The sequence below is a fragment of the Ascaphus truei genome, chromosome 9, assembly GCF_040206685.1.
Source record: "Ascaphus truei isolate aAscTru1 chromosome 9, aAscTru1.hap1, whole genome shotgun sequence".
Lineage (NCBI taxonomy): Eukaryota > Metazoa > Chordata > Amphibia > Anura > Ascaphidae > Ascaphus > Ascaphus truei.
The window spans coordinates 22,990,783-23,062,871 of record NC_134491.1 but is presented as its reverse complement, the minus strand read 5'-3'; the positions used below and the strand labels follow the sequence as shown (position 1 = coordinate 23,062,871).

General features: G+C 45.5%; 2 protein-coding genes across 5 annotated transcripts in view; one reads left to right on the top strand and one right to left on the bottom strand.

The window, feature by feature from the left end:
• The window catches only part of RTRAF (RNA transcription, translation and transport factor), a 10,410-nt gene extending 1,554 nt beyond the window's left edge, over positions 1 to 8,856 (top strand). For all 3 annotated transcript variants that reach the window (XM_075613792.1, XM_075613791.1, XM_075613794.1), the window contains exons 2-8: positions 100 to 224; positions 457 to 556; positions 2,469 to 2,543; positions 3,633 to 3,721; positions 5,814 to 5,882; positions 8,312 to 8,360; positions 8,560 to 8,856. In XM_075613792.1, the coding sequence (XP_075469907.1) occupies positions 100 to 224; positions 457 to 556; positions 2,469 to 2,543; positions 3,633 to 3,721; positions 5,814 to 5,882; positions 8,312 to 8,360; positions 8,560 to 8,714 (662 nt within the window). In that variant the 3' untranslated portion in view covers positions 8,715 to 8,856. The remainder of the gene's footprint in view (positions 1 to 99; positions 225 to 456; positions 557 to 2,468; positions 2,544 to 3,632; positions 3,722 to 5,813; positions 5,883 to 8,311; positions 8,361 to 8,559) is intronic.
• An 8,531-nt stretch (positions 8,857 to 17,387) lies between these two features.
• Positions 17,388 to 66,342, bottom strand: NID2 (nidogen 2). 2 transcript variants are annotated; one of them, XM_075613790.1, is made up of 21 exons: positions 65,951 to 66,342; positions 63,523 to 63,825; positions 57,528 to 57,760; positions 54,999 to 55,729; positions 53,417 to 53,566; positions 53,070 to 53,315; positions 51,684 to 51,884; positions 50,344 to 50,571; positions 48,187 to 48,336; positions 44,775 to 44,903; positions 36,762 to 36,902; positions 34,371 to 34,496; positions 33,028 to 33,270; positions 31,899 to 32,120; positions 30,350 to 30,519; positions 25,277 to 25,406; positions 24,114 to 24,285; positions 22,196 to 22,353; positions 21,363 to 21,486; positions 19,551 to 19,663; positions 17,388 to 18,125 (listed from the first exon to the last, which is right to left on the bottom strand). In XM_075613790.1, the coding sequence occupies exons 1-21, from the start codon at positions 66,149 to 66,151 to the stop codon at positions 18,115 to 18,117; spliced, it is 4,182 nt and encodes a 1,393-aa protein (XP_075469905.1). In that variant the 5' UTR covers positions 66,152 to 66,342; the 3' UTR covers positions 17,388 to 18,114. The 2 variants fall into 2 exon arrangements, with proteins under 2 accessions (XP_075469905.1, XP_075469904.1); XM_075613789.1 differs by having other exon boundaries at positions 17,389 to 18,125; positions 33,028 to 33,273; positions 65,951 to 66,341.
• Between the last annotated feature and the right edge of the window lie 5,747 nt (positions 66,343 to 72,089).

Here is a 72,089-nt window from a genome sequence, read left to right as displayed (position 1 = left end):
TGTTGGTGTATAATTATTTGTAACATCTGTATGTGATACAGATATGGTATTCCCGTTTTGGCTATTCTATCCTTTCTGATGTCCTATTTCCTTTTACAGATGACACTGAATTTCGAAACTTCATTGTTTGGTTAGAAGATCAGAAAATTAGACACTACAAAATTGAAGACCGGGGAAACTTAAGAAACATACAGAACAGTGAATGGGACAACCAGTACGAAAAGGTGACTCCTGCATACATATATGCCATATTCATTTGGTTTTGGTTCTCCGTGGCGATCTCCTTGGGAGAATGTTTTCTGTAGCTAAAGATGTCGACATGGCAGTAGCTTTACATTGTATTGCATTGATGAATGTTATAGCCTTGGGGTACAAGGGTTAAAGGTATTGGGAATATGCTGCTCCTCAAACTTTTAATTTCTTTCTTCTTCCCCCCCCTCACAATTTTTCAATCAGTATTTGAAGGATGTGAATTGCCCTTTCAAATTGCAAGAACGTCAAGAATCAATTGACTGGCTCCTGGGACTAGCTGTACGTTTTGAATATGGGGATAATGGTATGAGTTTATTATTATTATTATTTAATTTTTTTTCCATTTGTTAGATAACACATTTATTTTCCAGTGGCGTGCAATGAATTGTTAATTTACTGCATTGCCAATAACCAGGCTGACACTAATGAGGACCAAAGGTTGAAAACAGCTGTCTGTGAGTAGGGTTACTGGCTTTGCACTTCTTTAACCTGGACTGTGCTTAAAAGTTGTGTAATGCAGCAGGCATTGGCTTACAGGGGTACATGTTAAAATGGATTTGAAGCAAAAGGTGACCCGCTGTGCTCATTTGCATGTCATTACCCAGAATCCCTGGCTGCAGTGGAAGCATTTGGTATTGAATAATGGTTGCAGACCTGTCTGAGACACATGAATGTTCTGGGAAAAAAAGGTGCTCGATAGCGCTCTAACAAAAACCCAAACTTAGTGCATATAATTATACGTAAAATTAATTAGTGCCAAAAAGTATATAATATCAGTGACAGTGTATAAATAACAAAATACAAGTGACAATCTATAGTGATCTATAATGTGAATATCAATGAAGAGGCTTAGAAGAACCCTTGGTGGGAGTCTGTTTCAGAAGTCTTGTACGTTCAATTCTTTCCAAAAAGGACCAGAGGAGCGCAGCTTGCAGCCATGAAAATAAAGAACATCACATAGTACAGCAATGTTTAAATGAGATTTAAGTGATAGTGTAGGGCTCACAAAGGACTACTCACATTGAAGCAGCCAAAACTGAACAGTCATCCAACTTATGGGGTGGATGATCCCTGTGATAGATGCACAACTGCCAGCAGACAATCTCCAAAGAAAGAAAAGAACATATAGTGTAGATTGTAAAATATATTGACAAGGCAAAATAAAAATGGAGGCGTACACCTAGTTAGGAATAAAACAGCGTGGTCGGCAACAGATAACCAGGTATGCAGAAGGTCGCGATCTCTCCGTGTACCGTGTGAATCTCCGCTGCCTCTGCCCACTTCCGCACCTCTGCCAGGAGTTCGCGTCACTTCCGGCGCGTCATGGAACTCCGGCGCTTGCTGGTGATGATGCGTTCTTGATCTTTTCCTCAGAGTATTGGCTGACAGGACTCTACGCGTTTCGCCGTTGCACACGGCTTCATCAGGACTCCTGATGAAGCCGTGTGTAACGGCGAAACACGTAGTGTCCTGTCAGCCAATACTCTGAAGAAATTATCAAGAACGCATCATCACCAGCAAGCGCCGGAAGTGACGCAAACTCCTGGCACAGGTGCGGAAGTGGGCAGAGGCAGCGGAGATTCACACGGTGAATCATACTAAAAGGCTTAGGGACCGGAGATATATAGAGTAATGGGGGATCGAACAAGGGGAAGGCATGGACAACGGGGATTATGATGTGACTAGCTGATGAAGGCAGCTCCTAATAGGTGGATAGACACTTTGGCTATTAGCCTGGGATATATTGTTCACTCCCACTAAGTGTTTTATTCTCATAGAGTGCAATTTTGGGTTTCTTGTCCAATTGAGGGTCTCTACCCCACTTGGATTTTTGTGTCCATGCTAACCTTACCCTATGCACCATGAGAGAAGAATATTTTAATTAGAATAATTAGGTGAGCGATAAGCATTGTATGCTTCATGTACTATGTGATGTTCTTTATTTTCATGGCTGCAAGCTACACATGAATGTTCTCACAAGTTATATTCATATTTGCTGTACATTAATTTACTTTGAAATGTGCTTCCCGTCTACTGCTAAAGCAGCAGCCCAAACACACACAATATGCAGTTATATGCTCCATGTGTCCTTACTCTGTTTTAAACTTTACAATTACAGTTGTTTTTGTTAAAAGTCACCAATCTGTTTTAGACCCTAGATTGCCTAAATCTTCTCCAACGATGCAAGTAAATTTCCTTTTCCTCTTCTTATCCAGTCGACAAATATAAGAATGCAAAGCCACTCAACGCAGACGTTTCAAAGACCACTGAACCGTTAATAAACTTGGATGGTAAGACCCGGAAAAGAGGTTTATAACAGAAGCCTGTATCCGTTAAGAATTTATGGAGTGATGAGTGTTTTATTATTTTCCAATAATCCTACACTTCACTCCTTTTTCAAGAAGACGAATGGAATATGTACATTGTACGAATGCTTTTTGTGGGTGACTGGTGCACTAGTGTTATTTTGTGTTTGCATATGTGCGGACAGGAAGCTTACACCCCAGCACATATTTACACACTAGAACTAGCAGAAGGTCGGGCTTGTGCATGAATAATACATAATAATTTTCATTTATAGGCTTTCTGCTTGTCTTGTGGGGCATTAGCTTGCATCAAATTTTAGGAATTTGAGAGAGAGATCTCTAATACAGGGGTGGCCAACTCTTGTCTTTAAGGGCCACCAACAGGTCAGGTTTTAAGGATATCCCTGCTTCAGCACAGGTGGCTGTCATTGATTGAGCCACCAGTACTGAAGCAGGGATATCCTTGAAACCTGACCTGTCGGTGTTCCTTGAGGACTGGAGTTGGCCACTCCTGGGTTAAACATTTTGTACATTTTTATTTTTAACAATTTTATTTTATCCGTCATTTTCAGTCTTCAACTACAGTTCCACTGGCTTTTAACATACAAATGTATTTGTTCTAATCCGGTCAAATGTAATGTTTCAGAGGCTGTCGCTACATGTGACAGCCTCTGAACCAATTAATGACGCCGTCGCCGCAAAGCGAATTACAACCTTAGCTAGCGGTGACGTCAACCGTCGCGCGGCCTTAACGAGCTGTTGGCTCCTTTTCTGTAGTTTTCTTTGGCACTTTGCGAAACACCGCTAGCACTCCCTGTTTCCTGTTATTCTGTACAACGATGCAGCAGGAAATTAAAATAAACTCCTCTTCAGATCCAATAAATACATTTTACAACTCTCATTTTTTTTTTTTGGCCATACCTGTCTCTCAGTTGAGACTGTTCAATGATTGGTGTGCAGCATGGCTCGGTCTTGTGAGACTGTTCAATGATTGGTGTGCAGCATGGCTCGGTCTTGTGAGACTTCCCTTTGTTCATGTTGTGATCTGTCTTTGTTTTATGATGTTCCACCCAGTGACCAATCCTGACTTCAAAGCCGGAGTGATGGCTTTGGCCAACCTTCTGCAGATACAGAGGCATGACGACTACCTGGTGATGCTAAAAGTAAGCCTATTATTTGATGCACACTATCGTAGGAAACCTACTATATACCAGTGATTCCTAATGAAGGGTGCGGGAACCCCTAGGGCTTCGTAAGATGTCCAAGAGGTTCGGCAAAAAAAAAATCAAAATACAATGGCGGGTTCCTGTGCCTGTGTGGGGAGTGCGCACTTAGTAAGGCCCCACACTGCACCTTAGTGTGGGTACAGCGAGAGCTTCTGAAGTTGCTGCCCACAATGTTTTCCATCCACAACGAGGCATTGTGTGACGTGACTTTGGAAGCTCACAGTGAGTGACAGCTATACCCTTCCCGCCCCCCCATGCTGGCTGCACACACTGTGATGCTGTTTGGGGGCCTTATTAAGCTTGTCTTCTCCCCCCCCTCCCTCTCTACCCCTATGAGCTCAGGACACTATACGGCCTGGGATCGGTCCCACAGTTTTGTTAGCAATAGTCTGAGTAGGCAATAATATTTATTAATTAGGGATTCGCAGAACAAATATTTTATAATCGGGGGGAGGACAATGTGTAAAAGAAAGCTTGGGAGTTGCTGTTCTTTACCAGCGTGCTGTACTAATAACTGGCCACAATTTGTTTATGTAATGTGTCTAATTATGTATTCTTTGCTAGCTTGGCACAAGTAATGTTTGCGTTACGGATCTGTAACCTAATGACACACAGCAATTCATAACGACTGGCAGGGCCGAAATAGTTTCAGAAAAGTCTGTTTCCGTGGGGTTTTCCATGCTGAACGTAATGCTGTAAACACATCCATCCTCATTCTTTCCACCCTCCCCTCCTGTCCTCTCCTCCCGTCCTCTCCTCCCGTCCTCTCCTCCCGTCCTCTCCTCCCGTCCTCCCCTCCCGTCCTCCCCTCCCGTCCTCCCCTCCCGTCCTCCCCTCCCGTCCTCCCCTCCCGTCCTCTCCTCCCGTCCTCCCCTCCCGTCCTCCCCTCCCGTCCTCCCCTCCCGTCCTCCCCTCCCGTCCTCCCCTCCCGTCCTCTCCTCCCGTCCTCTCCTCCCGTCCTCTCCTCCCGTCCTCTCCTCCCGTCCTCTCCTCCCGTCCTCCCCTCCCGTCCTCTCCTCCCGTCCTCCCCTCCCGTCCTCTCCTGTTCATGGTTTCCTCACCCTCGCTCTTTTAATCCCCATCGCCACCCATCGTTGTTTTTCCCCTTCCCTTCTCCTTGCGCACACGCGCACGCTTCTCGGCCTTCTTCCTCAACAGCTGATTTTTTTTTTTACTACCGTAGCTGCCAATAGTAATATCCTAGTGCTGTGCATTACGTTGGTGCTCTAAAATCTTATTCACCTGTCATTCTAGTATCACAGTGACGGGCAAGAGGCCACAAAAATGACATTGTTTTCAAATAATGGCCACCGTGTGTAGGGTATCCCTTTAATGGGTTAAAGCCGCAATGCAAGGTGGCGATTTAAAAAAAATAAAAAAAATCTTTTCTTTTCATTTATACATAGTATTGAAGTCTGGAGCTGAACCACGTTATTTTCACTTTTGGGGACTCCCTGTTTCCGAGAGATACTTAACTCCGTAGTAGGTGCCGGTAGCAGCTCTGCTCAGCTAGCAGGGATCACATGATGATCGCTTTTCAAAGCTCCCGCTCCCTGCGTTCCAATAGGAAGCTGTGACATCATCCAGTGCGGCTCCTATTGGCCCGCATGATGCGGGAGCTTTAAAAAGCAGAGGGATACTGACACCCCCTTCGGACATCTATATCTCTGGAAGCAGGGGGTCCCCAGAGCTGAAATGAACAAGGTTTAGCTCGGGAGACCCTCTGCTTCTATACAATGTTAAAATAATAAATGGTTAAGTAAAACATTTAATGAAGGAAATTGGGTGCATTTTTGGCAAAGATAGAAATTGGAAAGAAACTACCCCTCCCCCTCCCCCCCCCCGCCCTCTTCATTGTAAGGGTCACACCATTTAACTATAATACATAATCTAGCATCCTAGCCATGATTCCCACCACTAGATCACATCATTATTTTTTAGTTTGTGGGCAAGTCCTAAACTTGCTGTATGAGTGTAATTGTTGTATAGATTTTGCATGCAGAAACCATCATTATTTCTGTTTGTTTAGGCCATTCGCATCCTAGTTCAGGAACGTTTGACTCCGGAAGCTGTAGCGAAGGCGAACAACGCAAAAGAGGTATGTTTGCTTAGACACGTGCTTCACGCTATGCTCTTATAATTATTCTGCAGTTTATTAAATGTTTTTTTTTTTGCTTAATATGGACCAAGTATAATATGCCTGAAGACTTGAGGTCATCAATTCATTAGCTACATTCTTTCCTATATTTCATATTCCATCATCTGCCTTTTAGATGGCTTTTTTTACATCTGTGTTAAGCTCATGGAATATTTTCTAAATCAGTATCGCTGACCTGAGTGAGTCCATTGAAGGACAGTCAGCGCTGAGCCGTGCGGACGCTCCGCGATGGGCCCCGTCATCCTCAATGAGGATGTCTTGGGAGGGGGCTCACGCGAGCGTCCGCAGGCGTGCTGAGGTGCAGGGATTTTCAGCCGACATCAGAACCTGTTTCTGAGCGCGCTGTCGGCTGAAAACCTCCAATCAAAGCGAAGCAACGGCGCGTTGACGTCGGCGCTTCGCGGGCTATTGGCCCAGTGACGTCAGTGCCCCGCCTCCCCCCGCCTCCCGATCGCGCACGCTGGCTCATCTGCTAGTTCATGCAATCGCTCCTGATTGCACAGACGAGCCTTAGCGTCAGCGCGGAGGAGCGCGGCTCCCCCCTCTATGGACGCAGCCTAAGAGAGAACTCTCGAAAGCTTGTCTTATAATATCCATTATTAGTCCAAATAAAACAGGTATCACCTAATACTCATAGTACTACTTTACTCTGCACTATCTCTTACTGAGAAATTCTGTTTCATCACATTCTTGACTATATTGTGTTGGCTACGCACAGATTTTTCTCCAGCCCCCCCCCCCCTAATTTTTTTACATGAGTATTATTATTTCTTTTTTTTTTTAACAGCATTAGCATAGTTACCAGTTTACTGGAGCCTACGTTTGCATTTTGGGAGGGCACCCAGTGTTGCTGCATTAATGTTGAGGGGGGGAGAAATATGTGTTGTATCACAGGGGTTCTCAACGTCAGTCCTCAAGTCCCCCCCGCCTCGGTCAGATATTCAGCATATATCTGCTTCAGCACAGGTCTTTGAGCCAAATGTGCTGAAGCTGGGACTGATTGAGTCACCTGTGCTGAAGCAGGAATATTCTGAAAACCTGACCTGTGGGGGGAGGAGGGGGGATTGAGGACAGGAGATTGCACCCCTGGTGTAGGACACGAGCATTTATTGAGAATGTAATAAAAGAAAAAAAACACTTTTTTTTAAAAAAATTTTTAATTTTAATTCAAAACCGTTTCCGGGCCTGCGTGGTGACTTTGCTGTTTTTATAGCTTGGTGTTGGAGAGCACAAATAAGCGTGACTTTAAATAGATTGCTTTAGTAAAGATGACCCATAAAGATAATCTGAGAAATAATGGTAGGAAATGATCAACAATTGCATAAGGACCTCTGGGTCCCTGGAGAAGTGTTGGTCTCTCAATGTGTGGCCTTCCTTCTATTCACTTAACACTCTATTGTAGACACTTTGCAGTCCGGATACCCCCCCAGCATTTCCTTGGTAACGCCTAATTTTGGAATTGCTACATCTGAACACACAATCTTCTTTGTGTATTTTTAAATTATTTTTTAAAAATTATTTTTGGTTTTAGTTTGGTATCTTCCTGTGTGTCTTTTTTGTTCTGGTTTCTATAAATTCTCAAAGCACACTTGTTCAAGATTTATTGTCACAAAAATGTGTGAAGAAATATTTACAGTATGAGAGCAAAGAAGTTCAGGGTTCATTCTTAGAATAAAAACATTTGTGCCACAGAACACAAGGAAAGTGAATAATTTCACAAGAACTCACAGGGTCTCTAAGAATTCTCAAGATTGGAGAAGTTAATATGACCTGTATCACATGAAACGTTACATTAAATTATGTGAGACATTGATCCTATCCCAGACACAGATTCAATGTAATTTCTTTTAATGACTTGCATGTATTACAATGTGTTTATTTTTTTAACATCTTGTCCTACCATCATCGTTGCATTTTTACTGTGTGCGACATTGGATCCAGCCTTTTATTGTTCACATTGATGTATCGCTTGGAAGATTAGTAAGCAGCCAGAACAGAAGCCTCTGTTCGATGTCAGACACATTTAGGCTACTCTTATAGTGACGGTGACGTCCGGCTACGGTCGCTGGAAAAATCAAATTGAGATGTCTTCCAGCGATCGCAACCAATCAGTCGCGCTTACTATAACCGCACGTGATGGCGGCAATGCATTTTTGACGCAGCCTCACTGTCGCCAGCATTATAAGCGCAGCCTTATGCCTCGCCAGCTACAAACATTTATTTTTTCCCCAAACGAAGGATTACTTTGTAATAGCCGCTCCCTGCAGCCTTAAAACACGCATTGTCCTATTGATTTCACGCTACAGTGAGAAATGTTTTAGGGAAATATTTGTATTTGGTGCAATCTCATTGAATTTTTATTTTTACAGGGCCTCCCAGTTGCTTTAGATAAGCATATCCTTGGATTTGACACCGGAGGTAAGATACTGTCCTGCGTTTTACCTTTTTTCTGCTGACATCTTTTTTTTTAAACCCACCAGAAGATATTATGCAGGAAAAGCTTCATCAATGTTAGGAAATTGCTGACTCAGGAAAAATAGTTATGGAAATTGCCCAATGTATTGTGATGTTTTGCAGTGACGTAACTTTTTTTTTTCTTCTCTCCATTGGTTAACAGATGCGGTTCTTAATGATGCTGCTAGAATATTGCGATTGCTGCACGTAGAAGAGTTACGGGAGCTGCAGACGAAAATTAACGAAGCAATTGTAGCCGTTCAGGCAATTATCGCTGATCCGAAGACAGACCACAGGCTGGGAAAAGTCGGAAGATGAGAACTTCAGCCCTCTGTGTGCAAGAAGGACACGTTCTTGGCATGCAGCTGCTAGGGCTTTTTTTTTCTTTTCTTTGTATAGTTTTAAAAAAAATGAAATAAATACAAATGTCCATCCTGACTGAGGGTAAATGGCATAAATATTTTCTTTCAGTTGTTTTTATATTGTTACACTGTACTTTGAAGTACTAAACTTGTGTTTGTTGCATGCTGAACATAACTTCTTCCCAGTTAGTTTGCATCTTTTTCTAAAGTCACATTTTATGTTTGGAGCAGATATTCTCCTCCTTCTCCTGGTACAACTTTTGAAGGGGATGTTCCCTGTTTTTTCCCCATCGGCCCCCATGATGATGGGGATGATGTTTTTGCAGGGAAAAATGTAGAAGATAAATGGGCAGTCTTTAAAACATTGTTAGAAAAGCACACTTATCAGTGTATACCCTTGGGTAATAAGTATAAAAGAATTAAGTCAAAATCAATGTGGCTAAATAAACAGGTAGGGGAGGAAATGGACAAGAAGAGAAGGTGTTTAGATTCTTTAAGTCAGAAGGGACGGAGGCATCGTATCAGAATTATAAGGAATGTAACAAAAATTGCAAAAGGGCAATCAGATTAGCAAAAATGGATAAAGAAAAAAGGATTGCAATAGAAAGTAAGGTCAACCCTAAAAAGTTCTTTAAGTACCTTAATAAGAAAAAAATGAGAAAAGAAAATATCGGACCCTTTCAGTGTGAGATGGGTAGACAGATTATTGGAGATAAGGAAAAAGCTGAGGTATTAAACAAATTCTTTGCCTCTGTGTTTACCAGGGAAGAATCAAGTTCAATAGTAGTGCTGCAGGAGGAAGCCACAACCTCCATATTAATGAACAATTGGTTAACTGAGGAAGAAGTTCATAAGCGACTTGAAAAAATTAAAGTAAATAAGGCACGTAGCCCCGATGGCATACATCCAAGAGTTCTCAAGGAGTTAAGCTCAGTAATAGCAAAACCATTATATTTAATATTCAAGGACTCCATTTCCACAGGCTCAGTACCACAAGATTGGCGTAAAGCTGATGTGGTGCCTACATTTAAAAAGGGAGCTAGATCACAACCGGGGAATTACAGACCTGTAAGCCTGACTGCAATAGTGGGGAAACTTCTTGAAAGTTTAATACGGGATATTATTCAGGAATACCTCATGGAAAACAAAATTATTTGTAATAGTCAGCATGGATTTATTAAGGATAGATCATGCCAAACTAACCTTATTTGTTCCTTTGAGGAGGTAAGTAGGAATTTAGACCAGGGTAATCCAGTTGATGTGGTCTACTTCGATTTTGCAAAGGCTTTTGATACGGTTTCACACGAGGTTGGTGTACAAAATAAAGAAAATTGGACTCGGTAATAATATATGCACCTGGATTGAAAACTGGTTAAAGGACAGACAACAGAGGGTTGTCATAAATGGAACTTTTTCAGGTTGGGCTAAAGTTGTGAGTGGAGTACCTCAGGGATCGGTACTGGGACCCCTGCTTTTTAACTTGTTTATTAATGACCTTGAGGTTGGCATTGAGAGCAAAGTCTCCATCTTTGCTGATGATACTAAATTGTGTAAGTGTGACGAGGGAAGGGGGGCTGGCCCGGTAATAATAAAGGGGGTACACCCCAGCGGGCCATCCCTATTCTCGTGTGGGAAGCGAGGGGTTAACTGTAATAATGGTTAAGTGTGTTTTTATGCCCCTGCCTCAGTACAAAATGTATGTCCCTGGTTACGTGTTTTCACCCTTACAGTGTATACACCAAGCACATACACTGGGATCAGGTCGGAAGGGAAAGGGTTAACTGTGTTTGTATGTTTATGGCCCTTTGTTTCCCTTCCTGCCTTTTTACCTCCCATTTGCAGCCCTGTCCCATAGGTCACCATTGGAGCTCCATAGAAGTCTATGGAGATTTCAAGGTTTTTGGCCCTATACCGAAGAAGACCAGCGGGTGGAGCCCGAGAGGATGAGCGGAGCTCCCCATTGAAATGAATGACGCAATACATTTCAATGGGAATACCTCGAGTCCGCTCTCTAAGAACTGAGTTGGATGCCTGCCAAACCGCAGTATCCGAAAATAGCTACAATCTCCAAGAAAGATTTTCCCCATCGCCCCCCATTTTTTCCCATTGTTCCCCATCGTCCCCTATGATCTTCCCATCGTTCCTCATTTTCCCCATCGTCCCCCATGATCTTCCCATCGTTCCCAATTTCCCCCATCCCCCATGATCTTCCCATCGTTTCCCATTTTCCCCATCATCCCCATGATCTTCCCATCATTCCCCATGATCTTCCCATGGTTCCCCATTTCCCTGATCGTCCCCCATTATCTTTCCATGGTTCCTTATTTTCCCCATCCTCCCCCATGATCTTCCCATCGTTTCACATTTTCCCCATCGTCCCCCATGATCTTCCCATCGTTCCCCATCGTCCCCCATGATCTTCCCATGGTTCCCCATTTCCCTGATCGTCCCCCATTATCTTTCCATGGTTCCCCATTTTCCCGATCATCTCCCATAATCTTTTCATCGCTCCCCATTGCCCCCATGACCTTCCCTTCGTTCCCCATTCTCCCCTTCGTTCCCCATGATCTTCCCATCGTTCCCCATTATCCCCATCGTCCCCCATGATCTTCCCATGGTTCCCCATTTCCCTGATCGTCCCCCATTATCTTTCCATGGTTCCCCATTTTCCCCATAATCTTTTCATCGTTCTCCATTTTCCCCATCGCCCCCATGATCTTCCCTTCGTTCCCCATTATTTCCCATGTTTCCCCATCGTTCCCCATGATTTTCCCATTGTTCCCCATTTTCCCCATGATCTTGCCATCATTCCACATTTTCCCCTTCATTCCCCATGATCTTCCCATGGTTCCCCATTTTCCCCATCGCCCCCCATGATCTTCCCATCGTTCCCCATTTTCCCCGTCGTTCCCCAACACCCCCCATGATCATCCCATCGTTCCCCATTTTCCCCATCACCCCCCATTTCCCCCATCACCCCACATGATCTTCCCATCCTTCCCCATCTTCCCATCGTCCCCCATGATCTGCCCATCGGTCCCCATTTTCCCCATCGTCCCACATGATCTTCCCATAGTTCCCCATCGCCCCCATGATCTTCCCATCCTTCCCCATTTTCCCCATCGCCCGCCATGATCTTCCCATCGTTCCCCATTTTCTCCATCATCCCCATGATCTTCCCATCGTTCCCCATTTTCCCCATCGCCCCCCATGATCTTCCCATCATTCCCCATGATCTTCCCATCGTCCCCCATGATCTTCCCATCATTCCCCATTGCCCCCATGATCTTCCCATCATTCCCCATCACCCCCCATGATCTTTCCATCATTCCCCATTTTCCCCATCATCCCCCATGATCTTCCCATCGTTCCCCGTTTTCCCCATCGTCCCCCATGATCTTCCCATCGTTCCCCGTTTTCCCCATGATCTTCCCATCGTTCCCCGTTTTCCCCATGATCTTCCCATCGTTCCCCATTTCCCCCATCGGCCCCCATGATCTTCCCATCATTCCCCGTTTTCCCCATCGTCCCCCATGATCTTCCCATGGGGCAGAGAGATGGGGCAGAAGAATGTATAGCCTTGTGAGAATTTTGTAAGTAATACAGGATTTAACAGGAAGCCAGGAGAGGGATTTCAGCAGGGGAGACGCTGAGACAGTTTTAGGAGAGAGTAAATTTATTCTAACAGTAGCGTTTAGGACAGGTGGTAGGGGAGGCAGGGAGGCCGGACAGTAGAAGGTTACAATAGTCAAGGCAGTAGAGAATGAGGGCCTGTGTAGAGTTTTAGCAGTAGAGTGAGAACGGAAAGGGCGTATCTTTGCAATCTTATAGAAGAAAAAGAATGGGTTTTAGCTACATTTGTGAGGGAGGAGTCAAATTTGACACCTTGGCAGCGTGTGTGTGTAATACTGGGTGTATGATGGTGCTTTGGATTGTATCTGCTGTTACTTACCTAGAATACGGTTGGCATGATATTACTCTAAATCAGCAGAGAAAAACAATGGTAGCACTCCGATCTCAACTGTTATTTATGATTAGCATTTTAGCAATGCTTCTTTGCTTCTGTTTGTAGAGATCCTTGACAAATGTTATATAAAAAGTAACAAGAGAAAAAGCACTCTATGGTGATCATGTGTAGAAACAACTTCCCTTATATTTGTTAAGGAATACGACAAAATGTTACTTCTTGCGTTGCTAGAAAAATCTCAGGCCCAAATCCACGAAAGGGTGCCAAACTTTAGCACGCCTTTACTTCCATTCATCAGAACGGAAGCGGAGTCGTGATGAAGACCAGCACCTTTTTGTGGATTCAGGGCTTGATGAATAACACATCGCATACAATTAGTTATTTATACTGTAAGAATGAAGGACATAAATGTATCAAGTCTTCACTTAACCCTGTTGCTACCAGAGGTAGCTGGTTAATGTGCCCATCAGAATACAAAACCAGCAGATCACATCTCGCCATAGCCCTAAACCTAGGGTTCCCGAGTAGCACTAGTTGATAGTAGGTTCTAGAGCCCAACTATCGATTGTGGAACATTAACCTCCAGCCCCATTAAATGCACGTCATGTACATAAGCGTCCGCAGAAATTTTTTCAGGGGGGGGGGCATAATTTTAACGGCCAGTGCCCGACGTGAAAGTGGTGGTGAGTGCACCATGGCGTGCGAGCCCGACCAGCATAAGGGGGTTTCCCCCCCCGAGAAAATTTTGAAAAAAAAGTGGGCAAATGGTGCATTTTCAAGCAAATTTAAAAATAGTGAAGTATATCAAACTTGATATTTAAATGAAAATGGTAAGTATTGTGCGTACATTTAAAATATATAACATTCGCATTTGCGTGTTACCCCACACGAGAGTTACCACACAGCAAGGTGGATGGCAAGGAGGTTGCAGCTCGGCTGTTCTGTCCCCCACTGGATTTGGAAGTGGTCAGCGTCTGGCATGATAACTGCAGCCCGCTTCCGAGTTGACCACAGGGTAAAGGTAGAAGCAGCCCGGACCGTCTGTCTTCGTCTCCCACATACAGCGCGAGTCATTGGCGCGCGCCTACCGGGACTGATTCCTCACGCTGTGCAGCGTTTGAGCAGACGGCGCCCGGGACTATCGCCACGTGTGCCTGAACCTACTACTCGCGCTGTATGCGGGAGACGAAGACAGACGGTCCGGGCTGCTTCTACCTTTACCCTGTGGTCAGCTCGGAAGCAGGCTGCAGTTATCAGGCCAGACGCTGACCACTTCCAGATCCTGCCAGAGGGGCTGTTAACAAACACCAATCTCATTTACAGAGCCCAAATAACAAATGTTATCTTATACCTTGATATTTAAAATAAATAAATAAAATAATATATACACACACACAAAAGCACTTATGGGATCCCTTTAAGTAGGGTGACCAGATTAACAAAAATAAAAACCGGGACACATGAAAAATAAATTAATAAAACAAATTACATCATCAACTGCGCCCCTTCCCCTTTATGCCTCTCCGCCCCTCTGTCCCCCTTCTCACTCGCCATTCCTCTAAGCCCCCACCCCCCCAAATTCTCTCTCACCCTCCACCCAAACCCCCATCCTCTCACCTCCCCCAACCCCCATTCTCTCACCCTTCCCATTCTCTCACCCTCCCCCCACATTCTCTCCCTCCCACCCTCCATTCTCTCTGCCCCCCCACACCCCCATTCTCTTTCTCCCTCTATCCCCATCCCTCCCTCCATTCTCTGCCCCCTTCCCATTCTGTCTCTTCCCCATTATCTGCTGTGTCTCTCTGTCCCCATGCCGTGTCTCTCTCTCCCCCCCCCATGCTGTATCTCTCTCCCTATTCTGCGTCTCTCTCTCTCTTTCTCTCCCTATTCTGTGTCGCTCTCTCTCCCTATTCTGTGTCTCTCTATCTCTCCCTATTCTGTGTCGCTCTCTCTCCCTATTCTGTGTCTCTCTATCTCTCCCTATTCTGTGTCTCTCTCTTTCTCCCTATTCTGTGTCTCTCTATCTCTCCCTATTCTGTGTCTCTCTATCTCTCCCTATTCTGTGTCTCTCTCTTTCTCCCTATTCTGTGTCTCTCTATCTCTCCCTATTCTGTGTCTCTCTATCTCTCCCTATTCTGTGTCTCTCTCTTTCTCCCTATTCTGTGTCGCTCTCTCTCCCTATTCTGTGTGTCTCTCTCTCTCCCTATTCTGTGTCTCTCTATCTCTCCCTATTCTGTGTCTCTCTATCTCTCCCTATTCTGTGTCTCTCTCTTTCTCCCTATTCTGTGTCGCTCTCTCTCCCTATTCTGTGTCTCTCTCTCTCTCCCTATTCTGTGTCTCTCTATCTCTCCCTATTCTGTGTCTCTCTATCTCTCCCTATTCTGTGTCTCTCTATCTCTCCCTATTCTGTGTCTCTCTCTTTCTCCCTATTCTGTGTCTCTCTATCTCTCCCTATTCTGTGTCTCTCTCTTTCTCCCTATTCTGTGTCTCTCTATCTCTCCCTATTCTGTGTCTCTCTCTTTCTCCCTATTCTGTGTCTCTCTATCTCTCCCTATTCTGTGTCTCTCTCTTTCTCCCTATTCTGTGTCTCTCTCACCCCATTATGGACACTACCTGGCACGGTGGAGCATGGGTGGAGGGAAAGCCATCTTGGGCCCTGGCAGCAGACACCGGAAGATCTCACTGACTCACTTCCGGGTCTCACTGCTGGGGTTCCTCTAAATACCATCTCCCATCTCTCTTCCCCCCCCCCCCCGTCATCTCCCATCTCTCCCCCCCCCCTGCATCTCCCATCTCTCTCCCCCCCCCGTCATCTCCCATCTCTCCCCCCCCTGCATCTCCCATCTCTCTCCTCCCCCTCTGCAACTCCCATCTCTCCCCCCCCTGCATGTGTGTTTTTATGCGTGTGTATGCGTGTGTATAATGTATTTTTTAAATAAAAAAAAAACTTTATTATATATTTTATATATAAAAATATTTTTATTTATTATATTTGACACATACACATATACACATACACACACTCTCCCCCCGCCCTCATTATCTCCCATCTCTCTCCCCCCCGTCATCTCCCATCTCTCCCCCCCCCCTGCATCTCCCATCTCTCTCCCCCACCTGCATCTCCCATCTCTCACCCCCCCCCGGTCATCTCCCATCTCTCCCCCCCCTGCATCTCCCATCTCTCCCCCCCCCCCTGCATCTCCCATCTCTCCCCCCCCCCCCCCTGCATCTCACATCTCTCCCCCCCTCTGCATCTCCCATCTCTCCCCCCCCTGCATCTCACATCTCTCCCCCCCCTCTGCATCTCCCATCTCTCTCCCCCCCCTGCATCTCCCATCTCCCTCCCCCCCCCGTCATCTCCCATCTCTCCCCCCCCTGCATCTCACATCTCTCCCCCCCCTGCATCTCCCATCTCTCCCCCCCCTGCATCTCCCATCTCTCCCCCCCCTGCATCTCCCATCTCTCCCCCCCTGCATCTCCCATCTCTCCCCCCCCTGCATCTCACATCTCTCCCCCCCCTCTGCATCTCCCATCTCTCTCCCCCCCCCTGCATCTCCCATCTCCCTCCCCCCCGTCATCTCCCATCTCTCCCCCCCCCTGCATCTCACATCTCTCTCCCCCCCCCCGTCATCTCCCATCTCCCCCCCCCTGCATCTCCCATCTCTCCCCCCCCTGCATCTCCCATCTCTCCCCCCCCTGCATCTCCCATCTCTCCCCCCTGCATCTCCCATCTCTCCCCCCCTGCATCTCCCATCTCTCCCCCCCTGCATCTCCCATCTCTCCCCCCCCTCTGCATCTCCCATCTCTCCCCCCCCCTGCATCTCCCATCTCTCCCCCCTGCATCTCCCATCTCACCCCCCCCCCTGCATCTCCCATCTCTCAATCTCCCTCGCCCCCCCCCCCAAGCTTCTTTGCCCCCCCAACCTCCCCCCACCCCCAATCTCCCTCGCCCCCCCCAAGCTTCTTTGCCCCCCACAATCTCAGTCTCTCCCCCCTGCATCTCCCATCTCACCCCCCCCCTGCATCTCCCATCTCTCAATCTCCCTCGCCCCCCCCCAAGCTTCTTTGCCCCCCCAACCTCCCCCCACCCCCAATCTCCCTCGCCCCCCCCAAGCTTCTTTGTCCCCCCCAATCTCAGTCTCTCCCCCCTGCATCTCCCATCTCACCCCCCCCCCTGCATCTCCCATCTCTCAATCTCCCTCGCCCCCCCCCCAAGCTTCTTTGCCCCCCCAACCTCCCCCCACCCCCAATCTCCCTCGCCCCCCCAAGCTTCTTTGCCCCCCCCAATCTCAGTCTCTCCCCCGCATCTCCATGCCATCTCTCCCTGGTCCCACGGGTCCCACTCCCTACCGTATGCGATAATGCGGCCACACTGCCGTCTGCCGGGGTGCAGGAGGGAGCAGGGCCAGAGGGAGAGTCTGGGTGCCGGTCCGGATGGGGAGTTACAGCGGTCAGCGCGGGAGAGCACGTGGCGGCCCCCACCCCTGCGTGACTGCTGCTAGCCCCACCTCCCATCCAATCCCGGGCCGCGGCTCAGCTGCCTCTTCCCTCAGCATTAGCATATTTTATTAAATTAATGCTGCGACTGCGAGGATCCAGGGGGGGGCAAGCGCCCCCCCTTGCCCCCCCCCCTGCGGACGCCCATGGTCATGTAGGTTCCAATAACCCAAGCCTTGTTTTGGACACTTGTCTAAAAAGTAGTGAGCCTGTTGACACTAGAATACAAAAGACAGACATTCTAAAGAAAAAAATGTTTAATTGAAATTACCGGCGTCGCTTTGCATGGAGGCTGCTTAACTTTGTAAAAGTGAACTTCTATAGTTACTCAATCTCTTGCGTTTTGGTATTTAAAACTAAAATAAAAAAAATTGTTTCAGGATCATACATTTCTGTATTTCACAGTAGACTCAATACCTTGTTTTCATTTTCATTTTTTTTAATATAAACTTTTTAAAAAAAACGTCATTTAAACCCCCCCCTCCAAAAAAAACCCTGCACAATAAACCATCCGAGCTGTAAAAAAAAAAAAAAAAAAAATGTCACCAATTAAAAATTAACCACTTCAGCGTAAGAGATTTCTTAACAAATGCTTTGAAGACTTCTCTCGTGCCCAATAGGTTCCTGGATGATTTTTTTTACAGGTAATTACATTTCTTTAAAAAACAAAAAATTAAAAAAAAAATACAGTAGTAAAAAAAACTGAGGTAAAAAAATCTTTACAAGTTATATTTGACATCTTTTTTGTTGTTTTGCAAGGAAGTCATTCATTTTCATTGCATTTTAATAAGTTGTGTCGCTTTTGCACCTTTTTCTTTTGGATCCTTTTAACACAACCAGTTGCAATGGGAGAAGTCTCTTCCTTCTGCCAGTACGTTTTCATTTTGATACCTTACTTCCTTCCTTGAACAATACAAAAACATATAGTTGCATAATTACATCGTTTCATAGTAGATGAGGTTGAAAAAGGACATAGGTTGAAATATGTTTAATGTAGACGACAGATACTTATCCTATATTTGTATTTACAGTATATTTATATTTACAGTATATTGATCCTGAGGAAGGCAAACACAAACCCCAGTGACACATTATCCCATGATAAGGAGAAAGAATGAATTCCTTCCTGACCAATAATGACAATCAGATTACTCCCCGGATCAACATCCTTCCCATGTTTACTTATTAGGTATATCACTATACAGGCATACCCCGCATTAACGTACGCAATGGGACCGGAGCATGTATGTAAAGCGAAAATGTACTTAAAGTGAAGCACTACCTTTTCCCCACTTATAGATGCATGTACTGTATTGCAATCGTCATATACGTGCATAACTGATGTAAATAACGCATGTGTAACAGGCTCTATAGTCTCCCCGCATGCGCACAGCTTCAGTACAGGTAGGGAGCTGGTATTGCTGTTCAGGACGTGCTGACAGGCGCATGTGCGAGCTTCCGTTTGCCTATTGGGCAATATGTCCTTACTCGCGAGTGTACTTAAAGTGAGTGTACTTAAACCGGGGTATGCCTGTACACCTTTCCTTTCTAAAAAGATGTCCAACCTTTTTTTGAACATGTCTTTTGTATCTGCCGTCCCAGTCTCCATGGGTAATCCCGTCAATATATATGAAGCCTTTGATTACCTTTAATGAAAACTAATTACCTAAGCTGCCGATCGACTGGGTCTCCCGTGATCGATCAGCAATATCCTGCCTCCCAGGGTTCACTAAATGGCTGCCTTTCAGTTTCAAATCAATCCTTCAGTCAGCAATGTAAGAACACATTGTAGCTGCTGAGTTACACTACGGTAACATTATCTATTGTTGCAGTTTGCAACTTAAACTGCTTGGAATATTGGCAACAAATGATCACAACCGGGAAAGGTTCTAAAACCTGCTATAGAAATCAAAAGATGATCAGTACATTAAAACGGCATTTAAGTTGAATAAAAAAAAAGTAGTAAGTATTATCTAATACTACAGAACAGATTTATTTTTAAAAAGACAACATATAGGATATTGCTTGGATTGCTCCTTTAAACACTTTACTTTAAAATTGTGCAGTGCTAAATGTTTTGCTTCTTTAACACACAAAATAAAGCGTTGCATAACAAGTGCTCTCTCCTTAACCATTGTTTTCAATAGCGCTACCGGTAAGAAATGCACCAGCGTTAATGCAACACATTGCGTTACCGCCAAGTACAATAACGTCTGCTACATCTGGAACGGACCATGTCATGGCCCTGAACGCTGAATTTGCATTATACCACCACGAACAATGCAGAATCATACAATGCGACTCTTTTACTAAACCACATTAGCTCACCTGAGGGGCAATAAGGGTAAATAGCAGTTATTCCATAGAGATGGGACCGCTGATCAGGAAGATATTCATCGGAAATTTGCCCATCGTCTTTATTTACAGATATAACTCCATCCCTGCCAATAAATGCAAATATTAATTCATTTAAAAACAAAATGACATTGGTACGTTGTTTTAAAAAGTCTTGCTGTCAGCTAAGAGGGATTGCACTTTTACAGCAGGAGTTCATACTGATTTCTTATTTTTTGTTACCTAGATGGAAAGGCTGAAGTGTACGGAGCGGCAACGTGTTCATTATAGCCCTAGGGTCATGTTTCTTAAGATACATACTCGTAAACGTGCAGCCAGTAACAAAATAGCCATTTAAATCTCACGCAATAGATCGGCAATGGATGATGTCACAACATCCTATTGGTCTCTAAACAAGCAGGAATTACACTTTGCTGGAGTTCCTCGGTACATATCTCTGGAACTGAAATTAATGCTATGCAGCTCTTGGGAGCCTCTGCTTCTCGTCTATGTAAAAGAAAGGGTGGGTTTAGGGGAGGAATTGCTCCTTTAAACAGACATGCACTAGATCAGTGTTTTTCAACCGGGTTCCTATGAATCAGAAAAAGAGGGAAGAGAAACACAAAATGATTGTGCCCCTCAAAGAATTCACTAAACTGCACACCTACAACGTGTAAAAGTTAACTTTTAATGAATTTACTTAAAACATATATTACCAAAGAGTTGTGTAAAGTGAATTTAAAAATGAACCCTTGGGTCCCCTGGACATCCCAAACTCATTTGAAAATTGTACCAACTACAAAGAATTTACAATGCATCTGATCTCAGACGTGGTATTAGAGAGGGTTGGGGTTCCTTACTATGCATCTGATCTCAGTTGCACTATTAGAGGGTGTTCCTTACAATGCATCTGATCTCAGACGTGGTATTAGAGAGGGTTGGGGTTCCTTACTATGCATCTGATCTCAGTTGCACTATTAGAGAGGGTTGGGGTTCCTTACAATGCATCTGATCTCAGACGTGGTATTAGAGAGGGTTGGGGTTCCTTACTATGCATCTGATCTCAGTTGCACTATTAGAGAGGGTTGGGGTTCCTTACAATGCATCTGATCTCAGACACGCTATTAGAGAGGGTTGGGGTTCCTTACAATGCATATGATTTCAGACGCGCTATTAGAGAGGGTTGGGGTTCCTTACAATGCATCTGATCTCAGACGTGGTATTAGAGAGTGTTGGGGTTCCTTACTATGCATCTGATCTCAGTTGCACTATTAGAGAGGGTTGGGGTTCCTTACAATGCATCTGATCTCAGACACGCTATTAGAGAGGGTTGGGGTTCCTTACTATGCATCTGATCTCAGTTGCACTATTAGAGAGGGTTGGGGTTCCTTACAATGCATCTGATCTCAGACTCGCTATTAGAGAGGGTTGGGGTCTTATACAATGTGGCATTAGAGAGGGTTGGGGTTCCTTACAATGCATCTGATCTCAGACTCGCTATTAGAGAGGGTTGGGGTTCTAGAATTTAATTTTAGGGTAATTGTAGGGTTTCTTAACAAAAAAAAAGTTACAAAACACCACACTAGTGCAGTGCATTCAAAAACATGCCTCTCACATAGATTCAGTTTGCATGATAAAAGATAACACTGAGTGCTCGTTCGCATGTCATTACCCAGAATCCCTAGCTGCAGTGGAAGCACTGTATGCTACGAGATAATGGGGATGGCCAGGGTTGCAGACTTGCCTGGGACGTGTGAATGTGCTCACAACGCGGTATTTTTATCTCCTGATAACCCCTGAACTCACCTCCTCCAGTCTGTGTGATAGAAGTGATTTGCATATGCGACCACACTGAAGGGATAGTTCAGGTTACTTTGTATAACACGCCTCCCGGTCCCATTTGCTGAAATGCATTCCAGTTTCTTGGTTCCTTTAAAGAAAATGTACAAAATAAATAAATAAGTTACATAAAAATACACACTCCAGGGCGTAGGGGGTGACATTTCTCAAAATATCCAGTGTGCATTATTTCGATTTCTGCTATAAACAGAAATCAGCAGCATATCTGGCCCGCTTAGTGCAGTTAGTCTGCACGTTTGACTATGGGACAGGATTAAGTAACTCCGTAGGGAAAAGACTGCAAGGAGACTACAGATCTAGTTCTTGTCCCATAACATGAAGTTTAGTAGTCATTTTATTTGCACATATACCGATAATAAAATGACTATTTTTTATTTTTATTTTATGATAGATTTTCCTAAAATAAACCCAAATACAGTTATTCCATTCATAAAAGCATTGTTCTAGATCAGGAGTGGCCAACGCAAGCCCTCCAGGGCCACCAACAGGTCAGGTTTTCAGCATATCCCTAGCTTCAGCACAGGTGGCTCAATCAGTCGAAGGCTGAGCCACTGATTGAGCCACCTCTGCTGAAGCAGGGATATCCTGAAAACCTGACCTGTTGGTGGCCCTGGAGGACGGCAGTTGGCCACTCCTGATCTAGATGAGGTCAAAACATGAATGCAATACTTAGTAGACACCTTTCTGTGATAGGCCCGTGTAAAAAGTGTTGCAATGATTCAAAATGATTATGACTTTAATAAGTGACATTACATTAAAAGTGGCACGTGTGGCAGTACCTGCATCTGCCCAACAGATTTGTTTGGTAAAGGGATTAAAAGTTAAACCGTTGGGTAAGCCAATGTCGTCGTTAACCAGAATCCTCCTGTTTGATCCGTCTACAAAAGAGGTTTCGATCTTCGGAGCCTCGCGGTTCCAGTCCGTCCAGTAAAGGTTGCTGCCGGGAACCCATATAAAAAAATGAACACAAAGGTTAGCAATTCGTTTTTTTAAGAACGGGATTCAAAGGATCTAACCAGGCAGAGAAACCACAGGCCCCTCATTATCTCCTTTTGTAGGACAAATTATCATCTTGTTTGAAGTTTACCTTGAAAGAAAAACTTGGACCACTTAAAGCAGCGGTGCGCGAACTGGGAGTGTGCCCCCCCGGCCGGGGTGGGGGGGGGGGAATTTGTAGGGGGCGGGTGGTTACAGAGGCCGTGCACTCTGCTTAAATGCCTGGGGAGGCGTGAGGCCTCTGTAACTCACTTACCTGCTGCCAGCTGGGTCTTTGGCGACGCGTCGCCATGGCAACGCGGCGTCAAATGACGCCGAGCCATCGGGAGAGGTGGGGCGTGAATGCTGGGGCTCCCAGGAAGGGGGCCGCAGCTCAAAAAGTTTGCGTGCCGCTGACAAAGCATTAGTCCAAGCTGCTGTTCCCCCCCCCCCCCTTTAATATATGCATCAATACACATTAATATATGCAACAATACACACAATGATAAGTAATTAGCTATGTTGCAGATCGATCCGTTCTCCTGTGATCGATCAGCGAAGATTCGGCTCAGGGGTTTGCTAAATGGCTGCCATTGCAGCAGAATAGGACCAAAGATGCAAAGTTCTGTGGGGAAGATTATGTGACCAGGCAGTCACTAGGTGCACTGCTACAGAGAGAGCAGGGTTCAAAAAGGGGTGCGGCTGAGCCTGTTTAAAAAGAGGAAGGGGATGTGACTTTGTAAATGGTTGCTATAGAAAAAAAAATGCTTGTTACATTATAATACGTTAAAAATATATATTTTTTTAATTTGTAAATGCTACAAGTATTTTCTCATAGTACAGAACTGATTTATTTAATAAAAACACATGGATATTGCTTGGTTTGCAGCTTTAAAAGGGTAGTACTTGCGGGTACTGAGCTCTTAAGAAACCACATCCAATGTGTATAAAAAGAGTATACAGATAATACTCTATCTCAGGGCTAGCCAACTGTAGTCCTCAAGGGTTACCAACAGGTCAGGTTTTCAGGATATCCCTGCTTCAGCACAGGTGCCACCTGTTGGTAGCTCTTGAGGACTGCAGTTAGCTACTCCTGCTCTGTCGTATTCTATTAAATCTGCTCAGAAGATCTTAGGCTAAGTCACTGCAGCTGCGACCTCGCCGTGCTGGAGAAGATATTCTCATCAGCTGGGTGGAGCTGAACTCTTCTACAGTGCGGGGAAGTGGCTTCTCAGTATATTGAATAGGGGACATCAATTGCACACAGCAAATAAATTTAACGCGGTAATTTTAATCCCGCTTTATAAAGATGCTTCTCTTTAAAGAAATATTGTTCACAACTTCAGAACAATTACAGCTCAGCCCCCTTATAACGCTGAGCTTGGGGTCCAAAGAATCACATCGCGCTATAAGCGGATGGCGTTAGAAATAATGTACAATTGTATGCATTGTACAATAAAGTATTTAAGATACCAATAACCGTGTTGTAAAGTATTCATAAATACGACAATTGGGAGCCGCGCCTGCATCGCGTTATAAGCGGATTCGCGTTGTAACGGATCGCGCTATAACGGGGTTGAACTGTATTTAGATTTTGCTTCAATTATTTACATTTCATTCAAAATCACAAGAAAATTTTTAAAAAGGGGAAAGATTTTAGCGGCAGATTCCTCGCTTGTCATCGACCGGCATAGTGTTGAAGGCGAGTTTAATAGCGTTTACCCTCTGACCGAGTCCACGGCGATGGCGCGCGGATTCACCAGGTCCGTGTCAAACAAAATCCTGCGCTCAGAGCCATCCAGACGCGAAGTCTCAATTTTATCCAGGCCGCTGTCTGTCCAGAACATGGTTCTGCGGAGGTAGTCAATGGCGAGGCCCTCCGTGCTCATCAAACCTGTACACAAAGCAATGCCGTCAGCACCCGGTACAAATATTTAATAAATAAAAAGGTCTGCAGTATTACAACAGATAAAAGTGCTATGCAAATCTAAAACACATGATGTATTTAATATAGCAGCATAAAATTAAATATTTAAAATGCTGCAGTTCATTGCAGCTGGTTACAAACTTTTACCAATTCATTTGACGACTTGAGTTAAATAATCTTGTCTTTAGAGCCGCAGTTCGAGCTGTCATTTTTCCCCATTTAATATGTGCATCAAGACAATCTGCACACTGACAAGTGATTGGCTAAGTTGCTGACCGATCCGTTTTTCTGTAATCGATCGCTGTAGATTAGGCTGGGGGTTCACTAAATGCATCTTGGGTAATCTTCTGCGGCACTGACAGCCAAAGTTCTGTGAGGAAGGTCATGTGACCAGGCAGGCATTAGATTCAATTGGTTCAATACTAGAGAGGGCAGGGCTCAAAAAGGTGATGCTGTTTCAGAAGGGGAAGGGGGTGTGACTTTGTATATGGTTGCTATAGGAACAAAAATGCCTGTTACATTAGAATACATTAAAAATGTCATTAAAATACTTTAATGCTACAAGTATTTTTCCTTAGTACAGAACAGATTAATTTTTTTTAACCACACATATAGGATATTGCCTGGTCTGCAGCTTCAATGGCGTATTACTTGTGTGTAGGTATTTTTTCACTTGAAAAAAAAAAATCTTCATTTATTTTTTGTTCTGGTTCTCAGATTTGACCGACCTGGCTGCAAATGTGAATCAATCTACGAAAAAGCAGAGGCCCAAATATATTGTTCCTAAACTGTCAGGGCCGCCGACAGGTGGGGGGACAGCTGGGACTGCTGTCCCGGGCCCAACCAGTCAAGGGGCCTGGCCCCCCTGCAGACAGTATTGTGTGTCCTGATGTGAGAGACCCTGTACCTGCCCACTTATAGAGCAGAAACAAAACATTACAAAAAGCACATTGTTTACCTGAGTTAATGATGGTTTCTGGCTCAGCTCCGGGCTGTAAACTTGCGCGACTGATTGTACGGCCAGCAACGTCTGTCCAATAAACCATCTTCTCCTGGCAGTCATAGTCAATGCCCACAACTATTGAGCCCTGGGATGAGCACAAAAATTAAAGGGTTAATGTAAATAGTAAAATGCAGTAACACGCAGTGACATAGCAACATACAGTAACACGCAGTGACATAGCAACATACAGTAACACGCAGTGACATAGCAACATACAGTAACACGCAGTGACAGCAACATACAGTAACACGCAGTGACATAGCAACATACAGTAACACGCAGTGACATAGCAACATACAGTAACACGCAGTGACATAGCAACATACAGTAACACGCAGTGACATAGCAACATACAGTAACACGCAGTGACATAGCAACATACAGTAACACGCAGTGACATAGCAACATACAGTAACACGCAGTGACATAGCAACATACAGTAACACGCAGTGACATAGCAACATACAGTAACACGCAGTGACATAGCAACATACAGTAACACGCAGTGACATAGCAACATACAGTAACACGCAGTGACATAGCAACATACAGTAACACGCAGTGACATAGCAACATACAGTAACACGCAGTGACATAGCAACATACAGTAACACGCAGTGACATAGCAACATACAGTAACACGCAGTGACATAGCAACATACAGTAACACGCAGTGAGATAGTAACATACAGTAACACGCAGTGACATAGCAACATACAGTAACATAGCAACATACAGTAACACGCAGTGACATAGCAACATACAGTAACACGCAGTGACATAGCAACATACAGTAACATAGTAACACGCAGTGACATAGCAACATACAGTAACACACAGTGAGATAGTAACATACAGTAACACGAAGTGAGATAGCAACATACAGTAACACGCAGTGACATAGCAACATACAGTAACACGCAGTGAGATAGCAACATACAGTAACACGCAGTGACATAGCAACATACAGTAACACGCAGTGACATAGCAACATACAGTAACACGCAGTGAGATAGTAACATACAGTAACACGCAGTTGCAGTGACACAGAAACATGCAGTGACACAGCAACATACAGTAACCCGCAGTGACACAGTAACATGCAGTGATACAGTAACATACAGTGACACGCAGTGGCATAGCAACATACAGTAACACGCAGTGGCAGTGACATACAGTAACACGCCGTGACATAGCAACATACAGTGACACGCAGTGGCAGTGACATACAGTAACACGCCGTGACATAGCAACATACAGTAACCCGAAGTGACACAGTAACATACAGTGACACTCAGTGGGAGTAACATACAGTAACCCGCAGTGACATAGCAACATACAGTAACCCGCAGTGACACAGTAACATGCAGTGATACAGTAACATACAGTGACACGCAGTGGGAGTAACATGCAGTTAGTGCATAGTGGGCGCGATGGCGCTGTGCAGCGACGTTCTGGTCGCGATCGCTGAAATCAAACAAATTAATTTTTTTCAGCGATCGCAGTGTGACATCAGCGGCACGTGAGCGGTTCAGCCAATGAGGGCGAACCACACACGGCCACGTCCCCTGTCGCCCTCTGTACAGACGCCTGCACTATAGCCATAGCTATGGCGACGGCTGCCGTCACGCGATCGCGTCGCCGTATCCAGGACTATAAGTGCAGCCTTATGCTCTCCGCCTTCTGTTCCATCTGCTTCCATACCTGTCTATCCACCTCTCTCCCTCTCCTGCACTCACTCATGTGTAAAGAACAGTAAGGATCATTTATCTTCCCAAGTCCCGGGGGCTCAACTCCAGTCCTCAAAACCCCCCCAACAGGTCAGGTTTTAAGGATATCCCAGCTTCAGCGCAGGTGGCTCAATCAGTGGTTAAGTCGAAGAGCCTGCTTCAGCAGAGGTTGTTGAAGCAGTGCCTCAGGTCAGCAAATGAGGCTCCGATTGAGCCACCCGTGCTGAAGCTGAGATATCCTGAAAACCTGGGGAGAGGGGGCGTCCTGTGGGCTGGAGTTGAGACCCCGGTCCCAAGTCTCCAGTGAACGTAAAGTGCAACATGGTTAATATAAGAAGGCTTTGTCCGAGCTCAGTAACCTAACCCAGGTGTGCACACACTATTTGTTTGCGCCCCACTGCCTGCTCTCCCCCCCATGCTCGCGCTCCCCCCCCCCTTTACCTTCTTTCCGGCATCGGTGGCGTCATGTGACGTCGCGTTGCCATTTGCCCCGCGGAGTAATTTAACTCCGCGCCGAGCCGCTGGAGAGAAGGCCCGCGTGCTGCCCCGGCATCTTATTTAAATGTTGTGGGGAAGAATACGGGGCCTCTGTAAGTTCCACGCCACCCCCCCCCCCCCCCCGAACATTTTGTGCCCCCAGTCGGTATGTATATGTGCATGTATATGTCCGGATATATATATATATATATATATATATATATATATACATACATATACATACACACACATAGATACATACATGTATGTATGTATGTATATATATATGTTGTATATACATATACATATACACATATAGGTGTAATAAGGGAGGATATGGGTATAATGAAATAATTTTCTTTTCTGAATGTGAAACCATTTCTTTACACTTTATTACATTAATATAAATGTACTCATTCCGAAATCTGATCATGCATTTTTATTCTTCCTTTTCCCATTTATTGCGGGATAATTTACACTGTATAATTTATACTGTTTCTTATCAAATGAACAGGCAGCTCAGTCACTGAAATATAAGTAGCACTAGACAAGGAAGTTTCAGTTTTTCAGGGACAGGCTCAACCAGATCCTTTTCTTTAATCTTATTTTCCCAGAGAGAACTTTTTTTTTTTTTGCCACAATCACAAGGGAATCCAATCTGCTAATCCCAAACTACCGGAGCCTGTCCCCGAAAATCTGAAGACCCTTGGCCATTCCCACGCCTTATATCTACTCTACGCATACAGACTACGGTTTTAGAAAAGACCACTCTGTTAGAATTTCTTTAAACACAGGACTCACTTCGACTACGTGTTAAGTAAGGCAATCCTTCTCAGGAACATGTGCGTCGGGGACCAACGGCCTGTTTTAAAACCTCCTTTTATTTATACAAGTGATACCCATCAGAGGAAGATCCTTTAAAATGTGGCACTAAGTGGCATGCACCCCTGGGGTTCCACTAAGTGAAAACAGCCATGATTTCCTTCTAGTACTGAGAGCCTGGCATACGTTACATACAGCACAGCTGGAAGACAGCTGTGACCCACACATTCTCTCCAGATGGGATCACAAGAGAACAAGCAGACGTGTCTGGTTCTGCAACCTACATCATACATTTGTTTCTTGTGGGAATGGATGGGTCCTCGTTAATAGTTTAGCAATGTTTGCTGTAATTATCTTTCACAGATTTGGAGGCTTTCCCCCTCCCCCCCCCCCCCAAGATCATTTTCTCCATGCCGTTCTTACCCAATGTAACACACCCTGCCGCCTAAATAGCTTTATCACATAGAAATGCACATGGTGAGCTCCGGTTTTAAAGGGACAAGAAAAACATTGCAAGGGATCAGCTTCTTAAAATAATGAGTACCAATAGGTAAGACAGTGAAAGGGGTTTCCCTGCACTATATGAGAGAGAATGGAGTTATTGCACTGCAATATTTTACAGTCAGAATAAGAACACAATTACAGTACGAAGAAATACGTTTTAGGCCTACTATAGTGCCGCGTCAAAACAAATGTATTAAATCAGTTGTGTGTGCTTATAGTAGGAGCTATGCGACGGCGCAATGGAAGAACGGCTTGGTCGCGATCACTGGAGTCAATTCAATTAGATTTTTTCAGCGACCGCAGCGTGACGTCAGCATCGCCATCGCCGTAGCAAGGACTATAAGGCTGCGCTTGTAGCGCCTGGCGATGCGACGTCGCTCCAAAACAAATCCATTGAATCCGTTGCACGCGCTTATAGTAAGCGCGACGGAGCGACGTCCCGACCACAAACTTGGAAGCCAGTGAAATTGGATTTTTGTAGAGACAGTCGCCACATGTGACTGTCTCTAAACCAATCACACAGCGCTGCCCTCCTCCTGGGTGACGTCACTGGTCTTGTCGCCAGCGACGTTGCTTAAAACTAAAGTTCAACTTTCGCCAGTGGCGACGGCGACATCATCGGTTGCGCCGCCGGCACTATAAACGCGGCCTACACTGTGAACCTGAGCTCTGGCGGTAGCGAGTTTCAGACCTCTGAAGCTGCACACCAGAAGGCCGCCCCACCCAGTGTAGGGGCAGTACAATTGGCACTAGCCCCCTCCCCGCGCACCCCCCCCCCCCGAGGACCTGAGATCATAGCCAGTATCCCCCGAAGCATCAAAAGAGACTGCAGGTACATTGGCTTTGCAAGGTTGTAAAGGTCATAACGGACAACTTGAACCGAACCCGGAAGATCATGGGAAGCCAGTGCAGATCGCGTGAGATGGCAGTGATATGCTCAACGCGAGAAACACGTCTCGGGGTCCGGGCTGCCGCGTTCTGCACACGCTGGAGCCTCCGCGTCAGGCACATCGGTAATCTCGCACATAAGGCATTCTCGTAGTCCAACTGCATCGACACAAAGGCATGGACCAGCGACTCAAAGGTTCATAGGCGGCAGGAGTGGACGCAAACTCCGAAGCAGGGTCACGGGAAGTCACCGTACAAGCGGGACGTTTTTACCACTCAATCTCCCAATAGCAGAACAGCCACTTTAAACAATGTTCTTGCTTTCCCATGTCAAGTCAATCCCTTGGTAAACAGATTGAATGAATAATATCAAACCCCAACCAGAATTTCTGTATGTCCCTACTTGTGTCATCACATTTTTACATGTTTACAAAGTGCCCGTTTCTTGTGTTTTGCAGCTGATAATTAGTTAGTTATTTAAATAAAAGATCAAATTAAGGTAGCCGGGTATGTGATGTGATATATAGGACTGAAACACATTTTCATTTGCTATTCCTCAACTTCAACATTGGTCATTATTTAAGTGCACGGCAAGAAGATACTTTACATGAAGTGATAGCAGGGTCCTTGCTTTTTCCTTATGAAGTCGGGTGCCGTTCAGAGGTAAGTATCCAATCTGCTGGCCCTGTGCATACAGAAGGAAAGTGCCCGTGGCAGGATGAGCCACGTCAGGACGTGGCGTGGGGCGCACAATGGGTGGTGCCACTGTCGGTATACCTACATTATCATGCGAGAAATGAAGAGTGAGGTTTTCTGTAAAGTCTGCTTCTGACGTCTGTCACCTGATTAATGTTTATAAGGCCAAAACTGTGTTCTGAAACAGTTGTGATCAACTCCAGTCCTCAAGCCTCCTCAAACAGGTCAGGTTTTCAGGATATCCCTGCTTCAACACAGGTGGCTCAATCAGTCACTGCTTCAGCACAGGTGGCTCAATCAGAGGCTCAGCCGGAGACTGAGCCTCTGATTGAGCCACCTGTGCTGAAGCAGTCACCGGCTGAGCCTCTGTTTGAGCCACCTGTACTGAAGCTGGAATATCCTGAAAACCTGACCTGTTGGGGGGGGGGGGGGGGCTTTAGGACTGGAGCTGAGACACCCTGGTCTAAAGCAACAAAACCTTCTGGTCACTCCCCTTTGGTAAGCTGCCCAAAGTTTTATTTTCACAAACGTTTGCATTGATCTGACAATCAGAAAGCGTCAGCTTGGTATTCTCTTAAAAAGTCTCGTGCATTATTTGTCAGTCATACTATTTTCCGAGGTGTTGACATTTACAGGATTTGTTCCCTAAATAGAGATACTCATTACTCATCATTAATAGACACTGACTGTAAACAATGACACAGAGTTTGAATCAGGGGAACCCGATTCAATTCCCGGGGTCAGCTGCTTGTGACTTTGGGCAAGTCACTTTACATCCATGTGCCAATAACATAGATTGTAAGCTCTGTGGGGCAGTTACTGTGTCTGTAACAAGTCTATGTGCAGCGTACCAAGCGACATACTGTAATTGTGACGCGCTCTGAGTCCCATTGGGAGAAAAGCTCTATATGAAATAAAGTTATTATTATAAACAACCATTTGTGTCTATTGTGCTTTGGTGAATAAACCCCAGAATATTTAAACTACTAATGTGTAGAAAGTAGATACAGCGGACTCAGGTGGTTTGTGTTCTGGGTTGGCTAGTGTATTTCATTTTCCCATTGCTCCCCATGTATTTCAGTTTTATTTATAGGGTTTAAAGACAACTTAACGTAAAGCAAAGGTATTAAAGCATCATGCACTGAAAGTATAGTATAGTGCAGAGTACTTGCACTGCACTACATTAAAGATAGTCAAGTAGCAAAATGTATTTTGTCTTAGTTTTTTACTGAATGGGATCCGGTATCTGCAACTAATATCTATTCCTGAGTTGATAAATGACATCTATAGTCTGTGCTAAACAATAATACTTATAATAATGGGTATAAATACTATTAAGAATGCAACTCAGTTATAATAGAGCAAAATGTCATGCTACATTGCTCGGTCTCTTCACATAGGGACTCTATATAGTCCGATGTGGCCGTTCTGGACTATGTAGGATGATTTCAGATACTTACATGCAGGAGTCATCCCAGGTTGGGTTCTAGATCCTTCAATCTCTCTGCCCTCTTTATCCACACACCAGCAGTAGCCACTTTCTCCATGACACTGTAGAGGGCTGAAGTCCCCAAACGTGTCACATTGAGGTACATATTGCTCTGCAGAGGGGCTTCCACCATAGTGCTCTAAGAGGCTCTGTCTCCACCGCTCGCAAATTGTCTCCGGTCTCCGAGTGGGCTCTGGTCAAGAAAGCAAGAGAAACTGTAAGCAAGCCGCCTCCTTGCCAGAAAATGTCGGGTACTGTGTCATCCTAGTGTAACGGTTACAAAATAACTGGGGTACCGAATCTGGGCATGACCAGGTCTTTAATGATTCTTTTAAAGCGCGATCCCAAAATGTTTTTCAACAATATTCCGGGAAATCAAAGTATCCAGAGAGTTATTCCACACCCGGTGTCTAGGTCTGAAAGATTCCCCTTCGAACCTGAATTCCAAGCAGCCATCAGTGGAGGGCTATGGCCATCAAAAGAGAGAGGTTGGACAGCTCTGCCGTGTATAAAGAGGTTTATCGAAATGTTACATTAAAATAGTATCCCCTTTAGTGTAGAGGAGCAGGAATGTATCCCCTTTGCTGCTAGAAGCAAGCGGATTATCGATTTCTAAATCAAGGCGTGTCCATGGGTCATTGGTCACAAGACATGTGAGAAGAGATGGCTGGGCTCGATGACTACATTAATAAGTCATTCATGGGATGTTCTCCGGACACCACATTTGCCCAGTTCTCCTTGGGTAGCTGGAGCTTTGGTAGAAGCAGAATACGTCTTACAATGGATTTGCGGACTCAACTCGACCCATTTTGTAATAGAGCTGAGAAAAGATGGCGGGAGATTCCAAGACAAAGTCTGCACATATGCTCTGGTTATAATCAGGCAGAACAATGGTTTTTGGCATGGCGATCCAAAACATGAAGAATGGGAAAGTATTTCAGCACAGTCAGACCACAAAGTTAATTGCCTATTCTTAGTAAGTATATACTGTATAAATGTACCATTACGTACATTGTAGCCAGAAACGCACGCAGACTGTAGAATGTAATTACACTGCCATTATCCCAACATAAGCTTATTATAGTTGTACAGAGACTTACCTGGAGCTCCACACCGTGGGGGGTTGCTACCAGGTGGTGTCCTTGTTCCATCAATCTCTTCACCATTTCTGTGGACACACCAACAGTAGCCTGTACTACCGTGGCATTGCAGAGGAGTGTAGTTGCCCTGACCATCACATTGAGGTACATGGGATCCTATCTGTGGACGAGGACCTTGGGGTCCCAGCGCTCCAAGCAGATGCTTGCGCATCTCTAAGCACGGGGTCCTCGGGGGCGTATTGTCTGCTAAGACAGCAAGTGGAGAAATCAATTAATCTAAGTAATGTTCCTGCATTGTCAGTCACTATAAAACATGCTTCGATTAAAGCTGCAGACCAAGCAATATCCTACATGTGGGTTTTTTATAAATCAGTTCTGTACTGTGAGAAAATAGTTGTTGCATTTTCTTTTTTAAAACATCTCTGAATTATATTTTTTATGAATTATAATGTAATAAGCAGTTTTTGTTTCTATAGCAACCGTTTACAAAGTCACATCCCCCGCCTCTTCCGAAACAGGCTCTGGCACACCCCTTTTTGAGCCCGGCCCTCTCTCCAGCAGTGCACCAAGTGTATCTAGTGACTGCCTGGTCACATGATCTTCCCCACAGAACGTTACATATTTGGTCCGCTTCTGCTGCACTAACAGCCATTTAGTGAACCCCCGAGCCGAATCTTCGCCGATCGATCACAGGAGAACGGATCGATCGGCAACTTAGCTAATTACTTATAATTGTGTGGATTGTATTGATGCACATATTACAGGAGCGGGAAAGCAGCTTCGACCGCTGCTTGAAGCCATCACTCTACAGAAATGCCACTAGGTAATGGTGCATTTTGTATCTTCTCCCAAACAAGGGACAATTTGTCATTTCCATGCTAAACGCACTTTGACGCATATCAAACGTTAATTATTTTGCTCATTTTAATGAATGAAGTAATTTCTCCTGTTACTCTTTCCACTGCACCACAAATTCCTCACTGCTACAAATAGGACAAAATATAGCAAAGTGACCTAATGCGACTGACATAAGATACACGCCCATCACTTTAACCGTGTATACACAGTTTGAATGCACATCACATGTCCTTTATACTGGATCACCGTTATACACAAATCGGAGGGAACTCTAGAATACCTCTTCTTATTAACATCACGTACATGAGTTACAAGAGCCATCATTCTTATTTATTACAGTGTATCTGTGCTGTATCACTGATTAGAACGTTGCAGAACAGAGAAATTGATTCCAGATCTCAGTATTATCTCACACTTAAAATGAAGTGAAGATGAGGTCCACATGTTACATACAACATTAGTACTTCCTGCGTGTCCTTTCCTACCTTGGATTTGTGTGCACTGGAAACCATCTCCTTCATAACCATTATTACAGCGACAGGAGAATGAGCCCCGGGTGTTGCTACAAGAAGCATCTGGATGACATCTGTACTCAGCACATTCATCAACATCTGCAAAAGGAGAATAAAATAAAACAGGACTTACAGTGTACAACATGCAGTTCTGATCATAAACATACACGGAGAGTAATCTACACACTATTGTTGTATATTACAATATATAATACCTAAAGTAATTTCATTAAGATATCTCATGAGATGTGAACAGTGAAAAGAAGCCAACGGAAAAAGAATCAGATTGCTATGGCCATCATATCTACTTATAAGTCCAATACCTGCTAACTATATCTACTCAGCATTGATAGACATGTTGCATATCTACGTAGAGTTCCAAAATCAATGTTGGAATGACTCCTAACTTTCTATCAAATCTAGAAATCTTGGTGGAACTGGGCGGGTTGTCTGGAGACTCCTTCTCCATTTTCTCAAAGTGTCAGTAACAATCATATTAATAATAATATATTTTTTTCTTATATAGCAAGGAGATTACAATAATATAGTGTACAGGCATACCCCGGTTTAAGTACACTCACTTTAAGTACACTCGCGAGTAAGTACATGTCGCCCAATAGGCAAACGGCAGTTCACGCATGCGCCAGTCAGCACATCCTGAACAGCAATACCGTCTCCCTACCTGTACCGAAGCAGTGCGCAAGCGGGGAGACTATAGAGCCTGTTACAAATGTGTTATTTACATCAGTTATGCACGTATATGACGATTGCAGTACAGTACATGCATCGATAAGTGGGAAAAAGGTAGTGCTTCACTTTAAGTACATTTTCGCTTTACATACATGCTCCGGTCCCATTGTGTACGCTAATGTGGGGTATGCCTGTACTCAGAACCAAGAACATTGTTAAAATTACCATTTGTACAGTAAGAACACGTGAACATGTAGTGATTCTTAAAATGCTCTGTTAATATCAACATGTGATTCATTCTCCACAAATATAAAAACATACGTCAGGTATTTTTATCGGCAGTAACACACTTCTATTGAAAAAAAATAAAATAAAAAGCTGATCTAGATCTATTTGTGCTTCCAAACATTCAAGTTTTATCTAGAGATTTTAAGGAGTACCAAATAAAGGCCAAAATCAATAAACAATGTTTAATTATCTTCGGTCTGCTAATTACAATTATATAATGAGATTACACAAAATATAAGTGGTGATAGGCAATTTGTACATACGCGGTTTTATAAACCCTCCTCCACATAATTGAGGTCCTACATACAAGTTATTAAAGGTAAGGGAGCATTTACAAAAAGATTTAAAAATACTTGTTTGTATACAGTATTATATTATTATATTATTGCACCGCCTCCTCCCACATCTACCCCCACCCTCCTCCCACATCTACTCCCCCATCTCTCACATCTACCCCCCACCCTCCCCCACATCTCCCACATCTTCCCCCCCACCCCCCCTGAGTTTTGAAGAAGATGAGTTACATTACCACAAGGGTATTAAATATGATACTGTCGGTAACAGGGTTTCAGCGTGAGACTGAAATAACGCGTTGTGATCTACAAATCTAAAGAAAAATTCACTGGAAATGTGAGAAATGACCATGTGGCCCAGATATTGTGTCACTGCATGGTCACTAACATGCTCACTGCCAGATGAGCAAGTAATACATTAGAGAGCACTGTAGGCTCCATTGAAAGCGAAGTTGTATTGCATTGTATGTATCTTTATTTATACAGCGCCGTTAATGTTCATAGCGCTTCACAGCAGTAATACACATGTAATCATATAAATAACAAATAATATAAATAACAGGTCATGGGAATAAGTGCTTCAGACATAAACGTAACATTAAGGAAGAGGACTCCCTGCTCCGAGGAGCTTACCATCTAATAGGTAGGTAGGGAGAACGTACAGAGACAGTAGGAGGGAGTTCTGGTAAGTGCGTCTGCAGGGGGCCAAGATTTATGTATCATGTGTTCAGAATATCCACAGTGCTATTCATATGCTTCTTTAAGCAAGTGTGTCTTAAGGTGGGTCTTAAAGGTGGATAGAGAGGGTGCTAGTCGGGTACTGAGGGGAAGGGCATTCCAGAGGGGTGGGGCAGTCAGTGAAAAGGGTTTAAGGCGGGAGAGAGCTTTGGATACAAAGGGGGTAGAGAGAAGACATCCTTGAGCAGAACGCAAGAGTCGGGATCGTGCATAGCGAGAAATTAGGGCTGAGATGTAAGGAGGGGCAGAAGAGTGTAAAGCTTTAAAAGTGAGGAGGAGAATGGAGTGTGAGATGCGGGAAGTTGATGCATTAGTACTATGTATTGTAGACATGTTAGTGGTAACAGGTCCTTACCAATGCAGTTTTGCCCACTTTTAACGAAGCCAGCAAGGCATTCACATGTGAACAGCCCGTCTCCGCGAGGAATACAGCGAGATGTTTCTCCGTTACACGTGTGGCTGCCGTGTTCACAAGGGTCGACTGGTGGATTCGCCACTACACAAAGAAAACAAAATGATAAATCAGAATAGTCCCAGGCCCGTCCCTAGGGTATGTGTCACCCTCCCCCCCCACCCCAACATTTCCTCAAACAAATGTTTTACCACATTTTTTTCCCTCCTAGGTAGGAAGCAGGGGGTCTTCACAGCTGAACACCATTAATATTAATTTCAGCTCCTGGGACCCCCTGCTTCCCGAGATACCGGCACCCCCTAAGGAGGTGAGTATCTCATGCTCAGGTTTAAAGCCCTGTGCCAATAGGAAGCAGTGACATCATAGGGGCAGCAGGTCTCAGGGGGGGGGGGGGGGGGGGGAAGAGAGAGAGAGAGAGAGAGAGAGAGAGAGCACACAAACAGGCGCACACATAGTGTATTAACATATAAAAATATGTATTTTAAGGAACATGAACTCATTCAAATGCCCACTCACATAGGTAGTATAAAAACAAGCGTGTATGAGATTAGATCTCAATCGCCAACGACGCGGTCCTCTCAGCACACCACGAGATCCCGGCGTTCTCCTGCGTCGCTCCTCCATGTGAACCGGAGGTGGAACCTTCTCCCTTGAGCACCCAGCAAAGATGTTCCTCCGGATACAAGTGATTCAAGAGACCCCCTGATGAAGTCATTTGATGACGAAACGCATAGGGCGTGGTCTAACTGTGTGGCTGACACTCCCTTAGTGGATACCATAGAGGTTGTGTATGAGCGCCTGAGTCGCCTCACGATTCAGATTGAACGCATTTATATTGGCATGCATGGACTCTTGAATCACTTGTATCCGGAGGAACATCTTTGCTGGGTGCTCAAGGGAGAAGGTCCGGAGAACGCCGGGATCTCGTGGTGCGCTGAGAGGACCGCGTTGTTGGCGGTGGAGATCTAATCTCATACACGCTTGTTTTTATTCTACCTATGTGAGTGGGCATTTGAATGAGTTCATGTTCCTTAAAATACATATTTTTATACGTTAATACACTAGGTGTGCGCCTGTTTGTTTTCTTTTCACTACAGATTTTTGTCAGGGATCGGTGATCCCTTATTCGGGCTGCAGACGCCTCGGTGGATTACATTTTGGAACTGGACTGTACTCTTCTATTGGTTTTTTAAAGATACATTTTTTAATTCTACACTTGTTCTAATATTTTATTTTTTATGTTTATTTTTATTAAATATATGAGTTATAATTTTTAGATCATTTTTAGATGATTTAATATATGTATTATAGGGACTAGAGGTTATATTCACACATGTTATCTTGTATTAACCCTTTATTGTCCTGACAGGTATATAATCAATTAGCCTATATTTAGCTAGTTCTCTATGTTTATATCAGCTTTATATTCAGGGTATTTAACAGGCGCTACTTCATAGGTTTTTTTTTGTTATATATATATATATATATATATATATATACACATGTAGAGGTATCAGTACCGTGTTAGCCGAGCTTCAATAATCAAAAAATAAATAGACGATACCGTTCTGTGGCTAACGAAATGCTTTTATTTGTGCGAGCTTTCGAGATACACTGATCTCTTCTTCCGGAACATCGCCGGAAGAAGAGATCAGTGTATCTCGAAAGCTCGCACAAATAAAAGCATTTCGTTAGCCACAGAATGGTATCATCTATTTATTTTTTGATTATATATATATACAGTGCTCGACAAATAATAATAACCACTAGCCCATGGCGAGTGGATTTAGGCCGCTGGCGACCCGTGCTGCAGCTCTATCAATTACCCTGCTCGCGCCAACATTTTCAAATTTTTTTTTTTTTTTAATAAATAAATAATGCCTCTCCCTGATTTGTCTGACGCGGGGAAGAGGGCCGGCTGGCAGCTCTGGGTCAGCCTCTCTCTCCCCCCTCCCCTGCCCCCGATCGCTGCCAGGGGCTCTGACTTCTGTCCCCATGGATGCAGCCGGTGGGGGCACGCGCGCTAGCAAAGTTTAGCTGCTAGATCCAGCCCGTCCCCTTCCGGCCACGTTTCCCATCGGGGAGGATGTCCCCCGCATGCCCCCACAGACTCAATTTCCCCCCCAATGCCCCCGCAGGCCCCTCGATGTTCCCCGCAGGCCCCCCAATGTCACCCGCAGACCTCGATGTCGCCCGCAGGCCCCAGATACCCACCTTCCTCTGGTGAGTGGGACTCCCGGCTCCGCTTCTTGTAGTGTCTGTGTGTGTGTGTGTGTGTGTTCGTTCCGTTCCTTGTAGTGTGTGTGTGTGTGTGTGTGTGTGTGTGTGTTCGTTCCGTTCCTTGTAGTGTGTGTGTGTGTGTGTGTGTGTGTGTGTGTGTGTGTGTGTGTGTGTGTGTTAGTGAGCTGGGGCTGCAATTCCACGGGAGGCTGATCAGGTACCGGGGGAAGGGGGGACGCTCACGCACACTCACACCATCCCCTGCAGAGCTGGGGCCGCTATTCCGGGAGGCTGCAGTGGGCCGGGGGGGACTCACACTACCCACTACCCACTGCAGAGCTGGAGCGGGAGGCTGCGGTGGACTGGCGCCGCCAGCGCCATGTCGGGCTGCCGGGTCCCAGATCTATTCCCCCCTGCAGCAGGCGCCTCGCTCCGTTCTTGCTGCGGCCTCCCGTTTAGGCCCCGCGGGGCGGTCGACGTGCAGGGTGAGTGAACGGAGGTAAGGGGGGGTGGTGAACAGAGATGGAGGGGGGGTGTACAGAGGTGGAGGGGGGGGTGAACAGAGGTGGAGGGGGGGTGTGAACAGAGGTGGAGGCGGGGGGTGAACGGACGTAGGGGGGGAACAGATGCAAGGGGGAGACAGGCTGGACTGGGGAGAGAGCAGAGAGAGAGAGACTGGGGGGGAGAGGAGAGAGACAGGCTGGGGGGGCTGAATGCTCACAGGCAGTCAGTCACCCATCCAGTCACCCAGTCACCAAGTCACCCACCCAGTCACCCAAGGTCACCCACCCACCCACCCACCCAGTCACCCAAGGTCACCCACCCACCCAGTCACCCACCCACCCAGTCACCCAGTCACCCAGTCAGTCAGTCACCCAGTCAGTCAGTCAGTCACCCAGTCAGTCAGTCACCCACCCAGTCAGTCACCCAGTCAGTAGGTCAGTCACCCAACCAAGGTCAGTCACCCACACAGTCAGTCACCCACCCAGTCAGTCAGTCAGTCACCCACCCAAGTCAGTCAGTCAGTCACCCACCCACCCAGTCAGTGAGTCAGTCACCCGTCCACCCACCCAGTCAGTCAGTCAAGTCAGTCAGTCACCCACCCACCCACCCACCCACCCACCCAGTCAGTCAGTCAGCCAAAGTCACCCAACCCACCCAGTCAGTCAGTCAGTCAGTCACCCACCCACCCAGTCACCTACCTACCCACCCACCCTGTCAGTCACCTACCCACCCACCCAGTCAGTCACCTACCCACCCACCCAGTCAGTCACCTACCCAAGTCACCCCCCCACCCAGTCAGTCATAAAGTCAGTCATACCCTCCTCCCCCACCCAGTCAGTCAAAAGTCAGTCATCCCACCCATTGCCCCATCGCCAAGTCACCCCACCCAGTCAGACAGTCAGTAATCCCCACCCAGTCAGACACCCGTCACCCCACCCAATCACCCAGTCAGTCACCCCACACCCCCAATCACCCCACCCAGTCAACCCATCCCCCCAAAGTAACCCTCTCTCCGTCTCTCACCCTCTCTCCGTCTCTCACCCTCTCTCCGTCTCTCATCCTCTCTCCGTCTCACCCTCTCTCCGTCTCTCACACTCTCTCACCGTCTCTCTCACCCTCTCTCCGTCTCTCACCCTCTCTCCGTCTCTCACCTTCTCTCCGTCTCTCACCCTCTCTCTCCGTATCTCACCCTCTCTCTCTCCGTCTCTCACCCTCTCTCCGTCTCTCACCCTCTCTCCGTCTCTCACCTCTCTCCGTCTCTCACCCTCTCTCCCGTCTCTCTCACCCTCTTTCCGTCTCTCCCTCCTACTCTCTCTCCGTCTCTCTCTCCGTCTCTCTCCGTCTCTCACCCTCTCTCACCGTCTTTCTCACCCTCTCTCTCCGTCTCTCTCACGCTCTCTCCGTCTCTCTCTCCGTCTCTCTCACCCTCTCCCTGTCTCACCCTCTCCCTGTCTCACCCTCTCCCTGTCTCACCCTCTCCCTGTCTCACCCTCTCCCTGTCTCACCCTCTCTCTGTCTCACCCTCTCTGTGTCTCACCCTTTCTGTGTCTCACCCTCTCTGTGTCTCACCCTCTCTGTGTCTCACCCTCTCTCTGTCTCACCCACTCTCTGTCTCACCCACTCTCTGTCTCACCCTCTCTGTGTCTCACCATCTCTGTGTCTCACCCTCTCTGTGTCTCACCCTCTCTGTGTCTCACCTTCTCTCTGTCTCACCCTCTCTCTGTCTCACCCTCTCTCTGTCTCACCCTCTCTCTGTCTCACCCTCTCTCTGTCTCACCCTCTCTCTGTCTCACAATCTGGATCTAGATATTTTATTTACCCTGTATATCTTAACTGCCCTATACTACACCAAAATAACTTATACTGCTTTCTTCCAGATCTGACTCAAGCTTTACACAGAAGACATCGGAATCCCCCGTAACCCAGAAGACAGGTAGGGAACACCTCCCCTCCAATGTATAACATTGCGGGAATGAGGTACCTGGACATTGAGGGTCTGCGGATCAGGTAAGATCCCAGGCGGGATTGCTGCTTTAAATATTGTGAAGCGGGGCATCCAGGCACTAGTTAAGGGGTGCAGGAAACTAGTCATTCACATCTGGCTTTTTTTTCTAGATTCGACATTTATACACACACACACAAGGACTAATTGTAGTATAATGTAATACAATAAATAAACTTATGTCAAAAACGAATGTTCTTACTAGGAATTTATTCAATTTATTTAATTTATAGTTTTTTTAAATGCGGGGCTGGGGGCGGGATTAGGGGCGGGGTTGGGGGCGGGATTAGGGGTGGGGTTTGGGGCGGGACTAGAGGCGGGGTTGGGGCGGGGCTAGGTGGCGAGTAGATTTTTTGGTTCGGCGAGTAGATTTTTGGGTGATTTGTCAAGCACTGTATATGTATATACATATATATATATATATATATATATACACACAGTGGTTGACAAATCACCCAAAAATCTACTCGCCGACCCAAAAAATCTACTCGCCACCTAGTCCTGCCCCCAATCCCATCAAGGTTCGGGAGGCCATGAGGAGGTTGCCACGGGGTCAAATCCAGTCGCCACGCGCCTGTAGGTGAATGGATTTGTTGAACACTGTATATATATATATATATATATATGTTTATATGTGTGTAGGATTGAAGCAGGGGGTCTTCAGAGCTGAACCGCATTAATGGCTCTGGGGACCTCCTGCTTCAATCCTACATATATTAAAATGAAAAGAAAGCAGCTGTGCTGTTACACTTTCCCTCTTTCCACCCCTAGGCGGCGCCTTACCCAAGGTATGCCCAGGGACGGCTTGTGACACAGACCTGCTTGATAGAGAGAAATCTTACTCTCCCCTTCGGTATTCAATCCATCCATTGCTTTATTATGCGCACTACACAACTGAATTAAACAGTAAATATGCATGTTCGAGGGCAAAGGTGTTTTCCCTGCATATTATACTGTACTTACGATTCAATGTACGCCTACATGGAGGATATAGGCAAAAGCGCCATCAGTTCTAAAGACTAATGAATAAACAGCTGAGGAATAGAGCTGACACTGAAAGTCACATTCCAGAAATGAAATATACAATGGTGAGCCACAGCAAATGAACCTGCAGCCACTGATCTGTGAAAAACCACGTCCAGTTCCACGCTGCTAGACTATCCGAGATCTGAGGACACATGTATGTAGGCACATTGCACCACGGCTCACTATTGCATCTATAGAAATACATGTGTAGCCAGGTCTCCCCAGCACTCCAGCATCCCCCTCACCTGCCTGCCGATCGCGGGGGCCGCCGCGTCCAATGGCGGCTCCGTCCGGCGATGGAAGGGGAGAGGGCGGTCAGGTCCCGGCTCGGGGGTTGCCGGGGACGCGTGCGGCCGGTTGCCAAGGCCGCACACGTGTCTCAGGGCTCCCGGCGCTCCCGGAGCCGGGCGGATAGGGCGCCGCCATTGCGCTTCAGTTCGCGCATGCGCAGTAGGTCCCCCCGGCGGCCCAGATAGCTCGCGCATGTGCAGGGAGGCTGCGAGAGGCAGGGAACAGTTGCGTGAGGGCAGGGAAGGCGCAGGAGAGTCGCGCGAGAGTAGGGATAGCTAGTGAGAGGTTGCGGCGGCCATTAGGAGTTAGTGTAGGCAGAGGGAAGGAGCGCACGCGGCCCCAATGTTATTGTAAGTGCCCCGGGACTACAATTCCCATAGTGCCTAGCGAGGGAGGCACCAGGTGCCTCCTAGGAGCCAATAGGGCTGCAGGACTGCCCTGGATAGATTGGATACATGTCGCGGGCAGAGAGCTGCGTAGTCAGTCAGAGCAAAGTCAGAGGAAGGAGCAGACAAGGGAAGGAGGTAGGGTGCAGGAGAGAGGGACTCCCCTGTATTAGGACAGCACCCCCTTGGTCCAAGATAGCTCTGAGTTACCCTATGATAGGAGTGTTGCCAGGGACTGCCCTAGAGTAAGGGACCCTGTCACTCCAGTAGTTGGAAGTCAGTCAGTTAAGTGAGTTGGAGTCAGGGAGCTGTAGGGAAGGAAGGGTGCGGGGAGCGAGTGCAGCTTCTGCCCCATATAGGTACCTACACCCCAGGGAGGCCCCAACTCCCCACTAGTTGGGTGGGTAACTGCTTAGGGAGGCCCAAGATAGGGACGCTGCCCTTAGTATAGAGTGCTGCCTTGTCAGAGTCACAGCGGGCAGTGCTGTGAGGTCTGACAGGCAGGCACAGTGTTGCGCAGCACGTTGGCTGTTAGAGTTAGTGAGGCTTAGGGACGAGGGTAGTTAGGGGAGTGGGACAGGTCCTAACCCTTTAGGCCCATAGGAGTTTCCCAAGCCATCACAGGTTGCTGTATTATAGGGACGGCCTATAGTGCAGCACGTGTCCCTTATATAGGTAGGGACACAGAGAAGTATTGCTGTTCCCGTGAAGCGGTTGGACCCACGTTGGGGTCCACAGAGACTGTTCCGGAGTGGGACCGCTCTAGCGGTTCACGTACAAGGAGTGCGGTTGGAGGATCAGAAGGAGGCATCGCCCGACTGATCCTTTGAGAAGAGTATTGCGGACCCGAGCACCGGAGTGCTCGGCAGGTATTATACCATCATATGTGCACCAACAGGCCTAGAGGTTCTTAGTGACTGCGCAGTCACCCATTGACTATCTCTGTAGGAGTACGGGACATTGGGTGGGGTTCTTGGGACACTGGGTGGGATCACCTAGTGTTTGGGGAATCGTCCTGCGAGACGTCACTGTTAGTGTCTCCGCGTGAGAGGGACACAGGTTATTATTATTTGTTAGTAAAGTCATTAGTTATATAATCACTGTGTGTGTGGTTTCTGAGTGGGTTCCTGTGTTAGGGTCATTCTACATTCCCATAGAATCCTACATAGGTGGAGGCGCTGAAAGAAGATACGTTCCAGAGGATTCACCCCAGGCTCTCACTAGCGGAGGCTCAGACCTCCTGTGAGCCTGCAGGTATACGCACCACACCGGTAACACCGCATGTTCTACTCACCCACACTATATATGCGATTGGGTGGGGTGGAATACCCGTTACACATGTATTTAAAAATAATAATAAATGGTAATGCCGCCACAAGCTCTGCTCTTTGCTGTACCTTGTACATCGGGCATTTGTTCTGTGTCACTTTTTTTTTTACCCACCACAATGTAATGGGTTAAAATATGAGACCCCCCCACCCCCCCTCCAAAAAAACATACAAGTAGGCACAGATGCAGAGCACTTACACACACAGTGGTGTCCATCGCCGGAAAACTTGTACCCATCCCGGCACTCGCACCTGTAGCTTCCAGGAAGGTTGATGCACACGGTGTTCTGGCCACATCTGGTGGATCCCACTTCACATTCATTCATATCTGGAAGGAAATAACAGCCAATCAGAAATCAGGTCAAAACTTCGGGGCTTCTCCACTTAGCTACTTGGTTCCACCATGAGCGGTACAGCCAATGAGGCACGTGGTATTGCCACGTGCTGTATATACACTGTGGCTTTGTTAATAAGTCTGCCAGTCACAAAACAATTTGACTCACCTAACTACCGTATGCATTTACTTCTACATGTTAAATGAAAGGAGGCCTGATAAATCTCTGAGTCGCCGCAGTGCTGCGACGGTCGGCAGTGCTGTTTACAATAAGCTACAGGCTCCAAGAGCACTAACTGAATAACATGTTGTTTATATGTGTTCGCCTTAACCCAGGGGTCGGCAAAATACAGCCTGCGGTGTCACATCCTTCCCACTGAACCATTGCCGCCCGCCCTCTCTGAACGCAGCTGCAAGAGCGGCAGCAGCAGGTGCAGGGGAGAGAGAGAGTGGAGGCAGCCCGCCCAGGTGGGGACTAACATGGAAGCAAGGCCCCACCGGACGTTCAGTAAACTTCCGTATTCACTACGTGGTTGTGCTCCATCCATGGGCGCCCGGAGGGGAGCATGTGGGGGAGAAGCTGGTCAGGAGGGGACCATTTGGGGGAGAAGCTGGTGAGGAGGGGAGAATGTTGGGGAGGAGCTGATGAGGAAGGGAGCATGTGGAGGAGAAGTTGGAGAGGAGGGGAGCATGTGGGGAAGAAGCTGGAGAGGAGGGGAGCGTGAGGGGGAGAAGCTGGTGAGGAAGTGAGAATGTGGGGGAGAAGCTGGTGAGGAAGGGAGAATGTGGGTGAGAAGCTGGTGAGGAGGGGAGCATGTGGGGGAGAAGCTGGAGAGGAGCATGTGGGGGAGAAGCAGGAGAGGAGGGGAGAATGTTGGGGAGGAGCTGATGAGGAGGGGAGCATGTGGAGGAGAAGCTGGAGAGGAGGGGAGCATGTGGGGGAGAAGCTGGTGAAGAAGGGAGCATGTGGGGGAGAAGCTGGAGAGGAGCATGTGGGGAGAAGCTGGTGAGTAGGGGAGAATGTTGGGGAGAAGCTGGAGAGGAAGGGAGCATGTGGGGGAGAAGCTGGTGAGGAGGGGAGCATGTGGAGGAGAAGCTGGTGAGGGGGGGAGAATGTTGGGGAGATGCTGGTGAGGAGGGAAGCATACGGGGGAGAAGCTGGTGAGGAGGGGAGCTTACCAAAGCTCGGTAAATGGTCCCCCTGCCAAAATAATTGCCCACCCTGCCTTAACTTGTTCATCATTAGAGGGGCCTGCATTGTAGGCACTCTGGCAACAAAGTAGCTAAAGAATTCATTTTGATGCCAGTTACCACACACATTTGCAGGTAGGATTCGGAGAAATGGAAAGATCCGACATCTTTCCCGCCTGCTGGGGCTTCAGATTGAATGCACTGAATGTGGAAAATAGCTGAAGCGCTCAAATGCAGGTATAATAACAAAAATAAGCCAAACCACTAAACCAGGGTACTAATAATTGATATAGTACCTATGTGTAATAGTATGGGTACTATCCTCCTGAAGACAGGTGGTATATGGTGTAACCCACTTACCATCAGTCTCACTGGCAGGTTCCCCAGAGAAATATGCAAATACTCACATCCTGGTAGGGTAGGTAGGCAGGCTGTGCAGCTACTAATTGCAATACAGGGAAAAAGGAGACCAAAAGCGCACCAGCACAAACGGAGCAGGAAGGACCCAAAACGAAAAATAATTAAAAGGGCACTTTAATGTGACAAAAGACCCATCCAACGCGTTTCGAACGTCACAGCGTTCTTTTTCAAGGATAAAACACAATGTGATAACATCCATTATATACCCTCTTACCTGTGGGCCATTTCGCGCCAAAAATCGGAACCTGATGACGTCATGACGCTGCGCTTGTGTGACTTCCTTTTGCCCTTAGATCGGCACTGAGTCGCTCTGCGCATGCGCGATGACGCGCGCAGCGTCATGACGTCATCAGGTTCCGATTTTTGGCGCGAAACGGCCCACAGGTAAGAGGGTATATAATGGATGTTATCACATTGTGTTTTATCCTTGAAAAAGAACGCTGTGACGTTCGAAACGCGTTGGATGGGTCTTTTGTCACATTAAAGTGCCCTTTTAATTATTTTTCGTTTTGGGTCCTTCCTGCTCCGTTTGTGCTGGTGCGCTTTTGGTCTCCTTTTTCCCTGAATGCACTGAATGGCAATGTTTACATGTTTATATTCTAGAGTTGATGGCTGCTTCACCTCATCTTTATATGTGTGCGCTCATTTGCATGCCATTTCCCAGAATCCCTGGCTGCTGTGAAAGCGCTGTATGCTAAGAGATAATGGGGAAGGGCAGGGCTTCGGACTTGCCAGGCGTGAATGTGCTCACACGCGGTCATTTTATTTGTTATATATGAAGGAGAAAAATAGCACACGCAGGAAATATCCCACAGAATAAGCGAATCACACATTTCTTCCTGACAATCAGTGATCAAAGTTCGCTGGCTACCAGGGGTACTCAGCACAACTGTTTATATACGCCTAAAAAGTAAATATTTTCTAATGGGGGGGGGGGGGGCTAGAGAGATTTAAAATGTCTTGTTCTTTGTGTTCTTACAGCACACATGTATCATTCATGTACAAAAGGGGTTTGGGGAGTTACCCTATAATGTTACATAATTATGACCACTTAAAGAAAGCAAAACTGCATAGGGCTCGGTATAAGGCTTTGTGTAGTGTATTAGTGGGGTCTTTAACGGATACATTAAGCCCCCTGATTCTATTTGTTGTTTAACAGACGGCGTGGAGAATAAATCACACTCGGGGATGAAAAAAAAATCCCACGCATCTAAATTTCCCGCCCCTGGCGCCCGTTCTGTGCGCAGCGTTGACTGACCTGTCAATCACCGCCATGTGATTGACAGGTCAGTCACCACTGCGCCACTTTGTGAGTAGTGCGGGGGAGGGGGCTGAGCAGAGGCCATGAGAGTGCTGGGGGCAGAGCCCTCCAATACTTTGCCTGCCCCTGCTCTCAATACAACACTGTGGTCAAAGGAGGGGGGGAGGAGTGCGTGTGAGATACACACTGATACAGCTGCACACCTACACACACACAATAATACAGAACTACTGCTGGACGGGAGACAGGGAGGTAACTGGAACACGGAACTCCCCCCATTCCGGGTGCTTAACAAAATGCTGGCTCCTAAAAATTCTGTCTGGCTCCTGAGTATTTCATATTGTTGTCCACCCACGCACTAAACATTCTAAACCCAACAGGATATTAGATATGACCGAATCTTACCAATGCAGTCCCGTCCATCTCCTTGATATCCCGATGCACACACGCAGGTGTAGTTGTGTCCTGTAGCTGGTTGGCATTGGGCTCTTGTGTCACACACATGAGTGCCATCATAACAAGGGTTAACTGCTGTCGACTCTTCGCTGGTTGGACCTAGAACAACCAAAATTGCACCCCTAACTAAATAATTCATGAGGATATTCTAATAAAAACAACATTTGTCTTGAGATGTAATTTTTCAAAACATCAAAACCCGCGACCTGTTTGTTTTTGCATATTCTAGACTTGGTATCTGGAGAGCCGAACCTCGCTATTTTTAAACTTCAGCACTCCACTGGCTCTTGAGATATTTACCTTCTTTTTGCCATTTTTCTCCCCTCTGATAAAACAATATAGCCCACCCACCCCCTCCCCGATCCTCCTCGTTCTACCAGCCAATCGAAACATGTTCCAAAATTCCCCAATTATGGTTTTCCAGTGGCCATACTTGAAGAAAAAGCTGGTTCCCAGAACACGGTTCTGCTCTGGAGACCTAGCAGTTCTGATTGGGGGGTTGGGGGGTTGGGGGGTTGGGTTGAAGGTCAACAACAAGCGGATGCTAAAAACATTTGTAATTTTATTGAGTAATGTCTACACTGGTTACAGGTTCTGCTGCCTGTTGATTACATAAGTATTTTAGGATTTCTAAACAGGGGTTTCAAATTAAAAAAAGTGTGTTTAATAGAAATTCTCCCAATTGTGTTAAACATTTAAAGCAAAAAGTACCTATGCCCCCTAAAAAGATCAGCACATAGCAAATGAATCAGGACACACACTGCACCTTGTAATAGTTCCTCTAGATTGCTGAGATACACCCGCTTTGTTATTTAGACATTCTTGCCGCTAGCTCACAACTAAGCCACTATTTGATTTTCACAACCATGTAATTTGCCCTGACACTTCCTACACGCTTTGTTCCTTTGACATTCTCAGAGGGATCTTTATCTGCTTCTCTTTGTGTTTGGCTAATGAATAGTAGCTTCCCTCTTCAGGAACCTTTATGGTGCACATTAAGTTGCTTGACTTCCTGACCCAAGAACTGGAGCCAAATTACTCATGCAGTTAAAGAAGAAAAAAAGGTCTTTGTTACATGAAAAAGCAGCTAAGTAGACCATCTCCACCCACTCCGAGCACACAAACACACATAATAAAACCAGTTGAAAGACATCTTGCTAAAGAGGGGGTAAAACGACCGCTGGAAATCTTATTTATTGCTCCATGCTGAAGCAGACTCCCCTATTGATCAAGAGGTGTTCAGAAAGTCAGTCAACAGATACTGGTGTACTGATTACAAGAGAGGCAGAGAGTTGTGTTATGTGCTGTGGGAAACCTCAAAACTTCCTCTTCAGGTGCAAGAACAGCTGTTCAAAACATGCATTCCAGTGATATAGCAGCTCTCCAATGGAAAAGCAAGAGAGGATCTGCACAAATGCATAAAGAAAGGCATTCAGCAAATATATATGTGGGGAAAAGTTATAGTGTGGTGATCTCTATGGAGAGCCAGCCATTTAAACTTCGCAACAGAAGAACACAAGCATTGTAAAACATAGGAATAAGACATAAGGAATCTGTACACTGAAGAGATAGGATAATGTGTTAAATCGTGAGGGTTATTCAAAACGGAAATAAGTGCATTGGGTGATCCCCGTTTGCCAATAGATCTCTATTTCTTTAGGCTGCTCAAATGATCTCTTATAAAAAGGTGGTTACAGATGGAAATAGAGTTCTAAATATAGGTGTTATAAATGGAAAAAGCTTCAGATGTAAGAATCTGGTAGATTCAATCGGGTCAGAAAGGAGACAGGCATTGAAAGAGCACAGCACTCACGCAGGAGGTATACAAAATAAAAAGGGGTGGGCGAGTGTGTAAGTGCGTCCAATAGTATCAATGCCACCAAAAAAATCTAACGTTACCAAGTAGTTTTTATTCAACAAACATTACGGTTTCCTAAAAAATAATACCTGCTTACTAACCGGTTAATGCACCTTGGTAAAATGGTAGTGACTAAGTAATTAATGTTCGGGAAAACATTGTTTTACTCATGTCAAGAGGGAATCGTAGGATATCTTCAGGGCAGTAAATGGTTTACTGTATTCATTGCAGATTGTTCATTGTCTTACCATGTACCGATCCAATGTGGTTTGTGATAGCATATCGGACGACTTTCTCATCTTTATTGTAAAGCGCAAACACCCGATCAACGCTAAGTTTCTGGGCGCTGGGAGGGGACGTTTGGGAGTGGCTGCAGTCGTGGTGAGTAATGTTTTGTCGTAACCGGTAAGACAATCTTTGTTCAGCACCAGAACTCGATATTACGGTGTACTCTCTGTAAGCGGTTGAAGTCACGACTGATTATAAAGAGAATAAACATTAATTAGGAGCACACACTTAACACTGGATAAAAACTGTATGCACAAAAAAAAAACATATTTAAAAAGCCAACTCTGGAACGTAACAGAGTTTGTTGGCCATTTAGATTATTATGGTAAATATTAAAAAATTCAGCAATTAGCAGTTTTATTGAATATTAAAAAAAAAAAAAACTTGGCTTTTAACCTCATTACCAATACAGGGGCTCCTTGGTTATCCACCGGAATCCGTCCGGCAAACAGCCGTCGGATAGCAAAACGTTGGTGGCAAATCCAAAATTAATCCGTGGCAGTGAGCGCCGGATAATCCGTTCCGACATCGGATAATGCGTTCCGTGGAATGCGTTATCCGGCGTCTGATATTCCGTTCCGACGTCGGATAATGCGTTCCGCGAAATGCGCTATCTGGCATCTGATAATCCGTTCCGACGTCAAATAATGCGTTCCGTGGAATGCGTTATCTGGTGTCTGATAATCCGTTCCGACGTCGGATAATGCGTTCCGTGGAATGCGCTATCCGGCATCTGATAATCCGTTCCGACGTCGGATAATGCGTTCCGTGGAATGCGCTATCCGGCATCTGATAATCCGTTCCGACGTCGGATAATGCGTTCCGTGGAATGCATTATTCAGCTTCGGATAATCTGTTCCACAAATAACGGACCGACGGATAGTGAGGACCAACTGTATTTGTATCTATGTATATCTTTCTTTATACAGCACCATCCAGGTACATAGCGCTTTACAATACATGGGACATAATATTATAACATAGTGGGAATAAGCGCTTCAGACATAAAACAATAGGAAAAGGAGTCCCTGCCCCGAAGAGCTTACATTCTAATCTTACAATATTTAGCACATAATTGTATTATGAACGTGCTGGATAGCAAGCAAGAAATTGTAGGCATTAAAGTCTTCATAGTATTGAACGGGTTAATTATTCACCACTATTTCATACATACATAATTTATAAACATAACAATAATTACAATAAAGCTATAAAGCAAAATTGATTCTCTAGTAGAATATAAAGTCATATATTTATATTAAGAAAAGTATCATGTTTCCAAGACCCAAGCTTTCTTTACCTGAGCCGGAATAATGGTAGAGTTCATTGTAAGGTGCAATCTGGACCGTTGATGTCTCCGGGATATATGGAATTTTGCCATGAATTGTAGTCTTTAAGTTTATATAATTCTCTGAATCAAAGCCGTCTGCTGTTTGAGTGATATGAACGGCTTCTGCACCCGGGTAAAAGATAACCTCAATGTTGTGTACAAACTTAGCACCTGCAAAATAAGAAATAATTCATGTTATAAGCAATGAAAGTGCACGTTTTTATTCACTTTTCACAAATACTCGCCGAGGACACATCAAAAACGCCAAATTATTCCGACTTACGTCTAGAAGGTTTTTTGTTTTTTTTGGTACCTGTAAACATTTAAACTGTATCTAAATTCAGACCTGATTTGAATTTAGTGGAATTGGTTAATACCCCAAATTAATTAGAATGTACATAGCTTTCCAAGCGGTTTGAAGAAAAGACCTGCGAGGTTTGCAAAGCTCTGTGCATTATACTTTTAAGGCACTCAAACTGGTTCCAAGAAATCTCACGGCTACATCTGGCCCTCAGTACCACACCTCGGTTTTATTTATTTATAGGTCCACAGCACAACTACTCGTTACACACTTACTTAAATATTGTATAAATCTTTCTAAAATAGGGTCCGAATAACTTTTTTCCCCCAATGTTTAATAAATTCAGATAAAAAATGTTTTATGTCCAGCACAGTACCAGTATATTTTTAATCCACTTTAATCTCCTTTTAACCTCTGTTTTAGATGAGTGAACCCACTTGGTGTCATTATTAAAAAAAAAAAAAAAAAAACTATACCTTCCCAGTTAATACATTTGTCAAAGGTACAAAGAATAAATCTCAAGGTTTCTAACAAAAACAAACTTGCAGTAGCCCCAAGTCGGGTAACCATGTGAAATCAAAGTCTTCGCTATATTATTACTCCCAAGAAACAATTCATTGAGAGCTCCGAATGAAACCCTTTATATTATCAAGGGCCCAGCTGGTATCCACTTTGGGTAAGCAATTATGACATTTTATAAAAATGTCATCACAGTGTATTCAAACCCAGGGGTGGACAACTTCAGTCCCCAAGGGCCACCAAGAGGTCAGGTTTTCGGGATATCCCTGCTTCAGCACAGGTGGCTCAATCAGTGGCTCAGTCGAAGACTGAGCCACTGATTGAGCCACCTGTGCTGAAGCAGGGATATCTTGAAAACCTGACCTCTTGGTGGCCCTTGAGCACTGGAGTTGGCTACCCCTGATCTAAGGTATTTATATGCTGTTTATGTCTTTGAAATAAGAATGTTTACACATTAACCATCAAAGTAGGCATTGTCTTGTATATGTTTTTGCATTTGTCTCACACACAGTAACCACATACTGTATCTTCCATACCTGTGACACTGAAACCATTCTGGTGGCCGGGTTTTTCTAGTGCAAAAAGCCAACCAAAAAGTCCTCCGATGGGGGACACGGGTGTGAGAGACCATGATGCCGGCTGAGGGACATGGCTAATGGCCGTGTAAGCTCTTCCATCATTCACCACTACGTAGGCGTGTAAGTCCACACCAAAAAAGTTGACAGGTGTTTGTCCCACAAGGATGTTTCCACTCACTTTACCATTTACACGGTGTGGCGCTCCTAAAAAAAAAAAGAAAGACAACAGATGCTAATGTTAATCACAGGGTTCAGCTACAAAGGGAGAAGTAAAAGAAAAATGCAATACTTTATTTAGAAGTTACCTTTTGGTAAACAATGTATCCCATTGCCATAATAATCGGTCTCACAATGGCAGCAGAATCCAGTAGCGTAGTCTGTGCAGAATGCATGCTGGGAACACTGGCCATGCCTCCTCTCACAGGTCTTCTTGCCAACGGGGTTATAAATAAACACTGAATGTAAAGCAGAAGATAACAAGACTAAAGTGAAATCATATTGTTGTCAAGAGAAGAAAATAAAAGTTGACTGAACATCACGGGACAACCTGAAGATATGTGATCCAGTACATAACACATACCATTACATCACATATGCCATTTGGTCCTTCATCAATTGGATAACTCAGAGGTTCTCAACGCCAGTTCTCAAGAACCCCCAACAAGTCAGGGCTTCAGCATACCCCTGTTCAGCACAGGTGGCTCAATCAGTGCTGTGCTCTGGGTCTTGAGGACTGGAGCTAACCCATGAAACAGCAATCTAAAATATCTCGTGACAATAGTTTATGTGGCTGGACCATCTCCACTGGTATTACATCCCCAGCATTCTCTGCAAGCACCATTCTGGTTTTTTTTAACTTCATATTATTTCTTTGTGGATAGAATGGAGCATGTAGATAGAATAATGACCCAGCCACTCCCTATTGACGAGCTGCTATTTCAAGACTTGGTCTCGCCTTCCCCAAGATCGCCAGTGAAATCAACTGAATTGATCACCAAGTTGTTAGACCGGAGAGCAGGGAAGTTTTTCCTTTTAATCTCTTCCAGTGCAGTGGGGAAATTAGGGAAAGATCCGAATAGACGAGCACTCTTTGATATAGCACTTCCAGTGTGAAACGTTAGAGGACTGCCAGTACTACTACTTTATGTTTTTTAACCAATAAATTAACTTTTTGGTCCCCACGTCCTTGCTTTGCTATTTTGGCTGTGCACCGGCTATTTCTATGTGGATCTTTCCCTTCACCTATTAAAGCCTGGGAGCGTGCCTGGCGGGAGTCGTCGCAGAGGACCGCAAGGAGTTTAAAAGAGAGTTCTTCAACATTATTGTGCTTTAGTTCTACGCCCGTTGTTTTGCCTGCTTACCGCCGCCATATCTGATGCGGACTGACACCGTCGGTAGTTCTGCTCTTGCAGGACACGCCGCGACCGTCTCCCTCCTTTGTGAGTGGGGTTGGGCTTGCATATACTATATACTCACTCACATAGCTTCACGGTCACACAGAGTGTGGATACAACGCTGCGCTATACGTTTATGGACTCATGATCTCCGCTGCTGCTGCTGCTGCTGCATATATGTGTAAAGATTGAACTGGACTATCATCACTGTATCAGTGGTGAAATTAGGTGAGATGTAAAATGTTTTCCATTACATGTATAACAAGTATCGTACTTCAGGCAAGGTAAAGCATGCTCTTAACAGCATCACATGTGCCTACAAACAAAAAAAGGTTGAGGCAACTGTGCGTATTTGCTAAAAAAATGAAAATAAACAAATATCTAGATTTTGTTTCACAAGAATATTAATACAGAATTAATTTATTCAAAATGTGGGATACATTAATTCCATATTGATTTCCTTTTATTGTTCAATGTATACAGTAACTCTTACCGTCTGTGTCAAAGCCAACATCCCCATTAACACGACTCCTCCTATAATCACTGTCCGGCAGTGGATGACTGCGCAGAACTTCACCTTCAGGATATAGTGGAAGAGTGTCAGTATTTGATGGTAAAGCACCGCTATCAGTATACGGACTAACATTTTCATTGTAAGATGACCAGTCATCAGTGACCGGCTGTAATGAGCCTTCCCTGGTCTCAGGGAAGAGTGGAATTCCATGATCTACAGTCTCTGCAGGTTGAACTTCAGGCTCTACTAAGGGCACTTCTGACTGGCTGGCTTTGTGTGGGGACCAACTCTGCTCCTCTTGAGAAGGTGATAAAGGATTGCTATAAGGCACATCTGGTAAAGTAGATTCATGTTCAACATCTGCATTGGAGAGTTTAGTATCAGTGTGTCTTGGATCATCTACATCTAAAAACCCACGAGCCCCAGTCTTCACGTCAGGTCCAGAGTTTGCCTTGTGTGTGGCTTCATTTGGAGGATACTCATTGTCCTCATCGTTCTCATCATAAAAGGACTCTGGGAAATCAACGGTCTCGTCAGTGTAAAGGGGTTCATGTTCTCCGTGTTCGGGGTTGCTGGTATGTGAGTTTTCGGGTGACACCGAACGATCCTTTGTGGCAGCATTACCGACTTTTGCTGGAATAACATTATCTAGCTCAGAAATGCTACCGATGTGAAAGACCCAAACTCCAGGAACCCCAACATTGCTGGATCTAGTTAGAAAGAGGGGGGAAACTCTGAATTAGCATAATTCAATAACCAATGCTGGAAAAGGCACTATTTTAGGGATCAACCATGTTTTACATTCTACCTTTTTAATGTGAAGTCCCACTTAGAAACAAATATACGACACTTCGGATACAGTGGAAACACTCAGCTGATTGTTCTCTACTTTTGATTTCGGTTTCATCTTTTAAAAAGAGCTTTCCAATGTTAGGCCGGAAAACATCACTTTAAACAACACAACAATATCATTTTAGTGGATCCCTATTCAATATAATGTGACGCAGTCTTACCCTGGCGTGGAAAGATTCCAGCCCCATTCAAATGAATGGAACTCAATTGTTTATAAGCAAGTGGAAGGTGGTTTTGTGGCATATTGAATAGGGACAATACAAAAATACTTGTATGGCCCGAAAGCCTCAGTTATAACAAAATGTATTATAACCCTACTAAGGGCAATACAAATTTATTTATTTATAAAATATTTTACCAGGAAGTAATACATTGAGAGTTACCTCTCGTTTTCAAGTATGTCCTGGGCACAAAGGACTCGGGGCACCCCTTTAGGTTGGAGGAAATAAGATTTCACCAGCAACAAAGGAAAGGGTTCTTTACAGTAAGGGCAGTTACAATCTGGGATTCATTACCCATGGAGACTGTGATGGCAGATACAATAGATTTGTTCAAAAAAAGGTTGGAAATATTTTTAGAATCTTTTTGGGAATACAGGGATATACCAAATAAGTATACATGGGAAGGATAAACATAGGTGCAGGGATGCACCAATATAGGTGCTCAGAAATGTGTAAAAGTTGCTGGAGAAATGTCTCTTCCAAGTATAAGTTGTAGGCCAATTGGCTGAAACGCGTCAAAGTGTGCTAGCTCTACATTGGGAGCAATAAAGTTTTTTTCACAGTCAGCTGACCAGCCTTCCATTTGTTCTGACGGCGGTGCATCGCGTGTTTCCTCCTTGTGAGGCGTCTTCTCCTACATGGGAAGGATGTTGATCCAGGGAGTAATCTGAGTTTGGAGTCAGGAAGGAATTTATTTTTGTCCTTATCGGATGATATGTCACTGGGGTTTTTTGTGTTTGCCTTCCTTTGGATCAATATACTGTAAGTACGCATATAGGATAAAGTATCTGTCGTCTAAATTTAGCATTAGTTGAACTTGATGGACGCATGTCTTTATTCAACCTCATCTACTATGTAACTACCCAAAAAGAGTTGTGCTGTTCTTTTTAATAAAGCAATAATCAGACCTATATACTTTTCTTGTATTCCCAATATTGTATTTGAATAAAACCAGATAATACACGGATATAGTTTTAAAAAGAGCCGGAAAGCCACAATCCCCATCAGAAGTCTACAGGAGTTTAACTCATGTAATGTTAGGATCATGATTTTCTTAAATCTCTAGCATCGGATGTTGCCATTGTAACCTTTACACTACACTTGGCTCTGGGCAGAGTTCCATTTTAACCTCCCGTATGGAATTATAATATGAATATTTCAACCGCTTATATCTCGTCAACGGAGGATCAGATATTACAAAGAAAAACAGCGTTGGAAGGGGCAAGAAGAGATCTGTTAAAGTGACTTAACGGTGATATGCCCAGACTGCTGCTTTATAAACCTCTTTCCAAAACTCAGAATTAGGTTGATGCCCCTATGCAATAAAGTGAAATTGGTGAGCCGTGTAATAACTTAACTACTTATGTTTCTATGTGTTTGGGGAGCTAGGATAACTTATTGACATTGATTGCAAACAATCAGAAGGAACACTTACTGGTAAAGGTTCTTCACAGACTGTTCACTGCTGGTTATGCTGTGATAAGGTCCTTCCCTTTTCAGTGATTCAGACTCTCCTCTGCTAAAACCCACGCGCGCTGGGAGCTCGAGATGGACATTGTACGATTCTTTAGGACGTGTGCCAAAAAACTGAAGCCCGTCCTCAGGATAGAGGAATATAGCATAGGCATCTGACTCATCAAATGCTAGCACAGCTTGAAAAGTGTTGAACTACAGGGCAAAAGAAGAACAATCAAGTCCAAAAACAACAGGATCTCCAGTATTTCTATGTATTTTCTCACTTTTGTCTTATCTATGTATAAAATGAAGCAACGTTGAAAACAGCCGGTTAACATTCTTGTTAATAATAACAACATTATTTCATATAGCGCTTCTCTCCCAATGGGATACAAAGCGATTCACAGTTACAGCATAGCGTGCGGTGCGCAGCACATAGGAATGTTACAGACGCAGACCCTGCCCCGCAGAGCTTACAGTCTGTGTCCTTTGGTGCCTGTGGCACAGGGAGATAAAAGTGACTTGTGCAAGGTCACAAGAAGCGGATAGCGGGAATAGACCCAGCCCCCCCCCCCCAAACTCATTGTTTTCAGAGTCAGTGTCTTTATTCGCTGATCCGCTCCTTCTCCCTAGTTTGTGTAATTTGCTTCAGAAATAAAGATCAGCAAACAACTTACACTCACATTAAAATGCAAGACATTGTATCAACGTGTACCCCAAGATCTCCAAACCTGTCGCAATCTATAAAGGGAATGCACTAAGACCCTATTGTAATTCAACGTGCTGTTAATGAGATCTCCCTGTGATGGAGAAGAGATTCAAATGAATGGGACTGAAGCCTTCTTCAGCACAGGAAAGCTGCTACACAGAATATTGAATATGGGTTCCAAGTTCCAACCACCATGTTCTGTACAACCAACCCGGGGATAGGAAAGGGCAGAGGTCACCCATCTACTGTACAAAGTGGTATATTGAAGGCAAACACTCGAGAGTCCGTCCTATTGTCTTACACAGGATCTCCCAGCCCGTTCTAGTCTCTGAAAGATCACGGAGAGTTTACGCTGCGTGTATTTAGATCCTGGGTGCCGACGTGAATATCAGCCCATTGAGTATGGTCCCCCTTTTTTTTAATCTCCTCCGCTAATGAATAACCCGTAACAAATAAAAGAGGGGCCCTAAGGAATGTCCCGTTTCTCCACCTCTGTATTCTCCTCCATTAAATCCCTGACTTGTCAATGAAACAAGAAGTAGCTAGCAGCTGCCTCTTATAACACAGCTCATCCTACAGTGCATCAGATTAAAACGCAGTTACACATGTTTCAGATTAGTCCCATCGCCTGTAAAATGTGTCGGTTTTTTTCTTGTAATAAAATTAATTAGCATGGTTTAATAGACCCCACTAAGCACCATATGGTGGAATAAGTAAGCTTTAGATGGCTGTAAAAGCCCAGGAAAGGTTATCTAAGGTTTGCAGAGCTTTAACTAACAAATATTTTGCACCATCACTTTAATTGGCATTTCTGAAGATATGAAGGTTCACAGACAGAATGATTTTGCTGCCAGAATCCTTCTTGCGAAAATATGGTTTAATCAAACAGAACAGTGCAAGCAACCTTGTTCCTCATTAGTGCTTAGCCTAATTGTTTTACACAATGACAAGGCTTTCACATTGTACATCAGTGTCTCTCAAAAATGGATCAAAGAACAAAGCCAAGTAATGGACACGGACCCTGGAGGAGATGGGGGAGAAACCAGTTCAAACCTTTAATCTAGTGTTGTACCGGGTAGTGTATTAAAAAAAAAGGTACCCGGCCAAAATCAATGGTTTTACCCGGCCGGGTACCCGATTACCTGGTTTGGCACTTACCTGTAGGGTGGCGACGACATCTAGGAACAGCAGCAGCGGTCCTGTGGCGGTGGCAGCATCGGAGGTGTCTTCAGCCGGCGGGGGACAGCAGGAATCCATTCCATAGCACCGGAGCAGGTAAGCAGTGTGTGTGTGTGTGTGAGCCGCCGGGGAACCACGTGACCGGAGCAGGAGCGTTCCTATTGGACAGCCGTATGTCCAATAGGAATGCTCCTGCTCCTGTCACATGGTTCCCCGGCGGCTCACACACACTGCTTTCCTGCTCCAGTGCTATGGAATGGATTCCTGCTTTCCCCCGCCGGCTGAAGACACCTCCGATGCTGCCACCGCCACAGGACCGCTGCTGCTGTTCCTAGATGTCGTCAGAAAGGTAAGTAATAAGATTATTTCCAGCTATCCTGACATTACCCGGCGCCGGGCCCACTTCTCAGTTGCCGGGCCCACTTCTCAGTTGCCGGGTCCGGGTAATGTCCGGGTAGCTGGAAATGTGCCGAGTAACACCGGGTACCGGGTAATTCCGGGTACTCGGCACACCCCTACTTTAATCAATCCACATTACCTCCCTCTGCCTGAAGTAGTAACTTTAAATGTAAGTTCATTGGGGAAGGAACTCATTCAGGCCAACACTATCAATGAAGCACTGCAGTGTGCAGGAAAACACCCGGGTTCTATATTCAAACAAGGAGACATCCCAATAATAATAATCATTTCGGGAGAGGGCGTCAGTGAGTAAAGACGCTGACTCTGTAAACAATGACACTGTGTTTGAAGCACAGAAAGCTGGTTCAACTCCCGGTGGACGCGATGACGTCACGCAGTACGTACCGAGGGTGACAGGGGGAGGCTCCCAGGTATGATTATGGATAGGTTAATGCTAAGTACTTAGACCTATAAATGTATGTTTGGCTACCCGTAGGTATACCTTGATAAAGCGCTGCGGCGTGAAACGCGTTGGTGGGGCTACACCGTTGCTCCTTTTTGTCTTTATGACCAATAAATAGTCATTTTTATGGAATATGCACTCTCAGCCCTTTTCTTCCAATTTTTCCAGCAGTAGTGCTCCGTTTTTTTCCTGCATTTGATTCAATTCCCGGTGTCAGGAACCTTGAGCAAGTCACGTGTGCCTCAGGCACCAAAAGTATAGATTGTAAGCTCACCTGGGCAGGGACTGTGTCAATAAAAATGCCTATGGTCCTGGTTGTAGGTATGATATGGATGTCCTCTTTAAGTTCCTACACGCACTCAAGTACTGTGTTTCTTGGCGAGTAGCACGTTAGAATTTTAAAAATAAATAAATTAAGGTTTTGTGTTGTCTTGATGGCTTACGTGAAACAGCGTATATGAAACATTTGCATGTACCCCTTTTGTATCTAAAGCCCTCTCCCGCCTTCAACCCATGTCACTGACTGCCCCACACCCCTGGAATGCCCTTCCCCTCAATATCCGACAAGCACCCTCTCTATCCACCTTTAAGACCCACCTTAAAACACACCTGCTTAAGGAAGCATATGAGTAGCTCCATGGCTGATAATTAACACCTCATACATAAACCTTGGCCCCTTGCAGATGCACTTACCAGAATGCCCTCCTACTGTCTCTGTACGTTCTTCCTACCTACCAATTAGATTGTAAGCTCTTCGGAGCAGGAACTCCTTTATCTAAATGTTACTTTTATGTCTGAAGCACTTCTTCCCATTATGTGTTATTTGTATTATTTGTTATTTACAGTATATGGTTGTCACATGTATTACTGCTGTGAAGTGCTATGTACATTAATGGTGTTATACAGGCATACCCCGCTTTAAGTACACTCACTTTAAGTACACTCGCGAGTAAGTACATATCGCCCAATAGGCAAACGGCAGCTCACGCATGCGCCTGTCAGCACGTCCTGAACAGCAATACCGGCTCCCTACCTGTACCGAAGCTGTGCGCAAGCGGGGAGACTATAGAGCCTGTTACAAATGGGTTATTTACATCAGTTATGCACATATATGACGATTGTAGTACAGTACATGCATCAATAAGTGGGAAAAGGGAGTGCTTCACTTTAAGTACATTTTCGCTTTACATACATGCTCCGGTCCCATTGCGTATGTTAATGCGGGGTATGCCTGTATAAATAAAGACATACATACATGGTCTAATAGTAGGTTTACAATCTGAAAATAGTCTATTTTTCATCCACCAAAACCATGAGATTTGTGAGGGGAAACTGCTGTATGTTGCCTGCAGTTTAACTGTACAGTGTGAAACTGGAACAGACATAAGCAACCATAAGACATATGGGTGCATTTTACTGCCTTTATGTATAAGATTGGAGAAGGTCAAAAGTTGTAGTAAAATTTGAATACATGTACCATTCCTGACATAGAATTTTGTGACATGGTTCTTCCATAACTTTCATTTTGAATAGCCACTGTAAAGTAGCCTACAGACACACCACATGTCATGTACTCAAGATGCAAGAATTATTCCCATATGGTGCATAAGCCATACAAATGAATATTGACATTTTTACAATTTTGTGATGCCTGCAGCTGCACCGTGATCTCAAATTAAGAGGATTTCCATGGAATGCATTTCTCACAAATGAAATCCATTGGAACTCTCCCAAAAAGATGGTTTTTTTGTTTTTTTTAAACAAGTATCCTCAAACCAGTTGTGCCTGGTCTTAAAACACGCATGCACATTTTCCTATATACAAAAGAAGAAGAAGACGACTTTCTAATTAGCTCAGAAAGCCTTAAACAAATAAATGGTTATACTCAGGAGAATACTGAAATCTGTTCATTATCATCCCCATTTAACCCTCACCTCACCATGTGGACTTGATCCTAGTAGGGGGTTTGATTACTTTGAGTAACAAACACATTTAGTAATGTTTTTCTTCGGCTTAGAACATCCTGAACAAACAGGCACTGCAGGTTATTTCCAGGTGAACAACAGGATGAATTCCTTTGTTGAAATTGTGACTATCCATATGGGAACAAGCTCACGGTGCATTGAATTGGCTGGTGTACAATCTCAAACATTTGTTTCAAAGCAGAGTTGCTGGTCTCTAATAGTAAATGGGTTAAGTGGTGGATTCTTGCAATGTTCGTGAAGATTTTACTGTAAAAACATACATGAACAAGTTCTGAGGTTGGAGAAGTGCCATGAGCTGGGGGGTCAAAAAGATGGCAAGGCGCTTTGCAAAGGGTAATTTAAAAAAATGAATACCACATTCCTAGTAATAGAACATAAGGAATCAACTATGGGAAGATCCTCCTTTTCGAGGTTTGAAGCAACAATACTATTGACATAGAAAACTTTTTCATGGCAGCTCATGTAGGTGACAATCTCCGTTTAATGAGATGGTCTGAGATACATAGACAACATTTTGCACCCAAAAAAAGACTCCACTAATCAGCCTTGCTACCGGTTTGTGGCTGCCGTTGACAGAAAACGCCTTCTCTTCGCACCCATGGGAAATACATGCCTGTTCTGTAATGGGGCTCATACCTATGTAAGCAAACACGGGTGCAACAAATCCCAAATAGAACTAACTATGGCTGAATATATAGCTAAACATCACCATGGCAGAAGACTATTTTACGATGGTCATACACTTTACAATGAACTATTTTGCTGTTTAATTAGGAAGAAAGCCGTTAGAGGCTCATAACTAAGCAAAGAAGGATGCAAGAAATGCAAATTGCAACCCACAGATGATACTTTATTTGGAACATGGACTTCTTTCCCGAATGTTATCTATTCTGTAATATGTACATATCCCTATTTGTTTTCTTTCATCCACTATAATGCCTTGTATAATATCGCTGCACAATCTTCCATGAACGGCTGGAGATACCGCATATAAATTTTAAAAAAATAATAAAATCGACACAAAATAAAATGAGTCGGAAAAATGAAAAGTAAATGAATTGTCTTGGACCACTTGGCACACTTAGGCTTCCAATTTTCCATTCTCGCTGGAGCGCCATAGACCCTACTTGACCTCCAGTTTCCTTCTGTGTTTCCTAACCTCTAACATTCCCATGTCCCTTTCCCACATCTCTTTGGAGTGCAATGCTTTATTTGCCTCCAGCCCCCGAAGGTCACTCACCCGATTGGAAGACGCAGAGTGACGAGTCACTTCCTCATAGGCGCCCACGTTTTCCCAAGTGACAAGGAAGGCATTAGTAGGATGGAATGCAGCTTGTGGGAAACCTCTTTGGACCTGCCCAGCTGCATTATTCAGAATCTCCTCGGAGTTGTCCTGGCGATAATAAATCTTCCCTCTGCCATTGCTTGTATCTATATCTGAAAGGAATGGAGCTATGACTGGAAAGTCTGTTGGCAACCCGTCATCCACATACTGCGTTTCTCTGGGAAAGTCCTGCATGGAGATGATTCCATTGGTTCCTACCTAGTACATGAGAAGAGAAGCATAAGAATACAACATTTTCAAAGTATTTTATAAATGTACCTTAACGAGGTTTGCCCCATCCCCTAGTACAGAGGGGCTCAACTCCAGACCTCAAGCCCCCCCAACAGGTCAGGTTTTCAGGATACCCCAGCTTCAGCACGGTTGGCTCAATCAGTTCCCGCTTCAGTCTTAGACTGAGCAACCTGTGCTGAAGCTGGGATATGCTGAAAACCTGACCTGTTGGGGGAGAGGGGGGGGGCTGAAGACAGGAGTTTAGTACCCCTGCCCTAGTACATATGAATAAATATGCACGATTATAAACATTATAATTGGCACTGGTGCTAGACAAAAAAATCCACAACTTTACCCTGAAAGCAAGCTCTTCTGGGTGTGTACCATGCTGATTTGTGTGTGATGAATGTACAGTACACAAGAATTAGCAACAGGAGATTCCTGCCACTAAGGAGGGGTTTTCTGTTGGTTGTGTATGGAGGGGGTTGAAATGCACTAGAAATGTGTGTGTGGGTAGAGAGGAAAATAAGTTGTATTTTGTTTTGGGCTCATTGATACTTTGAGAAGTCACAGACTCTTTAGTTAATGATAATAGGTATTTTATGATGCTACATGCTCATATGCAGGAAGAAGTTAAGGTTGCTTGTTGAACATCAGATTAATATAAGTTCCCAGAAGACCATATACCCTTGTATCTGTAAACAGTAATAATGAAAAATTAGCTGTAAAAAAAATAATTCTCCGTAGTGTCAAATTTGATCACAGCAAAAGTGTAAAAAGAAAATAATTCACAGCTCTACATGTGACTCAGAAGAATTATGTATAATGCCCTTGAAAGTGGGAGGTTTGGTTCAAGAAATACCAAAATAATAATTTGTTTTATAGAGAAACTAAACACAGATTGTCACCTCTTTGTATCCCCCGGAACTATCTGTAAGTTTGTGTGTAATTCTCATTCTGCTGATAATTTATATCACTAAGCAGCCCCATTGTACCGCCCCGTGGAATATATTGGCGCTTTACAAATAAAACGACAATAATCATTTCAGAAAAGAAGTGAGAAGAAACTTAATGCTGATCTGTGTATACTAGCAGCACCTCAGCACTAACATGTCAGCATTGCTGTTAATGAAACATGCATTATTTGGATTTCCACTTTGCTATATCATGACTAGAATAACATTTTGCAACATAAAAATGGCATAAAGTGAGACAAGATGCTATGTAATGAGGCATATATTCAAATGAATGAGATGAATGCCAGTGTGATCTGGACACTCCTTGTGCTCTAAATAAGGCTGCGTCCCCGCTGGCGCTGACCGCGCTCATGCTTGAGAGCCAACTCTCTAAGCATGAGCGCCGGGTGTCCTGCCTATTTCGCAAGCGGGAGCGGGGGGGGGGGGGGGGCATTGGGGGGCATGTTGAGCGCGCTTCAAACGCACTTTTTTTTGTCTCAAGCGCCAAGCTTGGGAGAGTGTGCGTGCCCGCGTACCGCGTGAGCGGGGACGTCTGCATAACGAGTACAAGTAAAAGCGGCAAGCGCCGAACGCACAACACGCTCAGCGCCAGCGGGGACGCAGCCCACGGCTGAGTCCCCACTGGCGCTGACCTCGCTGAGCGGGCGGTGCTTGGCGAGGTGACTTGCATATATATATATGCAAGTCCCTGCTCACGCTATGCGCCCGCGGGTATGTGCGTGCGCACACGCTCACCGGCGCTCAGCGCTTAGGTAAATAATTTTTTTTAATTTTCCCGCTCGCTCAACTATTCGGCAATGCCGCCCCACTCTCCCCCTCCCCCCCCCCAGGCGCGCGAGCAGACGCAGGACACCCGCCAGGCATGCTTTGAGCGCCAGCGCGCTCAGCACCAGCGGGGACTCAGCCTTAAGCATGGGTGCTTAACGCCAGTCAAGACCACTCAACAGGTCAGGTTAAGGATACCCCAGCTTCAGTACAGGTGGCTCAATCAGTGGCTCAGACGAGCCACCGGTGCTGAAGCAGTGATATTCTGAAAACCTGTCCTGTTGGGGGGGGGGTTCTTGAGGACTGCAGTTGAGCACCCATGCTCCACACCCGGTCCAGCAGGAATCACAGAGAATCTGGAAGACACTTACATAAAGAATGTTAAACTCGGCTTCGTAAAACAGCAGCGGGCTGGTCAGCTGCACCAGCTGGGAGGTCTCATCGTCCCCTTCCTGCAGCAGCAGGTCCCCTCGAGGGTCCCCATAGGGAAAAAGTTCTTGCCGGGATATAGCAGCAGCAAAGCCCAGCAGCCAGTGAGCATGGAGAGCCAGGCGGAGAGCCCCTGCCCGCATGGTGAGGCTGGACACGGGGCAAGGGAGGTGCTGGACACAGGGCTGGACACAGGGCAAGGGAGGTGCACAGGGTCCCGGGGATTTAAAGACTGCTGGGATTTCTGATCCAGGAGCCGCTACATCCGACCTCAATACACCCCCCCTAGCAGCAGCAGCAGCAGATCCCAAGGTAGGCGGATCTCCCACTGCTTCCCAGGGCTGGGATTGGTCAAGCGCTGCATGCAAGGACTTGTCCCCATGCCTGGTCACTCATCTCACACCCTGCGGGGGGTGAGGCAGTTCCCGATGAGGGCACAGGAGAGGCAGGACCCTGCCCAGCTCGGGCGTGGCCACTCCACTGCAGATTGGGGTGTAGAGGGTGGTACAATAACGGGATCCCTCCCACGCTGCCCGTTGCAGGGCGTGAAGCTGGACACGTAGAGATGCAAGGTGGCATCTCCCATACACAGCAGCTGACTAGCTGACCTTCATATACACAGGGAGTCGTGCGTCATGCTTATGTCATGCTTATGTCATGCTTATGTCATGCTTATGTCATGCTTCACGGGAAATGTATACTTTCAATTGGATTTTTCTTATCTTTACATTTGGTTTTCAACAAAGACATTGGTTATGTGACTCACTGGATCCTATTAACAGGTATCGGGTAGGAACCCCCCGAATTTATCAAATTATATGTGTGTATACACACACACACACACACACCACCACCCCCCCCCCCCTGTATGCTCATCTGCATGTCTTAGGCAGGTCTGCAACCCCTCCTTTCACCATTATCACCCAGCACACAGCACTTCCACTGCAGCAAGGGATTCTGGGAAATGATGTGCAAATGAGCACACAGTGCCACTTTTTGCTTCAAAAACCATTTTTAACATGGTTCCCTATGCTATTTTCTGCTTTATATATATATATATATTAGTGCCTGTGTCTGTTGGGTGACATGTCCCTTTAATTGACACTAAAGGGTTCATTATCAATGTCTCCCCCATGCAAAGCAGGGCTAACAATTCCTGGGCAGCCCAGGATCAAAGTGAACTGCATGTAGTGACATGTTTAATGGGATCTCCTTAGTGACACGGTTATTGGGATTCCCTTAGTGACATGGTTATTGGGATTCCCTTAGTGACACGGTTAATGGGATCCCCTTTGTGACACAGTTAATGGGATTCCCTTAGTGACGGTTAATGGGATTAAGGGGAAGATGAGACCTCCCAGCTGGTGTTTTATGATGCTACATGCTCATATGCAGGAAGAAGTTAAGGTTGCTTGTTGAACATCAGATCAATATAAGTTCCCAGAAGACCATATACCCTTGTATTTGTAAACAGTAATAATGAAAAGTTAGCTGTAAAAAAAATACATCTCCGTAGTGTAAAATCTGATCACAGCAAAAGTGTAAAAAGAAAATAATTCACAGCTCTACATGTGGCTCAGAAGAATTATGCATAATGCCCTTGAAAGTGGGAGGTTTGGTTCAAGAAAGACCAAAATAATAATTTGTTTTATAGAGAAACGAAACACAGATTGTCACCTCTTTGTATCCCCCGGAACTATCTGTAAGTTTGTGTGTAATTCTCATTCTGCTGATAATTTATATCACTAGGCAGCCCCATTGTACCGCCCCGTGGAATATATTGGCGCTTTACAAATAAAACGACAATAATCATTTCAGAAAAGAAGTGAGAAGAAACTTAATGCTGACCTGTGTATACTAGCAGCACCTCAGCACTAACATGTCAGCATTGCTGTTAATGAAACATGCATTATTTGGATTCCCTTAGTGACACGGTTATTGGGATTCCCTTAGTGACACGGTTATTGGGATTCCCTTAGTGACACGGTTATTAGGATTCCCTTAGTGACACGGTTATTAGGATTCCCTTAGTGACACGGTTATTGGGATTCCCCTAGTGACACGGTTATTGGGATTCCCTTAGTGACACGGTTATTAGGATTCCCTTAGTGACACGGTTATTGGGATTCCCTTAGTGACACGGTTATTGGGATTCCCTTAGTGACACGGTTATTGGGATTCCCTTAGTGACACGGTTATTGGGATTCCCTTAGTGACACGGTTATTGGGATTCCCTTAGTGACACGGTTATTGGGATTCCCTTAGTGACACGGTTATTGGGATTCCCTTAGTGACACGGTTATTGGGATTCCCTTAGTGACACGGTTATTGGGATTCCCTTAGTGACACGGTTATTGGGATTCCCTTAGTGACACGGTTATTGGGATTCCCTTAGTGACGGTTAATGGGATTAAGGGGACGATGGGACCTCCCAGCTGGTGTTTTATGATGCTACATGCTCATATGCAGGAAGAAGTTAAGGTTGCTTGTTGAACATCAGATCAATATAAGTTCCCAGAAGACCATATACCCTTGTATTTGTAAACAGTAATAATGAAAAATTAGCTGTAAAAAAAATAAATCTCCGTAGTGTAAAATCTGATCACAGCAAAAGTGTCAAAAGAAAATAATTCACAGCTCTACATGTGGCTCAGAAGAATTATGCATAATGCCCTTGAAAGTGGGAGGTTTGGTTCAAGAAAGACCAAAATAATAAAAAAAAAATTGAGAAACGAAACACAGATTGTCACCTCTTTGTATCCCCCTTGAACTATCTGTAAGTTTGTGTGTAATTCCCATTCTGCTGATAATTTATATCACTATGCAGCCCCATTGTACCGCCCCGTGGAATATATTGGCGCTTTACAAATAAAACGACAATAATCATTTCAGAAAAGAAGTGAGAAGAAACTTAATGCTGACCTGTGTATACTAGCAGCACCTCAGCACTAACATGTCAGCATTGCTGTTAATGAAACATGCATTATTTGGATTCCCTTAGTGACACGGTTATTGGGATTCCCTTAGTGACACGGTTATTGGGATTCCCTTAGTGACACGGTTATTGGGATTCCCTTAGTGACACGGTTATTGGGATTCCCTTAGTGACACGGTTATTGGGATTCCCTTAGTGACACAGTTATTGGGATTCCCTTAGTGACACGGTTATTGGTGTCATGGAACAGAAATACCCCTGTCTGCCTTTTCTGTTCAGCCCCCCTTCCTTTGGCAGTTCTGCCTGCTAGCTGTATTTGGGTGTTACTTTCCTTACAGGTTACTCCCAGTGCAGATGGAATGGATACATTATGTATCTCTTTTTCCTTCCAGTCTGTCATACCCCTGGTTGCTCTGGCAACATCTCCAGTCCTCCTAGTTATGGGCTTTCCCATTCCCCCCCTGTCTTTTGCTGACAGTTAGTGCAGTCTCACTGAACCTTTAGTGTGACCCTTGCCCCTCACTTCCTTTTCCACCATTACCTCTGGATGAGTGAGCACTGCTGTATACTCCTGTATGGTAGGATTATCTTTTCACCTGCTCTTAACTACCAAGGCACCCACAGAGAGACACTATTCATACATCAACATCTCTTCACAAGTGACTGTATTTTATGCTACTTTCCCCAAATAAAGTAAAGAAAAGAAACAGAACTTGTTGTGCTTGGAAAAGAGGGCCGAGTTGACACTATCTGGGCTAAATCATCTTACACATGACCCCTGGCTTTCAGAATAGTGAAAAGATATTGTGTGCCTTACAGACACTTACAGGAGCTGCTACTCCAGACTCCATGATAAAACAGAGCAGTCTCTGCAGACAAAGAAGCACCAAGTAGCTCAAACTGCACACAGCCTGCAGCCTTAACAGACTGCACAGCAGCTTTGCAAACAAACAGTGCTTCTTACACAAAACCTAATTGCCTTTCTCTGTCTGAGTTCACCCTCTGCACAGCCGCATAGTGAGGAGCCACCATCTCACCTACCCTTGCGCACGTCCCCACGGCCAGCGCCATCAAGGGCCACGCCACCGGACACCCGCCAGGACACGGGTCAGAGCCACCGGACACCTGTGAGTACAGCTACCCCTACGCTGCACGCTGCAGGACACCGCTCGGCATCATCTGAGACAGACGCCCATCGCTGACAAAGGTAAAAGACCGCACGCCACACGCACTGGCTAAAGGCCTACACACACCTACAGCATGGCAGAACTCAGGGCCTCACCAGACATCACTCAGGAAAGTGATCACTCAGACACAGAGACCGCTGTGCATCTGCAACAGGCGCAGGCAGGCGCAAGGCCCAAACGGGCAGTCACACTGACACAAAAGGCCCGTGAAAAATACGAGTCTGACATTGAAGCGCACCGCGCTAAATTAGAGTTGGCCTGGGAAACAACCACACTTGGGATATGCAATGTCGCCGGCGCTGGTAACTATATACAACAGCTCGAGCAGGCAATAACTCAATTGAAGATAGATCACTCGCACTATCAAGCACTGTCACAGGCATATTTCACCTATGTAACAAGAACTAACACGGAAGATAGCTTGCGAGAACGCGACCTGCAAAAGGCGATCGACCTAGAACGTGATGACATTGTGCAGACCGCCATCACGGATGCCCAAAGCGAGAGAAAAGGGCTCCTCCTGGAGACCGCATCGCAGCGCTCAAGCACATCCAGGCATTCCTCAAGGTCAGCAAGATCAGCGCGATCCAACGTGTCCAGCGCTAGCGCAAGCGCTACCAAGGCACGAGCCTCCGCAGAGGCCGCACGTGCCAGGGCCAAATATGGTCGGAGAGAGGCAGCCGTAAGGGCAGAAAGAGCACACATAGAAGAGAAGGAGCAGAACGCCGCCAATGCCGCCGCTGCTACTGCCGCCGCTGCCAATGCCGCCGCTGCTACTTCCACCGCTTCCAATGCCGCCGCCGCTGCGCGCATAAAGGCCAAATTAGACGCGGATCTAGAAGCTCTAAGCAAAGAAGAGGACGCCGCTGCCGCCATGGCCCAAGCCGAAGTCCTAGAAGCAGCCGCACAACAGGATGGCGGGGAGCAACCGTACAGACGGATAGCCTCAGAGGATCCAGTCCAACGCACTGAAGACTACGTAAGGAGCCTCTTCAGCGTAAACACCAGCACACCATCTCAATACGGAGAGAGTGACACCACAGACACCGAAGACTTGCTAGGTCCACGAGGAGAAGACGCTGCTCCCTCAATGGTACATGCTGCCTGGGATAGCCACGGCCGCAACAGTGATCCACACGCCAGCGCGCACATGGATGCACTACAACAGGCTCGCCATCCAGGTACACCCACACGGGAGAACACAGCCCCTCACACCGACCAGCAGTCATCACGCGTCCACGCCAAGGAAGAGGCGACCGCACGAACCCTCCCAGCAACTACCTCAGAACGGGACAAACACGCCGATGCCTCAGGCCTGACAGACATAGTCAAGTACATGATCCGGCATGACCTGGTGCAAGCAGGACTCACCAGCTTCGACGACCGCCCTGAGAACTACCGGACGTTGAAGCTCACGTTCAAAGATGCAATCAACAGCTTGGACTTCTCAGCGAGGGAAGAGCTAAACCTGCTATTCAAGTTCCTGGGGAACGAATCCAGAGAGCACGCGAATAGACTGCGGGCGGCAAACGCGCACCAGCCCCAAGTAGGTCTTGACCTAGTGTGGGAAAAGCTAGAAGAGTCCTACGGCAGCCCTGAAGCAGTCGAGGATTCGCTCTTCAAAAGAGTCGACAGCTTCGCCAAGATCACAACCAAAGACTACTCGAAGTTACGAGAGCTCGGGGACCTGCTGCAAGAACTGGAGTTCACAAGGAAAGACGTCCTAGACTCAGCTCGTGGAGTGAGACCCATACTGGAGAAGCTACCCTTCAACCTCCAAGAAAGGTGGATTTCACAAGGTTCCAAATACAAAAGGGAGAGGCAAGTCGTCTACCCCCCATTCTCATTCTTCTTGAGCTTCAACCGCGCAGCGGCAAGGACAAGGAACGATCCCAGTTTCATCTTGGGTGCGCAAACCACATACAGTGCAAGCAGCCTGAGGAACGAGAGACCAGTGAC

Bases quoted from the DNA above. Each gene is read 5' to 3' on its own strand.
- NID2 (XM_075613789.1), bottom strand. From the start codon at position 66,151: ATGCGGGCAGGGGCTCTCCGCCTGGCTCTCCATGCTCACTGGCTGCTG. The intron at 32,121-33,027 runs GTAAGTCTCTGT...TTTCTTGACCAG, and splicing joins CCCACGGTGTGGAGCTCCAG to AGCCCACTCGGAGACCGGAG. The intron at 19,664-21,362 runs GTGAGTTCAGGG...ATTTATTGGCAG, and splicing joins TATCACACAGACTGGAGGAG to GGATGGAGTTATATCTGTAA.